The sequence below is a fragment of the Oryx dammah genome, unplaced genomic scaffold, assembly GCF_014754425.2.
Source record: "Oryx dammah isolate SB20612 unplaced genomic scaffold, SCBI_Odam_1.1 HiC_scaffold_28, whole genome shotgun sequence".
Classification (NCBI taxonomy): Eukaryota; Metazoa; Chordata; class Mammalia; order Artiodactyla; family Bovidae; genus Oryx; species Oryx dammah.
Window position 1 is genome coordinate 30,787,569 of NW_024070212.1, and position 71,063 is coordinate 30,858,631.

At 45.2% G+C, this 71,063-nt stretch overlaps 2 protein-coding genes, 1 non-coding gene and 1 pseudogene across 6 annotated transcripts in view; 2 read left to right on the forward strand and 2 right to left on the reverse strand.

Annotated features, from left to right (window-relative positions):
- Positions 1 to 8,212, reverse strand: part of LOC120856518 — a 10,565-nt pseudogene extending 2,353 nt beyond the window's left edge.
- An 8,507-nt stretch (positions 8,213 to 16,719) lies between these two features.
- On the reverse strand, positions 16,720 to 31,935 carry CHI3L2 (chitinase 3 like 2). The gene is made up of 11 exons (XM_040232061.1): positions 31,873 to 31,935; positions 29,362 to 29,391; positions 28,655 to 28,856; positions 28,304 to 28,360; positions 24,026 to 24,176; positions 23,381 to 23,505; positions 22,806 to 22,935; positions 21,373 to 21,555; positions 19,069 to 19,185; positions 18,051 to 18,190; positions 16,720 to 17,187 (listed from the first exon to the last, which is right to left on the reverse strand). The coding sequence occupies exons 1-11, from the start codon at positions 31,910 to 31,912 to the stop codon at positions 17,184 to 17,186; spliced, it is 1,179 nt and encodes a 392-aa protein (XP_040087995.1). The 5' UTR covers positions 31,913 to 31,935; the 3' UTR covers positions 16,720 to 17,183.
- An 18,724-nt stretch (positions 31,936 to 50,659) lies between these two features.
- On the forward strand, positions 50,660 to 50,731 carry TRNAS-GGA. Its single transcript has one exon. It is a non-coding gene; the product is annotated as a tRNA-Ser (tRNA).
- Positions 50,732 to 64,439: 13,708 nt separating this feature from the next.
- DENND2D (DENN domain containing 2D) overlaps positions 64,440 to 71,063 on the forward strand; it is a 19,776-nt gene continuing 13,152 nt past the window's right edge. Inside the window, exons 1-3 of one of the 4 annotated variants that reach the window (XM_040232065.1) lie at positions 64,440 to 64,544; positions 69,382 to 69,557; positions 70,412 to 70,524. In XM_040232065.1, coding sequence (XP_040087999.1) covers positions 64,487 to 64,544; positions 69,382 to 69,557; positions 70,412 to 70,524 — 347 coding nt within the window. In that variant the 5' untranslated portion in view covers positions 64,440 to 64,486. Of the gene's footprint in view, positions 64,545 to 67,731; positions 68,804 to 69,381; positions 69,558 to 70,411; positions 70,525 to 71,063 lie in introns of those variants that run through there. The other 3 variants (XM_040232064.1, XM_040232062.1, XM_040232063.1) reach the window with 3 other exon arrangements.

A 71,063-nucleotide genomic window follows, 5' to 3' on the forward strand; every position in this document is an offset into this window, starting at 1 on the left:
AGAAGGCCTGTCTGAGCTGGAGCTTGAGTGGGTTGCAGGGGCAAAAGATACACAGGACCCTTCATGTGGCAAGTGTCTGGGCAGAGAGACAGAGCTGGTGATTATGAGGTATAGAGTGAAGGGCTTTGGGGCTGATAAACAATAACCATCTAGATGTGAGTATGTAAAGGCAAGTGGGCAGATGCCTAATAGCCCCATGGATCTCTCATCTCCAGGTTTTGGGTTCTTCCTGCATGAAGTTACTGTAAGCAGGAACAGAGGAGAGGAAGGAACTCAGATCTACACCGTGGTCCTGGGGCAGGAAGAGTGTCAGAGAGCTGGATCAGGAGCAGAGCCGTAGAGTTGAGGAGGCCAGGGGGTCAAAGGGGAGAGTCCAGGAAGGGGCAGGGGGGCCAGGCATGGGAAGGGGGGAGGGGCTGAGAGAAGGGAGGAATCTGCTGCAATTGCTGAGGGGCAGAGGGGCTGTTCCAACTGCCAGGCTCTGCAGCTGGGTTACTGGCTCCCTTGAGACCTCGGGGCCACCTTGGGTTTTGCTTTCCTCTCTTCAGTATTTTCTTGTACTAATTCCAATGTACTTGGAGGGGAGGTTCCCTGCCTCTCCCAGGTGTACAGAAGGTAGGGTTTGGAGGGACTTACCTTGATCATAAAGCTCTTGGGGTTGGCATATCCAATCTACTGATTCCCTTGTAGGTGTAGGGGACCTCCTGAGGGGCATTCCACACTTCAGTGGCTCTTTGAGGAAGGAGCAAATCTGGGGCAAGAGGAGCAATCACGGCTCAGATGGATCTGGCTCTGCCTGGCTCATGCCTCCCCCTCCCTCTCTTTCTTTTCTGGAATACACTCCCACCCCACCCCTCTTTACTGGAAATAAGAGCGCATGACTCCCATTTCACCCAGGCTCCTTGCTCTTCCTCCTGTGGGTGGCACAGTGGAAAGGGCACTGGCTGGGAAGATAACACCTGAATTCCTGCCATTCCTGGGTGTGCCAATACCCATCTGTGCATAAGGAACAGGGCAGCTTCTTTGTGCCTTGTGCCCCAGTTTCCCTTTGGAACTAGCTTGTTTGTTCCTTTATTTGAAAGAATGTCACAAAAGAGCCAACAAGGGGATGCTAATGCATAATGGTTAGGGTCTGAGATGCTGGAGCTGGACAACCTTAGTTTGAATCTTAGCTCGACCACTTAGTAGTTCTGTGACCTTGAGCAGATTTCTTAATCCCTCTGTGCCTCCCTGTCTTCTGTGTAAGATGATTAAATTTTAATCATCTCACCACTGTAAGTGTTAAATAAGATAATATATAAAAATCACTGACAACAGAGCTGGCTATCCATTTGGACTTGGTAAATGTTAACCATTACTAGTATTCAGTTCAGTTCAGTTCAGTTCAGTTCAGTTCAGTCGCTCAGTCGTGTCCGACTCTTAGCGACCCCATGAATCACAGCACGCCAGGCCTCCCTGTCCATCACCAGCTCCTGGAGTTCACTTAGACTCACGTCCATCAAGTCAGTGACGCCATCCAGCCATCTCATCCTCTGTCGTCCCCTTCTCCTCCTGCCCCCAATCCCTCCCAGCATCAGAGTCTTTTCCACTGGGTCAACTCTTCGCATGAGGTGGCCAAAGTACTGGAGTTTCAGCTTCAGCATCATTCCCTCCAAAGAAATCCCAGGGCTGATCTCCTTCAGAATGGACTGATTGGATCTCCTTGCAGGCCAAGGGACTCTCAAGAGTCTTCTCCAACACCACAGTTCAAAAGCATCAATTCTTCAGTGCTCAGCCTTCTTCACAGTCCAACTCTCACATCCATACATGACCACAGGAAAAACCATAGCATTGACTAGACGGACCTTAGTCAGCAAAGTAATGTCTCTGCTTTTCAATATGCTATCTAGGTTGGTCATAACTTTTCTTCCAAGGAGGAAGAGTCTTTTAATTTCATGGTTGCAGTCACCATCTGCAGTGATTTTGGAGCCCCCCAAAATAAAGCCTGACACTGTTTCCACTGTTTCCCCATTTTACTAGTATTAATCATGCATATTTACTCTAAAAGATTAAAATTTAAGATATTTTATTAATAATTTACCCTTCCCTCCCCACCATATACACTCAGAGCATGGGGTACCCTGATTAGAAATCAAAGAATAAATTCTCTCTTTTTTTGGAAGTATTTTTGACCCTTTAGGACAGAGTCAATCTCCTTGGTCCTCCTAGCCCTCTGGGACATTACCTCAAAGTAGCCAAGACTCCCTGCATCCTGAGTGTAGGCTCTGGCAGCCCCCAGGCCAGAGGTGGGAGCATCCAGGCCACAGTTGGCAGGGTTGGTGAGAGTGAGGGTACTGGCATAAGCCCCAAAGCCCACCATCAGTTTCTCAGCAGGGCATCTTGGTTTTTCCAGTAGTTCATTGCATAATCCTAGAAGAAAGGTAAGGAAGATGTTTACTAAGAAGCAGCTGAGCTTGTGCCCATAGGCCTGTGAAATAGTCAACATTTTCTACCCAGTTTCCTAGCCACTTTAGACATAGCCTGCAGTCAAGACTTCCATAACCTAGCCTCATAGAAAGGAAAGTCGTACCCTCCCTTCTGGAACTGGGTGTTATAGGCACCCTCATTAAGAGGTACATTATATAGGTAGCAGGGCTCAGTGTCAATTAGGAATGAAATGTTCCATTATCCTTCTTCCCCTCATACTAGACTTGGCATTTGGGATGTAACTGGAGTTCAGTCATGCATCCTCTCATTTCCCCAACTGGCAAAATATGGCATCTCAGAATTGTTTAAGCATAGGGTTTTCTCCTGGGAGACTTTCCCAAGCCAATTTTAAAGTCTCTGGTTGAATTCTGCACTGAAATCATATCTAATCAATTTATACATCTACTAATCATTAAGAAGGTTTATTATATAGCTGCCTATGCCATACAAGTTAGGAAGATCCATCTTATAGAATAGGGACAAAGTGGATGAAAAGTGAGGAAGATTAAGGGCAGGATAGATCACGAAATGTGTTTCTAACATCAGTGAAAATGATAGTTATTTTTTTTCCCCAGTGTTTAGGATTATCCCAAACCACAATTCTGCTTCCTTTGGTGTAAAAGATAAATGAGTACAATTAATCATAGGCACAAGGAAGTAGGCAACATGAACTGAGTTAAGAAAGCTCATCATCTTCATCTTGTCCATCAAACTTCCTCAGCCTTCCTTCTACTCCTTGTCCAGAGATCTCAAGACTTGGTTGAAAATATCTATCAGAGCTGGCTGGCCCAAATCCTCACTTACCACACTAAAGTATTTGTTGTCTCCCTTGTCGTTGGGTCCTGAAAACAAGGGGCTGTCCTCTCCTGTGAAACCATCCCAGGAGCCCCTAAGGTCATAGGTCATTACACTGATGAGGTCCATGTACATTGGGTAGTGGGGGGTAGGATACAAGAGAAGTAAAATGACCCAAGGAAAATAATACTCTCCATCCCACTTCCCCTAAAGGTCCTGCTGCTGCTGCTAAGTCGCTTCAGTCATGTCTGACTCTGTGCAACCCCATAGATGGCAGCCCACCAGGCTCCCCCGTCCCTGGGATTCTCCAGGCAAGAAAACTGGAGTGGGTTGCCATTTCCTTCTCCAATGCATGAAAAGGAAAAGTGAAAGTGAAGTCACTCAGCCGGGTCTGACCCTCAGCAACGCCATGGACTGTAGCCTTCCAGGCTCCTCCGTCCATGGGATTTTCCAGGCAAGACTACTGGAGTGGGGTGCCATTGCCTTCTCCGCTGAAAGGTCCTAGTCCCAGCTGAATATGGTTTGTAATCATGTCATGAAGGATTATGCTTTAGTATTCTTTACTCCATTCTGTCTCACCTTTATTTGAAAAGTTGATATATAGAAGGCACAGATTCTATAACCAATAACTCATTGCGCTCAGACCTTCAGGTCTTATAGAAGTTTGAAATTCAACTAACTTTTCCAAGTAGCCTTTTGTCATTAAGAATTTTGACAGGCTTCCCATGTCTCTCTCAGGCTTTGAGATCATCTTATTCTTTTAGGACAGAGCCCTCTCTCTCCAGGGTATTTGAGCGTTAGCCAATCTATGGGGGAGGTCTCAGGATTAATTAGCTCTGGGGCTTACTTACTTTGACATTTCAGGGATCTGGTAAGCAGTCTCAAGGGTACCTTTGCCAGGTGACACAGCAGCAGAAATCAGCAACCTGGGCTTGTTGCTCCGGGTGACTTCATGCTAAAAAGCCTTATACATTTCCTATGAGACAGAGGACACTGGACTCAAGCTGCAAGGACCAATAAGCATCTTACAAGGTCAGGATTCTCATAAGGGAAGCTGAAGGTATTCAGCTTAAAGTTCTTTGCTTCAGAAAGTGTTGTTGGTCTTTGGGAACAATAATTAGTTTTTCTTTAAAAAAAAAAAATTGTATTGAGAGAAAATTGGTGACCTTCTAAGAGTCCTTCTATATAAAAGAGACATTTTAAATATTAAACAGGGCTTCCCTGGTGGCTCAAAGGTAAAGAATCCGCCTGCCAGTGCAGGAGACACAGGTTCAATCCCTGGTCTGGGAAGATCTCACACACCGTGAAGCAACTGAGCCCATGTGCAACAACTACTGAGCCTGTGCTCTAGAGCGCAGGAACCACAATTTCTGGAGCCCCAGCCCGAGTGCCTGTGCTCAACAACAAGCGAAGCGACCACAATGAGAAGCCCATGCACTGCAACTAGAGAGTCGCTCCTGATCACTGCAACTAGAGAAAAGCCTGTGCAGCAGAAATCAGCAACCTGGGACTGGCTGGGAAGACCCAGCACAACCAATAAATAAATAAAACTATTAAAAAGAAATAACTAAAATGAACAAATAATGTCCAGAGCATAAAAACAAACACAAAAAATCTTCTACAGGACAAAAAATGGCTCCTACATCTACAAACTACATGTAATTAAATGTAGCAATTGGAAAAATCAATATGAAAGATGAGGAAGTAAGAGTATCAAAGCAATCACTGGTGCTCAGACAAGCTGCCCAGGGGAGAAAACACCCTGGCCCAACAACTTTATGTCTGTTCCTGGTGGCAGAAGTATCCCCTGGAGGCATCTGCCTCCGTTTACCAAAGCGAGGGGCTATTGAGCATCTCAGTCTGTAACCAGCTCATCTTGTCCTATACACTGCCCCTTAGGGAAGGACCTATTTGAGGACTATCTGACTTCCAATAGTGGTGCCTAGAACATGAATGTTTCAGACTCTTTGACAGGTTTCTTACTGTAAATAAATTACCTTTCATTGTGTTGCCTTAAATTAGTCTCTATAACTTGGCTCTATGAGTTTTCCCTGAAAGCATGATCTGATCTTGCACTAAAGAAATCAGGCTTTGAGCCAGGCAGGCTGAGATTCACACTTTCAGCTGTATTCAGAACTCCTCATGCAGAGGTTTTCTCCCCCACCGAGATACAATATTCTTTGGACACAGAGAAGGTAAGTCACCTTCAACAGGACAGTGAAGAGTTAGTTGCTTGGTGTCAGCTGGGCTGCCACAGTTGCCAGGATACTCCCAGTCAATATCCAGCCCATCAAAGTTGTTCTTCCTCAAAAGCTATATGGCTGACTGGAAGAAGGTCTGGTGGTTCTCAGCAGTGGCCACCATGTCAGAGAATCTGAAGTCAACAAGTCATTATGATCTTAGTGGCAGTGAGGGGTTTCAACATGGACTTGCTCAAGTGCAGGGTTCTCCCATGGAGCACTTGGGGCCAGGGGATGGGGGACATGGAGCACAGGAGGAAGCAAGAGTGATCTCAGCTCTTGGATCCTGTCTTGTCACTTAGCCTCTTACTTGTCCAGATGCATATTCAATTATTCAAGTGTTCATTTGACATTTGGTAGTGCTGGGGTATCAGAGAAGGCAGTGGCACCCCACTCCAGGACTCTTGCCTGGAAAATCCTATGGACAGAGGAGCCTGGTAGGCTGCAGTCCATGGGGTCGCTAAGAGTCGGACATGACTGAGCAACTTCACTTTCACTTTTCACTTTCATGCATTGGAGAAGGAAACAGCAACCCACTCCAGTGTTCTTGCCTGGAGAATCCCAGGGACGGGGGAACCTGGTGGGCTGCCATCTATGGGGTCGCACAGAATCGGACACAACTGAAGTGACTTAGCAGCAGCAGCAGCAGTGCTGGGGTATCGTGGTGAATAAAATAGTTTCTGCCCTGGCGGAGCTTCTTTGGAGGACAGTATAGATAAGTAGACAGTCAGTTAAAATACAGCTTGGTAAGAGCTATGGTCAAGGAAGGAAAGACTTCAAAGAGAACTCTAATGAGAAGGTTAACGGATATCTAAACTGATACCTGAAATCTAAACACAACCCATGTCAGAGAATCTTAGAGCACTTGAAGTCTGGATGAGACTGAGTAATCTGGGAGTGATTCTGCCTTGAATACAAAGTCTTACCCCTGAGTCTTGAAGTTCCAGCCTCCAACAGATATCAGGGTTTTCAGTTCTATATTGCTGGAGATAGGAAGATTCCAGTGTAAACGAAATTCTCCAGGGAAAGTGATGTCATCTGCTGACCACCCTCTTATCCCACACCTGAGCAGCCCCAGGTCTACCCTATTACCAGTCTATGCTCTTGTGCTAGGAGCAAAGCTCTCTGTAAGAGCAAGGTACTCACTAGGACTTCCCCAGTGGCTGAGCGGTAAAGAATCCGCCTGCAATGCAGAAGTCACAGGAGTTGTGGGTTTGATCCCTGGACTGGGAAGATCCCCTGCAGGAAGCCATAGCTACCCACTCTCACATTCTTGCCTGGAGAATTCTTGCCTGGACAGAGGAGCCTGATGAGTTAGAGTCCACAGGATGGCAAAGAGTTGCTGCTGCTGCCACAAAGTCGCTTCAGTCGCAGCTGACTCTGTGCGACCCCACAGACGGCAGCCCACCAGGCTTCCCCGTCCCTGGGATTCTCCAGGCAAGAACACTGGAGTGGGGTGCCATCTCCTTCTCCCACAAAGAGTTGGACACAGCTAAAGTGACTTAGCACACAGGCACTCTCTTACTATAGGTACCTCCAGGACACAGTATTAATACTCACTGGACAGGTTCCTGTTCCTGGCCCTGAGAGTGGGCTGATGGATTCTGCTTTGATAGGAAGCTTCAGGGGAAGACAAGGCAGGCCATCCTAGGAAGGATGAAAGAATCTAAAAGCAGTCCCTTAACACAGATGGTAGGTGGGCTGGAGCTGTCAGGACATACAAGACCAGAAAGCTGAAAGTCTGAGTCTTTTAAAGGAAAGAGCAAGGAATAGGGGCAGTAGAAGTGTCTACAATTTACTAAATGCTGACCAAATGCCAGGCATGTCACGTGCATTGCTCCCGTCACACTTACAATCAGGCAGGAACCATTTGTCTCACATTGCCCTCTAAGTAATATTCAGAAAAGCTAAGCAATTTGTTTCACATCACCCAGATACCAAGGCTGGCAGAGCAGGGTTCAAACCTAACTCCTCTATTCCATGGTGACTCCCAGCAGGCACCAGGTCCTTTAAACTTGATCTTAAAACCTACCCACTGATTCCCAACTGGACCAAAGTGTCAATTAACCTATCTGATTAACTGGTCCGGCATTCCTGGATTCTGCCACTTACTAATTGTATGGTCTAAGGAAAACTTCTCTATGATACAGTGTCCTCAATTTAAAATATCTGTTAAAACTTTGCATCTGTTGTGAGGGTTACATTAAAAAAAAAATAAATGAAAAGCACTTAGCATAAGGCCTGGCTCACCCAATTCATTGGTAGTCACCCAATAAATATGCCAAGTGTTTAATTGGCATGAGAGCCATCTTAAGTTAAACTGGTAGCTAGCTCATAGGGTGGTGTAGGACTTTACTGCAATACAGCAAATTCCAGGGGACTGTATTCACAATGAATCCCTTGTAGGTAGTACCTTGTGGGACTATAGAATACGATGCAGAGGGTCTGCTAAGAAAATAATCTAGGCAAATGACAGCAACCTGCCTCCCTGGGGAGAGTGACATTAACAACTCTGCCAATGAGGCATGAGGGTGATTGCAAACAGGACTCAAAGACTAGGCATTCTGATACTAGTGTCTTTAAGGACTTCTGAAAGGCTTCCAACTGAGCCCAGAGCCCAAACACAGAACTCACTAGTGCTTGAGTCCATTAATGCCGGCATAGAGGGTCTCGTCATTCCACTCGCTGGTTGTAATCTGGCAGTTGGTCATAGAGCATAGATGATATGTGTGCAGAGGCAAGGGTCCACATTCTCGGGCATGTAGCAGGCAAACCCAGAGCAGTACTGGCTCCAGTTAGTTAAGTAATAGACAATTTTGCTGGCTGTGCCTGGAATGGCAGGGAAATAAGAGATGGTTCCTGCCCTGACTAATGTCCCTTGTACCCAGGGACCCCTGACACTCTGCATCCATGGGGCACTTACCCAGCTGCAGCAGGAGGGCCAGCCCAAAAAAAGAAGACAAAAGATCTTGGTCAGAGGGTTGCAGGGTCATTATTTCCCTGGCTGGCCTGGGACAGCACAGAGCAGTAAAGTGAGAAGGGGAGTTGGGACCTGCTGTAAACCCTTTCCCAGCATGGACTCCTGCATGATGCTTTCAAGGAAAATGGCTAAGGTAGGCATTTGGTGAGCTACCCGAAAGCTCAGATGATAGTGAGCAGTTCAGGAACTAGGGCTGTTATTTACCTGCTATTTATTCAACAAACTCATATTAAGTACTGGTTTGTTGTTCAGTCTCCAAGTCATGTCTGACACTTTCGTGATCCCATGGACTGTAGCCCACCAGGCTCCTCTGTCCATGGAATTTCCCAGGCAAGAATACTGGAGTCAGTTGCCATTTCCTTCTCCAGGGGTTCTTGCCAACCCAGGGATTAAACTGGCATCTCCTGAGTCTCCAGCATTGGCAGGCAGATTCTTTAGCACTGAGCCACCAGGGAAGCACAAGTATTGGCTACTGAAAACAAAAAGAAAAATTAGGCAAGCTCCCTGCCTTCAAAGAACTCAGAACCTGGTGGGAAATCAAACCTATAAGCACAATCAAACCTCAGTGCAATGCAATGACACAAACAATAAAACTGGGATATGCAAAGTATTGTAGAAAACAAATCAGGGAAGACTTCCCCAGAGAGATAATATTTGGTCTGCTCTCTGCATTTCCTCTAGGCTTCTTTGGGATTTGTGCTTTCTTCTCCCCGTGACGGGGCTTCCCTGGTGGCTCAGACAATAAAGAATCTGTCTGCAATGCAAGAGACCAGGGTTTGAGCCCTGGGTCAGGAAGATCCCCTGGAGAAGGGAATGGCAACCCACTCTAGCATTCTTGCCTTGGGAATTCCATGGACAGAGGAGTCTGGTGGGCTACAGTTCACAGGGGTCCAAAGAGCCAGACATAACTGAGAGACTAACACACACACATATGCACACACACACACGCACACACGCACGCGTGCGCGCACACACACACACACACATCCTTATCTCTGCATGTATTACACTGAAGGCACTAGTTTATTGGTCTGCCCACTAGACTATGAACTCCCTGAGGGCAGGGACTGTGTTTACACTGCTGAAACTCCACTACCCAGTCCAGTGTTTGGCACACGATCTACTCTCTATTAACATGTGTTGAATGAACAGACCCAAAAGATAACCCAAAGTGGAGGAGAAGGGCATAAGAGGCAATAAAGGTGGAGAAGGGGTGGGCAGGCAGAGGTCACTTCTGGTAGCAATCTCTTCTCACTGAGAACTAGAACTCACCTTTTCCAAAACCAGCTTTGCTCTACTTCTCAACTAAAATGATGGTCCTAAATTTTATTTTCATCCAAGCTATTAATATCTAGTCATATCCAGGATGAGCTGTTGTGCCTGGCCAAGTGACCAATCTCACTGGGCTCCTACCCACAGTCTGGGCATCATCTCTGGGGGTGAGTTAGCACTGGAGGAATTGCATGAGTTCTTTAAGATCTTGTCTGCCTTCTTCCTTAGAACCCTCACACCTGTCCCCAGAGTGTTCATTCAGAAAAACCTCAGCCTCACCCATTTTTTTTTCTGCTAATTGTTCCTGTTAATTAATCTTAGTCCAGTCTATGCACTGAGCTCCCTCTGCGGATGGCAGAACATTGGGATCAGAATGGCTAGCCCAAGTCTTTTCATCATCCTGCATGAGGAAATGGCCTTGTCCTGCTGCACCAGAGAGATCCACTTTCTTTTCCCTCTGGAGCTCTTGGGTGTTCACTGGGCCCTTCCCTCCTCCCTCTTTCCCTCTTTTTTCCTTCCTTCCCCACTATGTTATGAACCCAAGAAAGCTTCCAGAGAGAAAGGGGACAAGGAAGCCTTGGAAGAGAGCTAGGGTGGAGACAGAGTAAACAGAGGAGAGGAAGCCGGTACTCTGAAAGCTCAGCTGGGCCTCCTGGGACAGACTCACCCGCAAGAAGCAGTAATTTGCCATTTTAATGGAAAGTGCTTCATGCAAGTTCCAAGGCTGAATGGGCACTTTACAGCTTTTTATAGCACTGCAGACCTTGCCACCACATACCTGGCTCCCCTCAGCAAGCAAGTTGGCAGCCCAGAAATAAAGGGATATGAGGGGTCACATGGTTCCCATTTACCCTCTGAATCTTATCTGTGTTTTCCTTCTTTGTCAGTCAACCCAGAGACATAATGGAGACTTGGTAGGAACAACCTTAAAAGGTTATTGACTGAAGATACATTTAGGAAAATGGCTTATCTGGCCCAAGCATAAGGCAGGCCTTGGGTTCAAAGTCACTACAGGTCAGAGTGGGCCCCACAGGTCAAAAGGGACCATCTGGACTTTAGAGGAGGAGTGTGGACAAGTGGAGTGAGTCTGCCATTTGACCAGGATTTGTCCCTGACTGGACAATGGGAGATGGTCCTGCCCAGCCTCCTGCTCTTTGTAGCAGCAAATGTCAGGAAATGGCTAGAAGTTTGTGAGGTTTTACCAAGTCTGCAGTGAGAAAGTATCACTTTCCAAACTTGCTTCTGTTAATTGAAGGTTGCTTGGTTTACAGAGGATGGAAGAAATTCATGGAAGGGTGGGGCACACACTTCTAGTTAGGCTTTTATTCAGAAAGGAGAAGTAGCAAGAGCTTGGACAAGGCCCCAGAGAGCCATAAAAATCAGAGAAAACATAGCTATAAAAATGGCTACAGATCAAGGTTGAGAATCTCAATGTTTTAGGACCTGCCTCCCTTCCCACTCCACTCCCAGCCTAACTACCCAGATAAAAGGGGATGCACCTACAGGAAGCCCACCACAAGGTCATGTCCCAGGTGTCCAGACTGTGTCTTAGGCTCACTCAGCCCCAGAAGGCAATAAGAGGAGCAAAAGTGTGGTTGTACCTTGGGTGCTGACACCAACCCCAGGACATCCACTTAGTCTGCCTAAAATCCCAGTCGTGGGTGGTATCACTGGCTGCACTCCGGGTGACACTTCCCACTTAGAGATCTACCAGGTGGCTGTTCAAGGTCTTCAGAAAGATGCTGATCAGACTGTTGGGAGCTTCTAATCCAGACTCAATCTGGGTTCACAGAGAATACAGGGAAGGAACCTACAGACTTCAGTACAAGTACTGGATAAGTACAGGGCTATTATCCAGTTTCCTCTGACCTTTCCCAAGCCTTAGACTCACTTGGCCTCTGGTCATTGACTGCCAAGAACTTGACGAATTAAATAACTAGAATTGACCCAGTCCTGAAAATAATAATAACAGCTAACATTTACTCAGCACGTGCAATGTGCCAGGTGATTAATTCACTTAATGCTAAAAAACAAACAAACAAACAAAAAAAACCCTTTGAGGCAGACACTATTATTGCCTTGCCATCCCTTTTACAGACTGGGGAAACTGAGGTTTAAGGGAACTTAAGTAAAAAGTAAAATGCTCGAGGTCACACTGAGAAGCAGAGCTCAGATCCAAGCAGAGACAGCCTGCCCCTGGGACCTGGAATCTCTTACTCCACTCCCCTTCATCCATACCATCTCATGCAACTGTCAATTAAAAGGAATGTACAACCTGAGAGTTGTGAGTTATGTTTTATTTGGAGCAAAATGAGGACTGCAGCCCTGGAGACTGCGCCTCAGATAACTCTGAGACATTGCTCCAAAGGGGTAGTAAGGGAAGGTCAATATATAAGATTTGGGTGAAGAGGGAGTTCCATGAAATCAAGTGCTTACCTTATAAGAGGTTTTCTGTAATCCTGAAGAGTTGATGTCACCAAGAAGGGATTTAGTACTTTCCTAGCTATGAAGAAAAGCCATGTCAAAGCTATAGTTAAAGCTGTGGTTTTTCCAGCAGTCATGTATGGATATGAGGTCATAAAGAAACCTCAGCACTGAAGAACTGATGCTTTTGAATTGTGATGTTGGAGAAGACCCTTGAGAGTCTCTTGGACAGCAAGGAGATCAAACCAGTCAATCTTAAAAGAAATCAGTCCTGAATATTCATTGGAAGGACTGATGCTGAAGCTGGAGTTCCAATACTTTGGCCACCTGATGAGAAGAACTGACTCATTTGAAAAGACCCTGATGCTGGGAAAGATTGAAGGCAAGAGGAGAAGGGGATGGCAGAGGATGAGATGATTGGATGGCATCACCAACTCGATGGACATGAGTCTGAGCAAACTCCGGAAGTTGGTGATGGACAGGGAAGCACAGCGTGCTGCAGTCCATGGGGTTGCAGAGTCGGACACAACTGAGGGACTGAACTGAACTGAGAGTTAGTAAGATAAGATCGGCCACTTAAGAGGAGAGTTTTGCAGAATAAGACTTTTGCAGAATTTATGTTTGTTTCCCTGGGGCACAGAGGGCCTCATTCTCTACCAGCTGCAGCAGCACAGGCTTCAGTGTCTGCAGAGGCAGGTGGCAAATGCCCTTAAAAGCATCAAGGGTTCCTCTTTGGTAGAGAACACTTAGCCTTAAAAGATCTCCTTAAAGGAGTTGTTTTAGGGGTGGGAGAGAGGAGGAGAAGGTTGATCAGGGTTTCTCTCCAATCTCAGCTGAACAAAAGGTCCTAATATCCTTACCCTTCTCCTGGATATTTGCAAAGCAAATGGTTCTTTCCTCACAGCAAGTATGAGAAAGGAATGCATAGAGTTCAGGGCTTAGAGCTCAAGACACAGACCTTCCATGGACTCTCGGGCTCCATGAAAGGCCAAGGTTAATATGTTGGGCAACTGTCCATAACTGAAGTAACAACAAACACAAGTACCAGCCTTCCTTACCCCTCATACCTATGGCAGCAAGCATGCTTATTATTCCTATTTTACAGAGAAAATGGGGCGGTGGGGAGCGGCACAGAGAGGGTAAAGAACTTGACCAAAGTCACATGGTCAGTGAGTTAGAGCAAAGCCAGGATGGGCACCCAGGCAGCCTGACTCTCAATTATTTCACTCCTCTGTTTCTGAATAATGCAATAATCAGAGGAAGCAAAGGACTGAGCCAGTGTTAGAAAATCAGAGAAGTGCCCTCAAGCAATGTCTAACTTAGAGTAAAAAGATCGAAGCTCTTGGGCAGCATCTAGGGGGCCCTGCGGACAAAGTTCCCCTAGTTTCCAGCAGCTCTTGCCACCTCTGTTCTTTCATAAGTACATCTGACATTTTCTCAGTCATAAAGGAATAAATCCTCCTTTCAACTTAAAAAAAAAAAAACACAATATGAGAGTTTCAAGTTAAGTTTTATTTGGGGCAAAATGAGGATGATAGCCTAGGAGATAGCACTTCAGATAGCTCTGAGAAACTGAGGTAGAGATTACTAGGCAGTCAGTGTAGAACTCTGAGACCTTGGTCTTATTTTCAGTAAACATCCAGCTCCATTGTCCTGAATTCCTGGAATGTGTGTTTAGTCTGATAAATCATTAGCACTCAGATCCAAGGAAGGGCAGTAATTAAATTCTGTTCCATATCCTTGAGGGTAAAACAACTGATGATCATTAATCTTAAGCCATACATCTGGTCCATGGTAAAATGGCCAAAGGGCATGAAAAAGGGTGGTGACTTAATCCAAGGATCAAGAGAAGCCTTAAAGATATTAAGTATCTTGACCTTTAAATTGATTGGTTAGAAATGTGATTTAAGGAAGGATATAAAAACTGGTGTAAGAGCCACCTTGGGGGAACTTTTTACCCCCTCTCAATGTCTATACTGAGGGCTTTGTACTTTCCTCCTCTTTAATAAATTCTATTTGCTTGCTTCTGTGAGTGTTTGTGTGTTCCTGGATTCCATTCTTCAGCTCCATGGGCAAGAACTCAGATTCTCCTCTCAAAACTGCTCCGAAGGAGTCGAGGAAGGACAGTACACATGTGATTTTGGTGAAGGGGGAATACATGCAATCAAGCACATGTTTTTTTACTGAAGGTTTCTGCTAGTCACGAGGAGCAGTCATCACCATGAAGGATTTTAGTGCTTTTTTAGACATGAGCAGATACAAGGATTGGGCTCATAAAATTGGCTCCTCAAAATGTCTAACTATCTGAAGACCTGTTCTGCCTGTTTTCAGAGCTTGGAGTGCCTCATCTCTGCTCTCCATCTTGAGCTCCTTTCAGGGGGTATTGAAAATCAGCAACTGCAGCAGCACACGATTCAGTCCTTTACAGGTAGGTGGCAAGTGCCCATGTCAAGTGCCAATTTATAGTTGACACCCTGGTAGTTCCACTCCCCCCTCCTTCAGATCCTGTAGCCATCTCTAAGCACCTCTGCAGAAATTCTGGTCCTGCCACCACTTAGATATATGACCTTACATTCCCTGGGCCCCAGTCAGCTCATCTGCAAACTGGGCTTATACACCACCTTTGTCAGCCAAGAGGATTAAATGGGCACAGGAAAGTGTTGCTTAAGTTTAGGGTAAGGGACTTCCCTGGCAGTCCAGTGGTTGACTCCACACTTCCTCTGCAGGGGGTATGTATTGGATCCCTGGTTGAGGAACTAAGATGCCATATGCTACGCAGCCAGAAATAAACAGACAGATAAAAGAAAGTTTAGGGTAAAAATCATTTTTCAATAAGGAAATGGAGAATGAGGGGAAACACAATTTATCCTGCAATTAGGGTGTCTGAATTCAAAAACAGCCTTAGACTTCAAGCAGCATTAGACCCTGCTTTGGGTACATGCTTTAGACAAAGAATTGCATAGTAATGTTTTAGGCTTTGTAGGCCATTCTGAGGGCTTCCCATGTGGCGCTAGTGGTAAAGAACCCACCTGCCAATGCCGGCAGCATAAGAGATGTGTGTTCAATCCCTGGGTTGGGAAAATCTCCTGGAGGAGGGCATGACAACCCACTCCAGTATTCTTCCCTGGAGAAACCCATGGACAGAGGAAAGTGGTGGCTTACAGTCCGTACGGTTGCAAAGAGTCAGACGTGACTGAAGTGACTTAGCATGCAAGGACACAGAGTCTGTTGCAGCTTCTCAACCCTGCCATTGTGGAGAGAAAGCAGCCATAGACAATATGGAGACAAATGAGGTACAGCTGTGTTCCCATAAGAGTTTATTCACAGAAGCAAGCAGTGAGTTAGATTTGACCCATAGGCCACAGTTTGCTACTCCCTGCTTTTCGTGTTTCCACTCTGGTCCTCCTCCAGCTGCAGCCTTCACCATGAGGTGAGGAGACGGCAGGGCTAAGGGCACATCCTTAGCCCTGAAGCCCACACCCCTGCTCTTTTAAAACCTAATCCAGATACCCAGGGTTCCTGCACAGGTAGCCAAACAGCCTGTTCCCACTTTCAGGTCCTGTGGAGCCCTTTTCCCTGTTCACTCATCCTGAATGTGGACCACAAGGCTGGTGTGAACACACTTGCCAGAGGATCTGTGTATGCATGTGTGTGTGTGTGCATGCACAATGGAGTGGAGTGAAGACAAACTTTGGATGCAAAAGCTGAGATGTCTGTGTTGCAGGAAGGGGGACCCCTTCCAGGGCCCAAGAGTATACTCTTGTCTAATACTCAGAAATGAGTCATCTGAGGAGACACGTGTTCTGACAAAGTATGAGACTTTATTGGAAAAAGGCACCCAGGCAGAGAGCAGGAAGGTAAGGGGAACCCAGCAGGGCTGCTCTACCACACGTCCCTCAGTCTCGGATTTTATGGTGATGGGGTTAGTTTCTGGGTTGTTTCCAGCCACTCGCTCTGAATCAGGGTGCTTCTCGGTGGCACATGCATTGCTCAGCCAAGACGGATTTCAGTGAGGATTCTGGGAGGTGGTAGGACACATGGAGTCTCCTTTTGAGTTCTCCTGAATTCTTCCAGTTGGTGATGGCGTGTTAGTTCTATGTTCCTTACCAGGACCTCCTGTTGTAAAATAACTCATGAAAGTGGTTACTATAGTGCCTGACAGGGTGGGCAGTTTCAGTCATTGTTTCCCCTAAAAACTTCTCCTTTCACCAACATCTGCCAGTGTGTATGTGAGGTCCTTGCTGTCTGAGTCAGGGCTTTAGATGGGAAGGGAAAGGGGCTACCAGTGGGCTGGGAACCAACGGCACAAGCTGCTGCATTCTGGCACAGAATTCTGAGAGTCTGGGAATTCTAAATTCAAACCTGGTCTTTTGGGTCACTGCAAAATCATATTCGTTAAGAGTATAAATCATATTTTAACCCTTGGCTCTTAAATATTTAGACATATGATATGCAGGCCTATACTTGTATCCAGAAATGGTGGGAGAGGACAGCCTTATTCCATAAGGTCCAAGATTGCACAAAGGAGGCCACACTGGCTGTAACAAAATGCTTTTTCTTTATTGTGCCTCAAGGGAACCAGTCAGCAGCTGAAGGAGAACAAAACCAGACCCAGGCTGAGGTCTGAGAGAAAGTCAAGGGGAGACTTGGAGAAGAGACATCCTGAGGGCCTCATCTAACCTCCAAGAATCCCACACATGAATTCCTGCAGCAGGAGTATGCAGCAACGTCACCTTAGCTACTTAGCTATGAGTTAAGCCTGGAAACAAAAGAAAGTATTTCAAATCAAATCAGTAACATAAGGCCTTAGTCAAGTTACTAAGACACAGATGTTCAGAATTGAAAGGCTGCTGCCCAATCATATAGTTTAGGAGATTTTGCACTGCTCTGGGCCCTTCTCCAGGACAATATGGCCAGTCCTCTCCAGTTGTCTGTCTGCAGTGATTTCCAGTGTCCCACTCCTCCACTGAGATGATGTCAGCACACCTGGTTGGTCAGCAGCACTCTCACCTGCACAAGAAGATATAGGATTTGCTTACAGAACCCAGGACCCAGGGATGGAGCAGCAGCCAAACCACCTGCTGTTAGGGCAATAATGGGCATGGTCACCAATAATGACCATGAGACCTCCTGACTGTCCACACTAAAGCAAGATCTAGAGAATGGACTTGTGGACACAGTGGAGGAAGGAGAGTGGAACAAATAGAGAAAGTAACATAGACGTATATACACCATCATGTGCAAAATAGATAACTGATGAGAAGTTGCTGTATAAACACAGGGAGCCCAGCCAGGCACTTTGTGACAGCCTAGAAGAGTGGGCTGGGGTAAAGGGAGGGAGATCCAAGAGGGAGGTGATGTATGTATAATTATGGCTGACTTGCATTGTTGTACAGCAGAAACTATCACAACATTTTAAAGCAAATTTCCTCCAATTAAAAAAAAAAGCTGTGGATGGGGAGGGGGAGAGAGGAATAGATCATTAATAACAATTGAGATTGGATCTCTCAGCAGTCAATTGGGAGCATAAAGTCAGATTTATTCTGATTTAGAAAATTAAAACAGGCTGATGATTTTGTAGTGAAGAATTGCAGTGGAGTAAATATTTATGCCCACTCTACATGAAAAGAAAACCCTTAGCTTAGACTGTGCTCAATAAATGGTAGCCAAATTACTATTGTTATATATTAAAAAGTCTTTGGAAGCTCACCAAAAGAACAGAATCAGACTAATCAATAAGAAAAAGGAGAACAGAAGGTCCAAAGGAATTAGAATTCATCAGTCCAAATATGTGAAGACTACCTCCCCCAGTCTCCTGTGTCCCGCTCTGCCCAGCTCTCTGCCCACTCTCAGTCTGTCCTAAATTCTGTTACCTTTCTAGAGAGCCAAGACTCCTCTTGACAGCTTGAACAAGGGGGTAGGGGCCCTGGCTGCAGAATTTTCCAGTGAAGTCATCCATGTCAATAGACCAGATCATGGCCCCTCCCAGGTTTAGATTCTTTAGAAACTGAACCTGAGGGGAGCACAGACAGGTATACTGAGGTTAGAAAGGGTCCTTAAAGGCCCAAGACCCACGTCAGGTTCACAGGAGGGTTTGAGCTTAGAATGTAGCAGTAGGTTTGCACCCTATGGAGTCAGGGATTCCCTGAAGGAAAGGGTTGCTTGGGAAGGCTTATAAAATGAAGAGAGAGCCACCCACTACTAACCACCTCTCATGGAATAATCAGATCCCAGGTCTAAAACCTAGGCCTCTAGAATGAGGAGTAGAAACTAGAAAATCACTTGCAAGATTTCGATTACAATTGGGTTGTCAATTACACTGATGTCTTTGTCCTGCTTTGCACCTGGAAAGCAAACATCTTAGCAAGGTCTAACAACAACCCTGTAGACTATAGCCCCCCAGGCTCCTCTGTCCATGGGATTTTCCAGGTAAGAATACTGGAGTGGGTTGCCATTTTCTTCTCCAAAGAACTGGTAGACTCAGAAATCTGGAGCCTCGTAATCCATGAGAAAGACTGAAGGGTCTGTCCTGGTCAACCAGGTGGGTGACCATTCTGTATAGGCACCAATGTCTCCTTTGCTCTTTTCCCCTTCTTCTCCTGCCTCCCTTCTCTCCACTCCTTGCTTCTCCCCTTATTCCTAATTCTTTCTTGCACCTTTTCCACCTCCCCTGCATGTTCTATAAGGTGCTCACAAGTATGACTTAGAATCATGACTAGCTTTGCACCACAGAGGCTTCTCTCCTTCCACACAGAGTACTGAGGCATTTGATCACACGCCCTATCCCCCAAGCACTGGAGTGTTCTGCTGTCCTAGAGCCTCTTAAGCAAGAGCCTTTCACTTAGGAACAACTGTCCCAGAGCCTCTTGCTCTCCCAGAACCCAGACATACCTTGGTCTCCACACTCTCCACATCATCATAGCCCACCCACTGGTTCCCCTTGACTGCATAGGGAACTTGCTGATCCTGGAGCCTTGTGATCTTGGCTCCTTGTAGGAACTGACAGATCTGGTAAGGAAAGGAAGAGCAAGAGGTTCACTAATGGGCTCTTCTTTAAATTTATTGAGATAAAAGGGGAAGGTAAGGGTCTTGGGGACAATATCAGAATTTTTACTCCAGGAATCAATGAGAGAAATGATCAGATACACCATGCAGAATGGATGGTTCAAGGTGAACCTTTGGTAACTGTTGATGCTAAGGCCTCATCAGGAGGAACCGCAAAGAGCTTGAGGGCAGTGCCTGTGCTGGGATTCCCCTTCTATCATCAGCTATTTTTCTCTTCTTGTTACCGGAAGTAAGAGCTACTAAAAAAGATAAATCTTCATTGAAAATGCATTTTAAAGCCACACAGAAAACTCATTTTGTTTTGCTCACTCATTTTAGATTAGTTACACTCATGTTCGCCTCGATGAGACCCCATGGACTATAACCCACCAGGCTCCTCTGTCCATGGCTTTCTCTAGACAAGAATACTGGAGTGGGCTGCCATTTCCTTCTCTATTGCCTCGATGAGGGTGGTAAATGGAAAGTTGAATATTCAAGGAAATACCAATTTGTCAAAGTTATAGTGATGTAGGGTGATACACTGAACAATCAGGTTAAAATTTCCATGCAATAGGGGAGTGTGTATCCAGTGGTCTGCACTGAAATCCTTCCAGCAGATTCTGAGCTCTGACCTCTCTTATTCCTTATATTAAGTGATTCAGTGAGAACTCTGATGGTGACTCATTCCCTTTTCCCCTTGTCAACTCAACTGATGGTTCTTCAGTCATTCCCCTGAGTGAGGTGAGACGGAAAACTGAGCATTACACTCAGAGTATCTCAGTGGATGCCAAGACCATCAGTAGCAGTTCATAGCATGCCCATGCCAGTGATAAGGGAATATACTAGGACTCCAAGCGGAAACCAAGATGTAGGATGTTATTCTTTCCTTACCTGATCAAACTCCTTCCTATCCCTCAAGATCCAGCATACATCTCTCCTCTTCTATGGAGCCTTCCCCATCACCCATTTCTGAACTCGTGGCCCTCCATATTGGCCACTTAATCATATCTTGTTTTGCAGTATCTACATAATGTTATTAACTCTGATAGTTCTAAAACTCTTATTTAACTAGTTTTATTTGTATTCTACATTTTTTCCAGCTAGACTGTAAGCCCTTTGAGACAAGGATGAAGAATGAGTTCTAGCTCTCACAGGACCCAGTCTTTGCGATATGGGAGCAACCCAAGAGTTTCTGTTGGTTGAATTACTGTTTGACTCTTAGAGCTTCCTATACATTAAAAAAAAATTTTTTTTTCTCCAGATTGAGGAACAGAAAGGAATGATGGTCTAAACAGCCAAACACCTTTGATAGTTATCTCTATGGTGTTAAGTCTGTCTGCGGGACAGAATCTGACGTATTTGACTGCTCCTTGCTAATTTTTATTTATTTATTTTTAATAGAAAGTTAATTGCTTTACTGTATTGTGTTGGTTTCTGGCTCCTCTTCTTGAAACACCCACTTCTCACTCTGTTCTTTGGCACAGAACACTCTGGGTTCTGCCTACCATCTTGTAGATCTTGTCAGTTTCATTAAAGTTCTCCTCTTCCTCTGCCTAACCCTTAAGTACAAGAGGTCCTTGGGTTTTGCTGTTTCTTACACTTTGGCTTCACATACCATCTTTATGCTGATAGTTTTAGAAGCTACATCTCTAGCACAGGCTGGCCTCTTGTGGTCCAAACCCACATACCAGACTACTCACCTTTTATTTGTACATCCCACCGGCATTTGGATGTCCCACTTGCTCCTCAAACTCAGAATATCCAAAACTGATCTCATGATTGGGACCAATGCCCACTCTGCTCCTTTGTATCTTCCCCAACTCAGTAAAAACGGCATTACCATCTACTTAGTTGCCCAAGTCAAAAACGTGGAACAGTCTCCCTTTTTCAATCTCCCATACCTGTTTCACCTATCCCCATTCCTCACTAGTGCCACCTCCTCTCCATATTTCAGCTAACATCACTTCCTCCAGGAAGCATTCCCTGACCCCCTCTCAAGTCAGGGTGCAGAGCTCCTCTTATATGTTCCAATAGCACTCCATACTTTCTTTCCTAGCACTCAAGAAGTGTTACTCTATTATTGTCAGATTGAAGCTGGAATGCCTATCTAGACACAGGAGGCAGCTGAGGGCACAGGGAAGCTCCAGATACCTCATAATAAGCGAGGAAGCCTGAAGACTTGGTGATGGGGCCAGCGGCTCCAGGACCAGAGGCAGGGGCCCCCACGGCAGTTTCTGCAGAGGCCAGTGTAAAGGAATGTCCATACGTGGGGATGCCCATGACCACCTTCTCTGCAGGCATCCCCTTGTTTATCCAGTATCCCACAGCATATTCCTAGAAAGAGAAGATAGACTGAGGCACAGCATGTATGGGAAAGAAAGGTGTCAGGCCTTACTAAGCCTCCAACCCAAATTCACAGAAGGGACTCCATAATTCCTTCTCTACATCGGTAACGATGGAGGATCCCATTGGAACCAGAGTGTTTATTCTAATGCTCTTAATGCTCTTCAGCACTAAGTGACTGAGTCAGCTTTTTCTAATCATGAAAGAAAACTGAACAATGAATCTGAAAAGAAATCAGGCAAGTGACCTAGAAAACATGAAATCAAGTTTGTCACCATCTATCTTTCCCCTTTGAGTCAACAGCCTGTGGAATTCGTCTACGCTATGACGGGTTGTATTACTGATGAAGGCCATCAGACACTAGCCTGTGAGGCCTCACAATAACATCAGGTCCAAGAGGCAAGATAAGAGGTTAAGAGGCTAGTTTGAACCTTACTGGCTTCCAGAACAGAATAAGGGGTTACAGAAGGGGAGGATACATCTCCTCATCCTTAAAAATCGTTGAGAGAGAAGAAAGAATGAAGGGGGTTTGGTTTGATGTGACTTGATCATATGGTGTTCTAGAAAACCCCAGACTAGAAATCAGTATAACCAGCTTGGACTGATCCATTTTGTAATTTTAAATATGAAGGTTTGGAAATATACAACCCAGACATTTCTTCCTGCCCAATTTTAGGAATACATCCACATGTACCATGACAACAACAAAACTGTTTTGTTAATGACTTTTTTCCCTTGGATTTTCCATTTTCTACCACTTTTCAGGATATTCACATCAGCAAGAACTTGAAGAGCCAATTAACTTGCCAGGTTTCCATTTCATCATCTGTGAAGTGAAACTAATGCTTCCTGACCAGCCAACCTCAGATTATTTTGAAGATCAAATTAAATAGGGAATGTGGGCACATACAGGAGAGTACTAAGTTCTGTATATCTATGTGGGTTTCAGGAAATGTATCGAGGATGGAGAATAAGAGAAGACTGAGGTGACTGACACCTCGAGTCAGAGAAAAGTTCAGGACATTTCAGTTGCAAAGTCCTCTGACATTTTCTAGGTGACACTTTACTGTGCCTGGTCCAAGCATTTTCCCTGTTCTCACCAGCTTCCAGGGTTATCTGAGTCCCTCTTGGGCAATGCATCTCTTCCTCAGTTCGAGACAGAATTAACTCTAGATGACCTGCACTGGCCTCAGCTCCTCTCACAGTCAGTGTACCCAGCACTCTTTCTCCCTAAGACTCACCACATTGTAGTAGGAGTTTGTCCCTCTGTCCAGCTGTCCCTTTCTCAGGGGGCTGTTGTGGCCAGTGACAAGGGGCTTTTCCCAAGACCCATGGAAGTCAAAAGACAGGAGGTTGATGAAATCCAGGTCTCTAGATTGCCAAAAGCAAAAGAAGAGATTCTGTGATGAGCAGAGGTAGAAGCAACTACAGTCAACCCTTGAACGCTGCACACTTGAGCTTCACAGTTCACTTTTATACTACAGAACAGTAAATACTATGGAACCACATGGTCTGGGGTTGGCTGAATCCACAGATGAGGAGGAACCATGGATACAAAGGGCTGACTGTAAATTACACATGGATTAGCCCTCGCTTTGTTCGAGGGTCAACTGTACACATATTCATGTAGAGCTTTGGATGCTGTTAGAAGGATTGAAATTAGCCATAAAGGAGAAGTTCCTGGCTGGATGATGTGGTTAGGATAGTGACTTCATGTTTTCCCTTCTCCCTTCATCCCTCAGACACATTGACACGCATCACTTGCATCGGCCAGGCTGGCAGCAGAGAGATGGAGGGGATGATCCAGTGCACTTACTTCGCCAATTCCTTGATCTGATAGCTGTTGTCAATCATCTGCCTCCCTGCAGAAACTCCTGCAGTTAAGAGAAGCCTTTCTTTGGTGGATTTTACAAAGTCCTGCTGAAAAGCTTCTGCTAACTTCTGTGAAAAACAAAAAGCCCACAGGTCAGTGCTCCCTCCCAGAGCACAGACCTAAGATTCTTACCCGATCTGAAATTTCTAGAACCACATTAGATGGAAAGATGGAAACTTTTCTCCCCATTCCCACATGGGGATGCCTACTGCCGCAAGCTCAGGAATGTCCACATTACTCAAGGGGACCACCAGTCTCACTGTACTCAAGAAGAACTGTCTGGGTTTCCTCCCAGTAGATTCTCTGATCTATGTGATAGAACTTTATGAGACTATTCTAGTGCTCAGGAGAGTCTATGGCCCTATACTCATTCACAGGGATGTTGCTTCATTTCGGTGTTCTTTGTTCTATAAGGAAGCTCTGTTCTTTGATGCTGTCCTTGCACTAAACTAGATCCAAGGGCTTTTCCTTCATGAGTTGGGGCTTCTGGAAGGAAGGGACTATCTTCCAACAAGAGCCAGTCTCTTCCTTTTTTTCTCCTGGTATGGCCGTGGGTTTCACGTAAGGGTAACATAGAGTTTGTCTTACATGAATCAGCACAGTGAAATGAGTGTTGTCTTTTACATTTGGGTAGATCCAACTTATGTCCAGTCCATCAAAGTTATGATTCCTCAGAAATAGGATTACAGAGTTGACAAATTTCAAGGTTGATGAAGAAGATTCAACCATGGGATGGAACCTGGGTAGAAGCAAGACAGGTGTTTCTTGGGAAGAAGTAGACATAACACAACATTTTTTTTTTTTTACAGAAATCCTGAGATAGTCTTCCTTTCCCCAATATTTTCTCACTATTTTTCTATCCCAGCCCCTGCCTCTTTTGGAACAAATGGGGAGCGAAAGGATTGCTAGGCCAGAAAATCAATGGAGTTGGGTAGAGGAGGACTGGGTTCTCTGCAGCCCTTTCTGCAGGATAATGGAGCTGCCTATGGCAGAGACTCTCCTTGACCAAACTTTCGTCGTTTGGTCACTAAGCCGTGTCCGACTCTTTGTGACTCCATGGACTGTAGCCCGCCAGGATCCTCTGTCCATTGGATTTCCCGGCAAGAATACTGGAGTGGGTTGCTATTTCCTTCTCCAGGGGATCTTTCTGACCTAGGTATCAAACCAGTGTCTCCTGCATTGGCAGGTGGATTCTTGACCACAGCCTCTGGGGAAGCCCAAACTTTAGTCCAAGTCCTCTGAATGCTCTTCTCAACTCGGCCTTGACCTTGGGCTTCTGTCCCTGTATTTGCAGAATCCTAAATCAGCTTAATGAGAATCCCCAACCCTTGGCATCAGCTCACCATCAGTATCATCCTCATCCCCTACCATCCCCCAGGTGATATCTTATCATCCTGGCCTGCCTTCTGTTGAGTCAGTTTCGCAAGAATCTCCCTAGCCCTAATGTTTCCTCCTAGGAATTTTCCATCCACTGACACCCACGAACAACCTGCTTCTTGGCTATAAATCCACTTTTGTCTCTGCTGTATCCAGCATTGAGTTCAGTACTATCCTGAGGCCTCCTTCCCCCTATTACAATACTTCCTGAATAAAATCTGTTTTTCCCTCTTTAATTACTATCCACCTCTGACTTTCTTTAATATCTTACACCCTTGAAAAAGCAATTTGCAATGTGAAGGGCTGAGGGTCAAGAGATCTACATTTGAGTCCCAGGTCAGAGTCCTTTCTAGTGACCGCTTTGTCACCAAGTAGCTCTCTGGGTTCAGTCTGGCCCATCTTTAAAATGGGACTGAAGATACTGATCCTGCCTCATCTATTTCAAAGTGACCACATTTTGGAAAGCTTCCTAAAAAGAGAGCTGGACTTCATAGGAACTTCTCTTTCCCCACACAAGCAACCCAGTCCTGAATAAGTAACCCAGGTCTCTGCAGTCCCTTCTCGTGAAAAACCAGGAGGACCCTGAGCTGCAGCAACCCTCCAGGGCTTTCATCTGAACTAGAATTCTTAAGCCAGGAAGTTGACTCTGAGCTGCCCCTGCAGAGGCCCTGTGCTCCACAACAAGATTCAAAATCAAAATCTGTAGACAAGATATCAGTATTTTCTAGAGGATGTATCCTTTGACTTGTATCACCTCCCACCTCTCGCAATATCTCCCATCCCAGAAAGATTCAGAGTCTTGAATTCATTTGTTTCAATCAATATTAAATTGAGGATTTGCCTTTATGTTATAGCTTATACATGGGATCTAAAAAATGAAAGAAACAAATGTATGCAGCAAAAGAGAAAGAGACTCACAGATGCAGAGAACAACACAGTGGTCACCGGTGGGGAAAGGAATGGTAGAGAGGCTAGATAAAGGTATGGGGTTAAGAGACATTAACTACTATGTATAAAATAAATAAATATTATTATACAGTTCAAGAAAATATAGCCATTATTTAAATGGAGTATAACCTGTAAAAATATTGACTCACTATGTCGTATGCCTGAAGCTAATATAATGTTGTAACTATACTTTCATAAAGTTTTTTTTTTTATGAGGATTTTGTTCCTGTATATATCTCAGCAGCACAGTGGAGGAAATAGCAAAACCAAGTCTATTAGCTGAAAACCAATGATAGAAGTAGGTTTGTAACTTTTCTCTTGTATTTCAAACGTGTTCACAGTGCTTAGACAAAAAGCAAGGGATATCCCTTTTAGAGAGCAATTGCATCTGATACTCTGATCAGAGGTGCTCTGATGCTCTGGGCAGAAGCCTCCAGTTTTAGGAAAGACAACCATTCAACAGAGAAGCAAATCTGTGTGGTACACATTTTTAAGCACTGCTACATGACACCTGGCACAAAGACTGTCATTTATCTGTAATAGTGACAAAGTTACTGAATAACAATAATTATTGCAACCACTGGGCCCTTATTGCACATCAGCACTGCCTAAATTGTTTGTTTGTATTGCCTGCCCTCACAACTTCATCTTTAAGTTGATTCTGTTATTTTCTTCATTGTGAATTTTTTTAGAAAATGAAGAATAGTGACATTATAAAATTGCCTTTAAAAAAAGAGAAGAAATTGCCTAAAGTGAAACAACTTGCACACAGCTTGCATATAGCTAAAGAGAAATCCAAACCAAATGTTTTAATCTCCAGAGTCCTAGTTTCAACCACTAAACTAATATACAAGGAGTACTTAGCAAATTACTTATTGAAAAATAAATGCATCCATGTAAGACTGAATGAATGAAGATATTTTTAATTGAATCAGAGATAAGCAAGTATTATGAATGAGAGAGAATTTGGGAATCAGAAGGATAGTTACCATGAAAACTCATTAAACACTGACAGGAGATCATGATGAAGTTAATGTAGAACCAAATAAGTTAGATAGGTTGATCTTTTTTCTGTCTGTGTGTAGAAGTTGTGTTGCTAAGTATTTTATTTTTGAACTGGTAAAGACTTAAAAAATTAATTAGGTCAATCCTATTATTTCATAGGTGAATGTATTCAGAATAAAAGAAGAAGAGAAAGGAAGGAAGAGTTGGCATTAGTTAATTGAATGATAACTAAGGCAGGCACACGACATGTTACCTCATTCAAAATCTTTGCCTGCACCTTATGAAACAGATGTTGTGATGTACATTTTACAGATGGGTAAACTGAGCTCAGAGAGGTATTTTGTTCACTTCCCCTAGGTAACTCATCTACATAGGTCTTCTAATGTTACTTCTTTCCCCTGCTTACTCCAGCTATAGAGAATACTGACCAGCTGCACAAAAAAAGATGTCTTATCAGATTTCTCGTGAAAGCTGAAAACCTCTGCTGGCTAAGATTAAGATCTCTCAGCTTTTTTAAAATGCTGGCACTTAAAAAAAAATTAAAGCAGAAGAAATTCAAAGTTAGATTAACTGTATTGGAAGATTGCAAAAAGATGCCTTTCTTCTTTACAGATTTGTGTTTATTTAGCTCTTGATGCAAATGGAGTATCATTTTCCTGTGAATAGAATTATAATTTGTAATATATGTTTCAAAGTAATAGCTATTCTGCTTTAAGCAAGACCTACCCAATTGTCCCTGTGCTCTGCACTTTCAGGCCATCCAGCTACACAACCATGGCCCAGGAAACTACGGTTCCCTGACTGCTTCTGGTCAAGGACTTGGTTTTAGGAAAGCACTCACCTGACCCCTACTCAAGGTGAAAGGCAAGCCCTCAAATCCCTTAGACCCTTAAAAAGTTAAATTTCTCAACTAAAACCATCTCCTCATAGTCCATCAGGTGAACAAACTTCATGTGAATAATAGAGTTTACTGAATGCTGCTCCCAGCTCAGTTTCTTAAGCTCCTGCAGAGTTCCTTCCAAGATGTCAGAAAACACAGGGGTATGCCTCAACCTGTGGCAAAACTCAGATCAGTTTTGCCATCTAAGCCAAGGAAGGACCTTTCTAAAGCCCTGTTCAATGTTTCTTTTCAAGAGTAGGAGAAGCAGTGGCAATGAGAAATTACCCGTAACATGACTTCCCTGGTGCTCCAGTGGTTAAGAATCTGCCTGCCAAGGCAAGGGATGCTGGTTCGATCCTTGGTCTAAGGAACTAAGATGCCACATGCCATGGGGCAACTAAGCCCGTGCACAACAGCTACCGAGTCCACCACATGCCGCAACTCCTGAAGCCTGTGTGCTCTAGCCCGTGCTCCACAAACAGAGAAGCCACCCCAACGAGAAGCCTAAGCACCGCAACAAAGAGCAGCCCCCGTTCACCACAATTAGAGAGAGCCTGTGCGTAGCAACAGAGACCCAGGACATCACCTCCCAAAAAAGGAAAACAGAGAAGAAATTACATGGCAGAATGAACAGAAAATAAAGACTGTGATCTTACCCTTTGGAACCAAACAGATACCCTCCAATAGACAAGAGAATTTTCAGTTTGGGATTCCTGGAATAGAAGAATAAGCTGATTATTTCTTTGCTGGCTGGCCAGGGAAAACTTTGCCTAAAGAGTTAGGGCTAGAATATGGATAAATGGGCCCTGGCTGCTTAGCAGCTAAGTTTAGTGAAAGGATGAGGCAGAGGGAAGAAGAACAGAAAGGATTGGGGTTATACCCAAGGAAATGTACATGAATAAATGCACAAATGAGTGAATGGAGACAGAAGGCCTTAGGCCCAGTTTAGAGCTATCTTCTCTCCCCCAAAACCCACCCTGGGTGCTCCCCACTCCTCTCCTACTGACTTGGTTTTGAGACTGTTGATGGTCTGGTAAAGCTTCGCCTCATTCTTGTCCTTGATGATGACCTTGTTGTTACTGATGCTGGCGAATGAGTAAATGAGGTGAGAACATAGGAAGGGATCAGTGCTCTCAAGGGTGAACTTCCCTGGCTCCTGCCTGTCTTGTGACCAGTTGGTAAAGTAGCAAACCAGTTTGTAGGCAGATCCTGGAGTAGAGGGAAGAGGGACAACGGGGAACCCAGTGTGGTGACCTCAGAGCCCAGACTGCCACAAGTTTCTTCCCCAAAGCCATTGCCTCCTTTACTTATTCAGTCAGAGCCTCTGAGGGTCATTCAGCCTGGGCCCGCTGTGCTGGAGTCTCTTGAGCATCCAGACTCCAGTTAAGAGACACATTGAGAGACGTATATATAATCCACGTGGCAAACATTCCCAGAGCACTGAGATTTAGTGAGGATGGATAGATGGATGACACAGTGATATAAGTGGATAGAGAGATGATACACAATATTGAGGTCAGCGAGAGACAGAGAGAGAGGCTCAAAGGGCAGAACAGAGCCATGGATGCACAAAGAGATACACAGAATAAAAACTCAGAGTCATCAATATGTTAATGTCAGAACCTGGGAGAGTCGTAAGAAGAGACATAAACCCAACATCAGAAAGGACACAGCCCAAGGGACCCAGGAAGATGGAAACTCATAGGTTACTTACCTTCCTGAAGAAGCAGCAAGACCACGAAACCTGTAAGAGGTGGACAGGAAGGAAATTTGTTGAGCCCAACATGGTTCTCGCCTCAGACTGTGGTAGTGAGTGTGTGGGTGTGCCTACGTGAAACATATAGTTGTGCTTCCTCTGAGCGATCCAACCACAGCTGCTGAGGTCCCTCTATAGGCTTTGAGGTACCCAGCCCTTGGGTGTCTTGCAGAGTCTACAGAGAAACATTTTCCAAGCTGGGAATTCATTCGCTCATTCATTCATCCAACAAAAATTTATCGAACCACCTGCTCTGTGCCAAGTGTTGCCCTGGATCCTGGAGAAACAAGGATGAAGTCAGTGCTGTCCCTGTACTCAAGGGGCTCACAGCCTGGTTTGAAACTGAATATAGTTAAGGTGACCAAATAGTTTATTGTCCAATCGGACTCTTTGGAGAGTGAAAAGGAGCATTATCAATCATTTCCCTGTGGGCAACAGTGTGGACCAGAACTCTCCTGGGTGAACTGAGATGAATAGTCGCCCTGTGTACAGACAGCTAACTCTGAAGGTGAATTGAGGAGCGTGAGTTGGCTCTGGTAGTGCTCTAAGCCTTCCTGTTTAAGGTCCTGTCAAGCCTCTTCTCCACAGAACACCTCCCCTGGAAGGACTGGTAAGACCATCATCAGTTCAGTTCAGTTCAGTCGCTCAGTCGTGTCCGACTCTTTGCAGCCCCATGAATTGCAGCACGCCAGGCCTCCCTGTCCATCACGAACTCCCGGAGTTCACTCAAACTCATGTCCATAGAGTCGGTGATGCCATCCACCATCTCATCCTCTGTCGTCCCCTTTTCCTTCTGCCCCCAATCCCTCCCAGCATCAGAGTCTTTTCCAATGAGTCAACTCTTCACATGAGGTGGCCAAAGTACTGGAGTTTCAGCTTTAGCATCATTCCTTCCAAAGAACACCCAGGACTGGTCTCCTTTAGAATGGACTGATTGGACCTCCTTGCAGCATAGCCTTCATTTATTCTTCTAAAGGAAAGGAAAAGGCAGGACTCTGGTCCTGGAAACATCACCCAAAAGGCAAGAGTCCTTGAACTATGACCCCCTTCCTTGGGGACATTATCTAGAATTACCCACACTAGGACATTTGAAGGGTTTGAAAATGGAAGAAAGGGCAGTTAAAAATGAAATGAATGGTGGCAGGAACAGCAATGGAAGAGATATTTGGCAGTGACATTTGACATTTGGCATATAATATCCCAAGTGCTGCTTGGCATATTATAGTCTGGGGGTAGGTCTTAAAGAACATAAAAAATTCATAGACAGGGCTTCCCTGGTGGTCCAGTGGTTAAGAAACCACCTGCCAATGCAGGGGACAAGGGTTCAATCCCTGGTCTGGTGAGATCCACATGCCACTGAGCAACAAAGCCCATGTGCCACAACCCCTGGGTCCGCGCACTAAAGCCTGTGCTCTGCAGCAGGAGAAACCACCACGATGAGAAGCCTGTGCACCACAGCTACAGAGTAACCCCTGGTTACTGCAGCTAGAGAAAGCCCACGCGCAGCAACGAACACCTAGCACAGCCAAAAATAAGTAAATAAACCTTGAAAAAAAATGAGATGAAACTTTGGGTGACAGCTGCTGAAGTGAGTGCCTTCCTCACAGAGCTTGGGGCTGGGGAAGTGAACTCTAGGGTTCTGTCCTGCTGATTCATGTCACTTTTGGGCAGAGCAGGTAGGGATCTGGTCCTCCTCACACCAACTAAGCAGGTAGGAGAATGCTCATTGCCTCATCTGCTGTCAGGTTGGCCTCCAGGCCCTTTTCAAAATGCCGGCTCCCTGTGGGCTGCTCCCCCAAGGACTCAAGGCTGAGAACCTCAACAGGAAATTCAACATGCTCTTGCCATTTCCAAGTGGGTAGGCATGACTCAGGAGCATAGACAAGCAGGAAGAGGTAAGGACATGATGAAATGGTTGCTTTTCCTCCGTAAGGCACACTCTTTCTCCTCCCGGCACACTTCTCTTCTTCACCCATAGCCCTGTGTATTTAGTCTCATCCCCACCTTTATCCAATTTCCCAGCCACCACAAAAGTCAGAGTTTTGGATCAGAACTTTAGAGCTGAAAGACGGTTTTAGAAAGCATCTACCAGTGAATCATTCTGCAGACAAGAAATAAGAGGTCTCTGAATTTTTTAAATGTGCAGAAAGTATAGTCCATGAATCATGGGACTCCCAAGACCGTGCTCGTACATCACCATCTGGACAGGAGGCACCTCTGTGCAAATGCACACAGACTGCCAACAACCCTGACGGGCTGAAGGGCTTTGGCCACTGCTGCTCCCTTGCCCATCTGGGAAAGAGCCGATGGTCCCTGACGCAGTTGTCTTGGCTCGATAGGTATTGGTAAGGAGGTGAACAGAGAGATTGGAGTCCCAGAAGACGACCACTTCTTCTATTGGTCTAAGTTATCTAGGTTATACCTTCTCTCCTCATTAGCCTCCTGCTGAATTATCAGCCCAGAGCTCACCTTTCCAGAAAGACTTCTCATCCATGGCAATCACTCCCATATCCCTGGTCAGTTTCTCTGGGATGCCCATACTCTGGGCCTTTTATGCCTCTGAGTTTTCGACAGCCTCTCTTATGGGAAGGAAGCAAGAAGAAGTCCAGGAGATTCCAGGGACTTCCCCTGGCAAATCTGCCTTGTGAAACTTCCTGGCAATGAGACTCAGGTTTGAGCAATGCCAATTGTCTAAAAAAATATGCTGCAGTGGAGACAACCACTGAGAGGTCCTTTTCCTCCAGTCTCACCCTGAAGGTATGTGGTCCCTGGGAAGGGAAGGAGATGGTACTTTGGTTTGCCTCCTTGTACTGCTTTCTGGCTCCCAAATCTTGCTACCCCTTCATCCAAGATCTGCCTCCTTCCTCTTTCCCTCACTTTCCTCCACACTCACATCACCAGTGGCCTACTTATGCTTGATCATCATCCCAGTTGGTTCTACCCTAGCAGCTCTTCTTCACATGATACCACCCAGTGATGCCTTCTCTGGGGAGCCTTTCTTGCTCCTGCCTGAGCCCAGGGAAGCTGGCTCTTCTGCTCACAGTGCAATGTATTTCTTCTCATGTCTCCATACTGTACTGTAATGCACTGATGTACATGTTTATCTCCTCAATTTGACTGTGCAGTTCTTAAGTAAAAAAATTAAGTGAAACAAGAAAAACAAAAACCTTGACAAGTATTTATTGAGGAACCTCCATTAACTTGTTAGAATTGAATTGTACCCCAGATTCTAAGGTGCAGACTCTCAAGGCCCTATGCCGTCTGCTCCCTGCCTTCCTCTCTCATCTCCTGGTTTTCCCTATAGGTGTGTCTGTGTCTCTCACTTTTCCTCTCCCTGTTCTCTCACTCTGTATTAGTCCCAGGAGGCTTCTCTCCAGTCTTGAGCCTGTTGTTTTTCACATATCAGATGTGGGTCACGTGGAAAAGAAAAATGGGCTAGATCCATTTAAAATCCTGCCCAAGGAAAAGCAATGGGACCCCAACAGAGAAAGTCTGCTGTTTGGAGGGACACACCTGAAAAGCTGGGACAGATGGGAAGCAGCCCCTGGAGGAAAATGCACAAATTCTCTGCGTTCAGTTCAATCGCTCTGTCATGTCCGACTCTCAGGAGGGATAAATGTCAGCTTCAAACATCTGCTAGGTCCACGATGCCCTCTTAAGCCCACTCCAGTTAAGTGACAACTATCCTAGTCCTCTTGCCACTCCTCTCCCTGCCCTACCTCTGACTAATGCTGGTTTAGAAATCATAATAGCAAGTTGGAAAAAGACAGAGCAGAAGAGTAGACCAAGAAAAGAGAAAAGGAAGGTGCAGTTAAGGAGCTTCCCATAGCAGGCTGGGCTGGGGAATAGGATCAAATTCAACATTCCATCAAGCCTGGAGTCTTAGTTATTGTCCATTACAAATTGGTGCTTGCCAAGGGCATTTGCCAGTAACTGAACAACAAGGGCATTTGCCATCTGCCTCTGTGGAGAATGAGCCCTGTGCTGCTGCAGCTGTTGACCTTCAGCACGCCCCAGGAAGCTCAAGGTGGAGAATGAGGCACTCTGTGCTCCAGCGAAACTGGTAGAACAGGTCTTTTGATAGTTATTTTCAGGAACTGATTTCGTGATCCCAGTCCTTGCATCTCCTCATATCTAGAAAAGCACCAAATTCCTTATGGCGATATCAGCTCCTCATGACTAGCAGTGCTATAAAGTGCTTTTATAAATTAAGCACTTGATTGCATTGAACTCCCCCTTCTCTAGAATCATATATTTTGACCTTCCCCCACTACATCTTTGGAGCAGTCTCAGAGCTATCTGAGGTTCTGTCTCCCAGGCTGCAGTCCCCATTTTCCCTCAAATAAAACTTAACTCTCAACTCTCAGGCTGTGCATCTTTTTTTTAGGTGACATTACCATCTGGGACTGGCTAGTAAACTGAACTGGGTTTGGAACTTAGTAACTATAGAACTTTTATTACCTACAAGTCAGGAGAAAAATCCAGGAAGAGGGCCGAACCATCCCCACTAAGAAGTAAGCTTAAAGCGACCAGAACAAAAAGTAAAGTTGCTTTGATGATTCTAGTAAGTCCTGCTAGTTCAGTGTACCAGTCATACTGGTTCACATCTTAAGAAACCTACTGTGTGGGTGCGTAAGTGCTCAGTTGTGTCTGACTCTTGGAGACCACACAGACTGTAGCTCAGCAGGCTCCTCTGTTCCTGGGGTTTCCCAGGCAAGAATATTGGAGTATTTACTCCTCCAGGGGAATCTTCCTGACCGAGGGATCCTTGAACTCACATCTCCAGCATCTTCTGAATTTGCAGGCAGATTTTTTTTTTTAACCACTGAGCCAAGAAATCTACAGTTATATCTAAATAGAAGCATAAAATAAAATATTCATTTTCTTCACTTTTTTCCCACTTAATACATTTAGATACAGCAAGGAGAGATAATTTCTTATCTTCCTAAGTGAACAATGCAAAGAAATAGAGGAAAACAATAGAATGGGAAAGACTAGAGATCTCTTCAAGATAATTAAAGATACCAAGGGAACATTTCATGCAAAAATGGACAGAAATGGTATAGATCTAACAGAAGAAGAAGATATTAAGAAGAGGTGGCAAGAATACACAGAGGAACTATACAAAAAAGGTCTCAATGACTCAGATAACGACAATGGTGTGATCACTCACCTAGAGCCAGACATCCTGGAGACGGAAGTCAAGTGGACCTTAGGAAGCATCACTACAAACAAAGACAGTGGAGGTAATGGAATTCAGCTGAGCTATTTCAAATCCTAAAAGATGATGCTGTTAAAGTGCTGCACTCAATATGCCTGAAAATTTGGAAAACTCAGCAGTGGCAACAGGACTGGAAGAGATCATTTTTCATTCCAATCCCAAAGAAAGCCAATGGCAAAGAATATTCCAACTACTGCACAATTGCAGTTATTTCACATTCTAGCAAAGTAATGCTCAAAATCCTCCAAGCAAGGCTTCAGCAATATGTGAACCATGAACTTTCAGATATACGAGCTGGATTTAGAAAAGGCAGAGGAACCAGAGATCAAATTGTCAGCATCCACTGGATCATAGAAAAAGCTAGAGAATTGCGGAAAAACATCTATTTCTGCTTCATTGACTACACTAAAGCCTTTGACTGTGTGGATCACAACAAACTGTAGAAAATTCTTAAAGAGATAGGAATACCAGACCACCCTACATGCCTCCTGAAAAACCTGTATGCAGCTCAAGAAGCAATAGTTAGAACTGGATATGGAAACTTGGGCTAGTTCAAAATTGGGAAAGGAGTACATCAAGGCTATATATTGTCACCCTGCTTATTTAACTTACATGCAGCATATATCATGTGAAATGCAGGGCTGGATGAAGCACAAGCTGGAACCAAGATTGCCGGGAGAAATATCAATAGCCTCAGACACGCAGATGACACCACACTTAGGGCAGAAAATGAAGAGGAACCAAAGAGCCTCTTAATAAAGGTGAAAGAGGAGAGTGAAAAAGCTAGCTTAAAACTCAACATTCAAAAAAACTAAGATCATGGCATCTGGTCCATCACTTTTGGCAAATAGATGGGGAAAAAATGGAAACAGTGAGAGACTTTATTTTCTTAGGCTCCAAAAATCACTGCAAATGATGACTACAGCCATGAAATTAAAAGATGCTTGCTCCTTGGAAGGAAAGCTATGACCAACCTAAGCAGCATATTAAAAAGCAGAGACATTACTTTGTGACAGAAGTCCATATAGTCAAAGGTATATGGACTGCTTTTTCCAGTAGTCATGTATGAATGTGAGAGTTGTCCATAAAGAAGGTTGAGCGCCGAAGAATTGATGCTTTTGAACTGTGGTGTTGGAGAAGACTCTTGAGAGTCCCTTGGACTGCAAGATCAAACCAGTCAATCTTAAAGGACATCAACCCTGGATGTTCATTGGAAGGACTGATGCTGAAGCTGAAGCTACAATACTTTGGCCACCTGATGTGAAGACCTGACTCGTTGGAAAAGACCCTGATGCTGGGAAACACTGAAGGCAGGAAGAGAAGGGGACGGCAGAGAATGAGATGATTGGATGGCATCACTGACTTGATGGACATGAGTTTGAGCAAGTTCCCGGTGTTGGTGATGGACAGGGAAGCCTGGTGTGCTGTAGTCCATGTCGCAGAGTTGGACGCAACTGAGCAACTGAACAATAACAACAATACACTTAGATACCCTTCCAAATCAGCCCCTGTCTGACTCAGTCTGTTTTTTTTTTTTTTTAATCAATTTCATTGTATTCCTTTGTATGGCTATACCTTTATTTACTTACCCATTTCCTATTGATAAACATTTAACTTATCTCTAGATATTTTTGTTATTTAAAATAAAGCTAAAATGAGCATCCTTGAAAATATCTACTCTTTATATGTGCAGGAATCTATCTATAGGAGAAATCCTTAGCAGTAGAATTGATAGTTCAAAGGGTATTTGAAGTTTTAAAGTTTGAAAACTATTGTAAGACTGCCCTCCAAAGGGTTTCCATATCTCTCAACTTGTTATATCTGCCAATTTCATAGTTGACAATGTTACCTCATTGTTTTAATTTGCATTCTTTTAAATGAGTATTACTGTTTATATTAGCAATCATTTACATTTCATTATCAGAGCACTGCCTGCATATTTTTTGTCCACTTTTCCACTGGATACTTGTTTATTTGAAAGACCTCTATGCAATGAATAAATTAACCCTGACTTATATATAAAGTGTATTAGAGCTTTGTCAAATATGTTGTAAACGTATTTTCTCAGTTTTTTTGTTTGTTTGTGGTGCTTTTGCACATAGTATTTTTTATTTCTATGTAATTAAAACTAATATTTTTGTGTGTGTGTATGAGTTCTGCCTTTGGTATCTTGCTTAAGCAAACAGGCTTTTTTAACCCGATTATATTTTTTAAAGTTACTTATGTTTTTTTCTAACATTCTGTGACTTACTTTTTACATTTTTGATCTATGTGGAGTAAATTTTTTTTTAATGCATGTAGATCCAGCTTTTTTCCCCCAGAAAGTTAGCTACATGCTTCAATATTATTTATTAGAAATTCTTTTTTTCTTCATTGATTTGGAATGCCACTTTCAGGTAGCAAACTGACTAGGTAAGTTTCTTTATTCTTTGCCCCTATATTCTGTTCATTGATGAATCTGTGCATTTTAACATGTAGCATATCTCATTACACTTTATTTCCGCTTTTTAAAATATGTAACATTATATTATGCCATGTATATTTCTTTTTTTTTAATTTTATTTTTTTAACTTTACAATAGTGTATTGGTTTTGCCATACATTGACATGAATCCACCACAGGTGTACATGAGTTCTCAACCCTGAACCCCCCTCCCACCACCCTCCCCATATCATCTCTCTGCCATGTACATTTCTTGAGAACATTTTCTTTTACATGAGTGCATATCTAAAGGAGCCCTCCGAATGAGTTAGATATGAAGCATAGCCCCAAGATAATAAAATAAAATATTAAATGGAGTCATTTTGTGTGGATACCAAATCACAGAATATTAAAAAGCTGACATTCATCAGGCCATGTTGTAGAGGAGGGACGTGTATACCAAAAGCAACAGTTTTAATTCTGGAATTCATTCCTACCTATTCTGATTCTCCATTGCGCCAGAAGCCAGTAGAACCTGGTTCAATTTGAAAATCACTCAGCTTAGTCCACTAAGAGGGGGTCAAGAAAATGGTGCGGAAAGCCTTAATTTTCCTCTAGTTTCTTCAGTGAGTTTTACAAAATATAGCAGAGAAAAATATTAATATTGTGTATAGTATTAACACTATGCATACAAAAGTGTTCATTCTCCTTGCAAATTAAAGTGAGACTTTGGAAAGCATTTTTGTTTGTTTGTTCATCTATTGTTTAGGAGAAAGCAGTATGGAGATCTGAGGATTTATATAGAAAACCAGTGTGTTTGTGTTTTGGGTGAATATAGAGCTTTGTACTTTTTGAAACTGGACTAGATCAACGGTTCCCAAATAGTTGTCATTGGACCAGTGATGAACTAGCTACAGTAAGAGTTAGGTAGCCTGGGAAAAGCTAAAAGTTAAGTTTATCCTAAGACAATCACATTTGCTTAGTTAGAACTTGGAAAAGTAGGGGACTTACTATAAAAATCAGAATTAGATTTCAGTAGTTTCAGTAGACAAAGATCTCCTAGGATCTTTTCAGTGGCTTATAATTAGTCAAATAAACTAGAATAGGTGATAAGATTGAAACTGTTTTGGTGTCATTTTGGAGGCTCCAAAGAACTCCAGTACCATAGTTTTTTATGTCTTAATATAGAAAGAATTGAGTGTGAGCCAAAGTGATAGGTAAGTGATTTATTAGAATGGCTGGAGGGCATCAGCGATGCAATGAACATGAACTTGGGCAAACTTCAGGAGATGGTGAGGGACAGAGAGGCCTGGCATGCTGCAGTCCCTGGGGTCTCAAAGAGTCTGACAAGACTGGGCAACTGAACAACAACCTTAGAATAGGATGCTTGTTCGGCTTACAGATGGATACTGTGCCCTGAGAACTTAATGGGCTACAGTTTTATAATCAAAGGAAAAGTGGGGAGGGGAAGAAGAATTTATTTGCCTTTCTTGAGTAGACATCATGCTTTCATCATCAGCTCCTTTTCCAGGTTAAGCAGGGGAGTTTTCTTATTCCTGAATGGTCAAGTTAGGTTCACAAATTATTGTTTCTTAATGTGTGTAGAGAGCATGCCCTAGGGATCATTAATGTATGGAGCTCCCTGGGCAGGATGTGAGGCTCATGCCACTATTCTTTTATTGTCTGGGGTCATGTCTTGTGCTTCTGCTGCATAGTTTGATTGCTAAGCAAGCTTGCTTGGTTTTGAGGTTAAGCAAACTTGTTTTCTTGAGTAATCATTAACTTACAGGGGTCTCCTATATTTTTCTACTTACAATCTCCTAGTGGGATTAACTATTTAACTACCTGCTTTGTCCCTTTACTCGACTCCTGTCAAGATCTTATAGAAATTTTCTTGTACTTATGAAAGATTTTCTGTCACAGGGCAACCAAGGTGTGAAAAATAACTTTGTCATCATTGGATGTTGGTGCTTCCATGCTTCCCAGGCTGAAATCTACACCCAACGTAGTACCTGGAATTTTTACTTTGGGCAGTTAATTTTATTAGGGTCCTTGAATTGTAGTCAGTCAGAAATGGAGGTGACTCCAAGGATTACGCTGTCCAGCAACTTTGACACTGAGCTTTGTGGAGTCTGGAATTCCTTGGATTCCCTCAAAGGCAGTCTGTGCAAACAGATGGTTCCAGGCACTCATGCCAGCTTCAATCAGAACAGCTTCATTTTTATGTTTGTATACATGCAGCTTCTCTAAATTTACATTTTAAGACAGTGTGCTGGATTTTTTCAAAACAACAACAAAAATTTTTGAAAACAATTTATAAGTTTTAATTTCCTCATTTTGAAAAAGAGAAAATCATGGCCTATAAATGTTTAATTACAGGTCCAAGATTCTACATCTAGTTAAAGACAGAACCTGAAATTAAACCCTTAACCTCTTAACATCAATTTGGTTATTTTTGATATTTCCACAAGATCTCATCATTTAATCTAATTTATTTGACTAATAATTTATTTGGTTTGAATGGAAGTCTTCCCATCCTGTGGCAGGTATTTCCTGCCTTTCTAGAAAAGTTAACCTTAGTATTTCATGAAAGTGTATCTGTGAATTATACACTGGCTTGTATTTCTTTGCTCGTGTTCATCTGTTTTTTAATCAGATGGCCAGGTCCACAGGCAGTATGTTAAACAAAGTAATTCAGGATTTGTCTCCTCTTTCCTGCCACTATACTTTATTGTTAATATGTTGGTAGAAGAAGAGATGGAGAAGGCAATGGCAACCCACTCCAGTACTCTTGCCTGGAAAACCCCATAGACGGAGGAGAATGGTAGGCTGCAGTCCACGGGGTCACTAAGAGTCAGACACGACTGAGCAACTTTACTTTCACTTCTCACTTTCATGCATTGGAGAAGGAAATGGCAACCCACTCCAGTGTTCTTGCCTGGAGAATCCCAGGGATGGGGGAGCCTGGTGGGCTGCCGTCTATGGGGTCGCAAAGAGTCGGACATGACTGAAGTGACTTAGCAGCAGCAGCAGCAGCAGAAGAGATGTATCTTTTTTTTCTCCCTTTATCTTAATTCTGGAAAATAATAAATTTGTCCCCAAGACTGAAAAAGGGCTTCCCAGGTGGCACTAGTGGTAAAGAACCCACTTGTCAATGCAGGAGACGTAAGAGACGTGGGTTTGATCCCTGGGTTGAGAAGATCCCCTGGAGGAGGGCATGGCAACCCACTCCAATATTCTTGCCTGGAGAATCCCATGGGCAGGGGAGCCTGGTGGGCCACAGTCCACAGGGTCCCACAGTCGAACATGACTAAAGCAGCTCAGCACACAGCACAGACTAAAAAAGGAAACTTAGTCAATCATATTTTGCTTTTCTCCATCAAGGTCATGGCAGTTGTTTCCAGACTTTTAAACAAGTCTTCTTCCAGATTCAAGTTGTGGATTTTATTTACAGAAGACCCACAGTAGAGGGACTTCTGCTCCACTGTTACATTGTTCAAAAAGCTTGCATTACAGACGTTCCTTACTAGATTCAGGCTCTCACAACAGGCATTAGTATGTTCTAGACTCAAAGCTCCACTGTGGAAAAGAAGAATATGAGTGGAAAAAAATGAGGTCTGAGCAGTGAGTAAGGTTTGCAATTACTTAGCATCCAACAAGTTTAGCACACTTTATGCAAAGTCTGTACTTTGCAATGAATTGCTAGAGGCTTTATAAGGGATGCATGTGATCTGCCTCAAGGAATTCGTACTTATGGAGACAAATTTATAAATATAGTTGACCCCTGAACAACACAGGTTTGAACTGCAGGCGTCCACTTATGTGTGGGTTTTTAAAAATAAACACATACTACAGTGCTATACAATCTGTGGTTGAATTCACAGAGGTGAAACCATGGGCCAACTGTAAGGTTTTATGTGGATTTTTGACTATGCAGAGGGCTACCATCCCTAACTCCCACATTATTCAAGAATCAATTCTACATCTAAGTATAATACTAATGTTACAGGAAATGAAGTATAGCGGTCCCTTCTCTTCCATGGTTTTGCTTTCCTTGGTTTAATTTTCCACAATTTCAGTTACTTGTGGTCAAGCAGGATCTGAAAATATTAAATGGAAAATTCCAGAAATGAACAACTCGTAAGTTTAAAATTGAGAGCTGTTCTGAGCAGCATGATAAAACCTTGGTCCATCCCTCTCCAGCACACCTGGCATGTGAATCACTACTTTATTCAGAGTATCTGTGCTATATCCACTGCCCTCGTTTAGTCACTTAGGAGCCCTCTTGGATATCACGTCTGTCCGAGCACTGCAACACTTGTGCTCACATAACCCTTGTTTTAGTTCATTATAGCCCCAAAGTGAAAGAGTAGAGACGCAGGCAATTAGGATACTATCCTACTGTGCCTAACTTGTAAACTAAACATTACAATAGGTATGTCCGTATAGAAAAAAACAAACATAGTATATATAGGGTTTACTGCTAGAAACTGTTTCAGGCATTCCCTGGCGGTCTTAGAAATTATACTCTGTAGGTAAGGGAGCAATGCTAAACAGAACAGCAACATTTAAATTGTGTAAAAGAAAAGCAATTCAGAATAGATGAATGGAATGTTTAATTTATGCCATCTACTTTATAAATATTAATGTGATATGGTTCCAGCTTTCCAATAACTTATGTTCTTAGCGGTGGAGACAAATGTGTAAACAAACTGTTCTTTTCACTCAGAACTGAAAATTTGGGGGGAAAAAAGAGATAATTGTAGCAAATGTACACTGCAACAAAACCCTAAAGTACATGCAAGTATTCAATATGTAAGAAAGTATACCAAGTAGAAAATTAAAGTAGCTCGTCATCCTCTAAAGGAACCACTGTGACTGTTGAATACATATCATACCTAACTCTCATTTTTCTCTCTCCCTCTCTCTCTCCACATACGCACACATGCACTCACCATTCATGATAAAGCATCCTCACAATCATCAATCAGGATATATAAATTTATATGCCTTTTTCAACAGCTACAATTCCCCACTGATGGATATTTTGGTTCCTAAATGTCACAATTACAGTAAATACTTCAATGAAATGAGTTTGTACCAAGAAAACATGCATTTGCTACTTCTATATTACTCTTCAAAATGCTACTCAGATTATATTCCTTCTAACAGTATGTAGAATGTGTCCATCATCTCCTTTCTAACAAATAATAGTTATTATCAGTTTTTTATATCTTTTCAATTAATGATGTCTTATTTTAATTTATATTAAAATTAAATATTGGGTAACTAATTTATTTATTGGCCAGTACTATTGCCTGACCGTTCTACTCAATTGTCCTTTTTTTTTTTGGCATTGCTTTTTAGGAGTTTTCTCTATATTACATATATTAACCTTTTCTTTCTCATTTATTTTAATTTTTATCATTTTGTTTACTCTATATTTTGTTTACATCTTCTTTGTGCAGTTAAAAAATTTGTTTTGAAATCTGATCTGTTAATCTTAATTTATATCTTATGCATTTAACCCAGGAAAGAGGAGGTGAGGGCTATGTCAGATGCAGGATGAAGGAAGACAGAATAAAAGGCATGCAGCACAGCAGTGCAAATTGAAATGAAGACTCACCGGAGAATGGCTGCAGTGCCCTGAGAGGCCCAGGGCTGGTTTCCTGCAGAAAGCAAACCTTCAGATAGGCTGACAGGGAGAGGTGCTTTTGCTAGGGTGCAGAAGAAGAGTCAGAAACAGGCACTGCAGCCAGACCTCAGGCAAGTCTCAGGTGGAAACAAGAGTCTCTGAGAGCTTTCAGGAGCATCATAGGAACTGAGAGTCACCAGATGGGGGCAGGGAAGGGGGAGTGTGAGGATGTCCATTTTGGTTACACAGCCAGATTTCAATGCCAACTCTGGGTAACCTTAATTTACAGGGACCTAGGAAGGCAAAACTAAACTCCAATACTTCGGCTGAAATTCCAATACTTTGGCCACCTGATGCGAAAAACTGATTCCTTGGAAAAGCCCCTGATGCTGGGAAAGATTGAAGGTGGGAGGAGAAGGGGACGACAGAAGATGAGATGGTTGGATGGCATCACCGACTCGATGGACATGAGTTTGAGTAAGCTCCAGGATTTGGTGATGTACAGGCAAGCCTGGCATGCTGCAGTCCATAGGGTCACAAAGAGTGGGACACGACTGAACGACTGAACTGAACTGAGGAAGGCAAAATTCAGCTTTGTTTCAAGCCCCAGGAAAGACTCAAATTCCTAAAGGTGGAGAAAAAAACTATATTTACTAAGTCAAGGTTTGGTCAGAAATACACTTTTTAGGGATTTGCTTGAGGAGGAAACTCAGAACCCAGTTCTGCCAGAAGAGGAAATACACGTGAAGGATGACTTTTTATGAGTCAGTGAGGAAACTGAGGCACTGGCACTGGTTCACGTAGAATTCTGGGTCCAGGGCCCGGCCTTGCTGCTGAACCGTCACCAGCCTGGACTGGGAGAGTGCCCGGGCAGCAGGAGGCCAGGGGGAGTAGCGCCCTCTGGTGGTAGTTTGTGGGAGGCTCAACTCCTGGGCACTGTCTCCCTCAAGCCCTCAGTTTCTTCCTGGGATAAAGAATTTCTGAAAAGTTGGGAGGATTAATACCGAAGGGAATAGGGAGATAGGAGTGAGTCTATGACACCACTCACTGTGGAAATAAGTACAAACCAAAAAGGGGAGGGATGGTGGGAGAAACAGAGGTAGAACACCAGGGAAAGTCAGAGGGAAAAAGGATGAAGAAATGTTCCGTTTTAAATATGACAAGTAGGTTTTTCTTGTTTGCCCCAACTTGCACACATTCCTGAGGCTTGGCACCTTACCATTTTGCCATCTGGGACCCGATTCAGGCTTAGGCTTGGTGCAACAGAAGGGGGCTTTTGTTAATGTGTCTCAAGGCAGAGGAAGACACAGGCTCTTTCAGCACATGTCAGCCTGGGGACAAATGGGATGTGTGCTGAGAGAGGCCCCACTACAGGGCAGGGAGGCTAAATGAGGCCAAGTGCCCATGACGGGGAGGAGTGAGAGCAGGTTCAGAAAGAGGTATTCCCTTCCTGGTGAGAGGAGCTGGCCTGTGACACACGCAGAGGACCTAAACAGAAAGACCCATACCTCTCAGAAGAAGTACCCATCTGTCTGCGAACCCCTTTTGCTGTTAAACCTGAACTAAAAATGTCTTCTGGACTTTGTGTATGAGACAGGACAATGGTAAAGTAGTTTAATAATGGACTCTAGCCCTTCTCCCTGGAGAAGGAAATGGCAACCCACTCCAGTATTCCTGCCTGGAAAATCCCAAGGACAGAGAAATGTGGTGGGCTATAGTCCATGGGGTCACCAAGAGTCAGACATGACTTAGTGACTAAACGATAACAACAACAGCCCTTCTCCTTTCCGCTAAGTGGAGTGTGAGGTTAAGACTGTTTCTTACAGACTCTCAGACACAGAGAGCAGGTCTGCGGTTGCCAAGGGGGGAGGGGGAGGGATGGAGTGGGAGGTTGGGGTTAGCATATGCAAACTACTATATATAGAATGGATGTGTGTGTGTGTAAAAAAGGTCCTACTGTGTAGCACAGGGAATTATAGTCAATATCCTGTGATAAATCATAATGGAAAAGAATATAAGGACTTCCCTGGTGGTCCGATGGTTAAAAATCTGCCTCACAAAGCCAGGGGAACAGGTTTGATCCCTGGTCCAGGAAGATCTCACATGCTAAGGACCAGCTAAGCCCGTGTGCCACAACTGCTGAGCCAGTGCTCTAGAGTCCAGGAGCTGCAACTACTGAGCCCACGTGCTGCAACCACTGAAGCCTGGTCACCTAGAGCCCGTGCTCCACAAGTGAGTAGATCCTGCTCGCTGCAGCTAGAGAAAGCCTGCAAGCAGCAAAAAAAGACCCACTACAGCCAAAAATAAATAAACAAATCTTTTTTTAAAAAAAAGAATATAAAAAAGAACGTATACATATGTATAGGGGCTTCCCTGATGGCTTCATCGTAAAGAATCCACCTGCCAATGCAGAAGACGCAAGAGACGTGGGTTTGATCCCTGGGACAGGAATATCCCCTAGAGCAGAATATGGCAACCCGCTCCAGTATTCTTGCCTGGAGAATTTCATGGACAGAGGAGCCTGGCAACTATAGTCCATGGGGTCGCAGAGTCAGACATGACTGGGTAGACACACATGCTCATGCATGCATATGTATAACTGAATCACTTCGCTGGATAGCAGAAATTAACACAACATGGCAGATTAACTATACTTCAATTTAAAATACTGTTTCTTTCTCTCCCTCCTCCTCCATAACTCCAGGCTTTGCTTCAAACAGAAGAAGATCTCAGTTAAGTCTTTATTAAATGAACAGGGGTAAGGATAAATGAAGAAGCCGTTCATCTGTGTTCTTCCAGCTGGCTGCTGTCCACGGCAGGCCCATCGTGGGTAGTGCATCGTTGTTAAACGGATGAATGAGCAAGTGAACTCTTGAGACCCCAAGCTGGTGGTTGCTAAGCTGGTGGGAAACTGAAAGATGTTGCATAAAAGCTTGCCTAGGTTGAACCACTGGTGGGAACTTGGCTCAAATACAGGATGTGGGCTGAGTGCGTCTTGCCTTCCTATTTTTGAGGGTGGGGGTTGAGCACTGAAAGCGCCTCTGATTTGTTAGTGGGCCCCGTGCAGGGGCTGCTAGATCTGCAGAATTGAAAGCTGAGGGAGGAAGGAGGAAAAGAAGGATGTAAGCACCAGCCAGAGATGAAAAGCAAGCTGTTGTGAGGGGGTTCATGCCATAGAAGTTGGGGTCAGAGTCCTGGAGGGGCCTGAGATAAGCATACATCATTGCCCATGGACCCGCTCCAATTCTTGCAGATGCAGGTCAGAGAAGACCAAAGTTCTTTATACAATAAAGATAATAAGATGATCTCCCCTGTGGGATTGTCTTTGATTATACACATAAAGCATTAAATTTGATCATACACGTAAAGCATTTAGTATAGTACCTGGATGAGAATGTACACTCAATAAATCTGTTATTTTCCAACACCTTCTGGATGTTTATTTCCATTTTCTGTCACACTGATGAAGAAGGGAGGTAGAGAGCCATGAGGAGACAGAACCTGTGTAGTAGGGTGACCTTCCTGTGAGGTCATCACCCACTGCCTGACCTTGAGACCCTGGCTGCAGGGAGCCTGGACTCCACGTAGCTACCCAAGGCCAGCTGTGGTTCCGTATGACACAGATTAGGTTCTCCACTAACAGGTGTGGAATCAGAGCACAAGTCATTTATCAGGAGTCATCACCTGTGAAAGGAAGGGATGGCGGCAGGACGGGGCAGAGGGAGAAGCTGCCTCATGATGCAGCCCTGACAAAGCTTTGGCCAACCTGGCCAGGAGCTCTAGAACAAGTGGTGTCCAGCTGAGTTGTCCTCCGTCAGACTAAAATGCCTGGGCCTTTCTCCTCCCACGTAAATTAGTCTCCAAATATGGGCTACCCTGGTAAGGGCATGACCCTGGCAAAGGGACACATCTATACCTGAAGCAGGCCCTGAAACACCAGCAGCAAGATGTGCTTCCAAACACAAGTCCCTCGTACTCGGTGCTCCTGGAGAAAAGAGGCCTTTTATTTGTGACTCTCAGCCCCTCCAGGCCTGACACACAGAGGCAGGTATTTATTACTCTACTTATTTTTTGATGAATGCCATTTGCTAACGTGTTACTGTTCACAGGATAGTTTCCTAGACCTGGGCTCATCTTGTTGCATGTTGGCATGAAGGGCCTTTGGGACAGACTTGAAGCAGATGTCCAAGTGGGGAGAATCACAAAGCTCATCTCACTGGCTGCTGATGGAGTGAGTCTCGGTGCTTCTAAATGGTCTGTTACGACTTAGACACAGACACAGGGGGAAGATGACCGTATGAAGACAGAAGCAGAGATTAAAGTCCCACTGCCCCAAGTTAGGGATTACCTGGGGCTGCCAGAGCTGGAGGAGATAAGGAAGGGTCCTTCCTTAGGGGATCTGGAGGAAGTGTGGCCCAGCCAATATCTGGATTTTGGACTTCTGGCCTCCAGAACTTTCTGGAGAACAGATTTCTTATGTTTCAAACCAAAACAAATAAATAAATGGTCTGTTACATGTGGACCTGAAAGACCTTTCCCAGATAGTCTGAAAGCAGGGTTGGGGAAGCATTGGAAAGGAGCTGGCTGAAGGAGAGTCAGTATTCCAAGCATTAGAAGACAGGGACCAAGTGGGGAAAAGTGCTCAGAGGCGCTAAGTTGGGGGGGAAATGATATGGCTGAACATAAAGACCAGCCTGAGAATGAAAAACACCTGGACACGCCTTCTGTTACCAGCAACAGCTTTATCTTAGGCAAATTATCTCCCCACTCTGAGTTTCAGTTCCTCCACCACGTGCCAGTGTATTTACACTCAGCTCCATATTCTGGTAACTAGTGCAGAGGTTGAATTGCACTGTACATTTAAAAAGGGTTTGTGACCACTTCCAGTTATGACTGAGTAACCCTCATGCCATAAACTAGAGAACTAGATCAAAATGTGAAACCATTATTTCACATATTTAAATGCAGGCAAACAGTAGGCAGCATGCAGTGCAGGACTGTGAGATCAGAGAGAAGGAAAACAAGTGAGGTGAGCCCAGCTGCTCTCCTGGATTTCTGCCTTGGGACCATTTCCTGACTGCAGCACAAGGAAGGGTAACCTATTTGGGAACACATGTAAAAAAAATAAAAAATAAAAAAATAAATACTAATATATATATTATATATATATATAATAAATGTATTATATATATATAATAAATAAATATAAATATATTAAAAAATATAAACACCAGCAAAAAAAAAAAAGAGAGAGAGAGAATCCTGACCTCCCTGAGCTGAGAGGACAAAGATTGGATTTGGAAGAGGCTGGGAGATACGGAAATTGTGCAACAGAGTCCCAGAGACAAGGGAGCAATATGGAAAAAGAACTTCAGGAATCTGTGTTTCCTCTGGATCCTTACTGAATGTAAAGTGTATGCACAGAGTGTTAAACTCCAGCAGAATGGGTGAAGATGTAGCACAGAGGAGGAAAAAAAAAAAAACCACCACTAGAGAGCTGAAAACTAAATAACCACTAGAGCCTGCTCAGGGCTGGGAGACATTAAGTGAGAAAGACTGGCCAGAGCAGAAAGTCTTGGTTGAGCAGTTGGTAGATTAAACTGGGACCTCAGAAGGTTCAATCCTTGGTAAAGGACACGCTGGCCCAAAGACAGCTGGAGACCTTCTCTGACAAAGCCTGAACACAAGCTTCAAAACACTGAAGCCAGTCTGCCGGTAAATTGACTGCCTGCCAACAAAATCTACACATTCAATGACGTAACAGTTCCCGTGTTCAGCATCCAATAAGAAAATTACTAGATATGCAAAATACAGGAAATATGACTAACAACCAGGATGAGAATGCTATATGTATATAGACATAGAAAATGGAGATTGACACCCAAAGTCCTTAAAGCAGCTGTAGTTAGCATGTCCAGGGACTTAAAGGAAAACAGAAATATAACTGGCAACTAAAGAATGCTACTCACCATCTGGCCTTACAATGATTGAGTCATTAGACACTAAAGTCACTGACCTTCCTCATGCCCTGAAAGGAGTTTAGGGCAGAAATCAGGAAGGAGGCACTTTGTGCTCTGTGAAAATTGGCAGAACAGGCCTTCAGACAGATATTTTCAGGAGATAATTTTATGAACCCAACTTATTGCATCTTCCCATATTTAGAAAGCACTAAACTCATTAGCTAAGCTACTCCTGCCTTGTGACTAATAGCATGCTTGACTGAATGCACCCCTTCTTCAAAATCACATGTATGCTGTCTCCCCCTTCTTCCAAGCAGGCCCTCAGAGCTCTCTGAGACACTGTCTCTATGGTTAGTCCTCAGTAAGTCCCCAGAAAAAACTGAAACCCATATCCTTTACACTGTGCTTGTATACCAGTTGAAATAATGAAGAGAGAAATAGAAACCATAAAAAAAAAAAGGAACCTCAAGAGCTAAAAAATCTAATATTCAAAATGATGAACTGGATGGGCATAAAAGTAGGTTAGATCCTAAAGAAGAAAGTGAACTTGACACTTTACTGTACAGCAGAGTTTGACACACATTTGTAAATCAATTGTGTTTCAAATTAAAGTAAAATGAAAAGAAAAAGTAAATGTGAAGGTGATGTGACAGAAACTGTCTAAAACCAGGCGTGAAGTCAGACAGGTGCCCTGCAAGTCATTCTAAGGACACTGATTTCTACACTGAGCAATGTGGACACCATTGGATAGTTTTGATGAGAGGAGTGATACCATCTAACTTACGTTTATGGGATCATTTTGGTTGCTGTGTTGAGAACAGACTAGAGGCAAAAGGGTAGATGCAGGTGGTCTGCCAAGGGAATACTACATCATTCTGAGTGAGAGAGAATGGTGGCTTAAACCAGGTTAGCAGCAGCCGGGGCAATCAGTTCAGTTCAGTTCAGTTGCTCAGTCGTGTCCGACTCTTTGCGACCCCATGAGCCGCAGCACGCCAGGCCTCCCTGTCCATCACCAACTCCCGGAGTCCACCCAAACCCATGTCCATTCACAGATGGCATTTTTTTCATGCACTGAATTTGGAATCAAGATTGATGTCAAGGCGTATAATATACACTAAGCCATTAACTTCTTCTGGAGAGCAAGAACTATACATCAGTAAGATATATATGACAGGAAACCTAAGTACATAAACAAATAGAGGCTTATTTGTTTCACATAACTGGTTAGACCAAGGGTGTTCAACTACTCAAGGTTACCATTAGTATTTCAGCCTTTTGCTGTCTTTCCCTTAAACTATACTTAACAGATTGTATCTTTGTCCTTCTTCACGTGTCTCACGGTCCCAAGATAGCTGTTGTACTTCCAGGCATGATGTTGGTATTTCAGGAAAGAAGCAATGGCAAAAGGGCAAAAGGGGCTCTGGCAGTTGAATTTGTCTGTTTTAACTCATGAAAGCAAAAGCTTTCCTGGAAACCCCATCCAGCAAACTTCCCCTAATATCTCACTGGGTCAAGTAGCCAAACTTAGTAGAATAGATTGCTACGTGTGGTCTAGGAAAGTTCAGTCCTTATGGTCAGAGTAAGACATCTCCCCTCCTCAAATTCAGAAGACTTCTGATAGCTAAACACATGGAGGTTTTTTAGCAGAGTAGAAGGGGCAAGCTGTAGGAAGAGTGTTAAGTTGGTGATAGACAATTTCTATCATAGATTGCTTTTTGCAGTTTGGTTACAAACCCTGCCCAGTGTTCGGCAGATGTACATAATAAACATGTACTGCTGTGATGCTGGCATGAAGGTGGTGATTTTGGAAAACTTCATAAACAAGCTGACTGAAAGACAGAGGAGGGAGATGGAGGGGAGAAGGGTTGGCATGACTGGTTTCAGTTTGTTTAAAAAAAAAATGATCTGTGATGGGAGCAATGCTCTGGGGACTTGGATGAACATATCTTCCCTGCCAGATGTTTGAAGCATTGAAGATTTGTCATTTTAAATTTCTAAATGTAGAGATATCTAGGGGCTTCCCTGGTGGCTCAGAGGTTAAAGCGTCTGCCTGGAATGCGGGAGACCTGGGTTCGATCCCTAGGTTGGGAAGATCCCCTGGAGAAGGAAATGGCGACCCACTCCAGTGTTCTTGCCTGGAGAATCCCATGGAGGGAGGAGCCTGGTAGGCTACAGTCCATGGGGTTGCAAAGAGTCGGACACGACTGAGCGACTTTACTTACTTACTTACTTAGAGATGTCTAAAGATCTTCAGTGAGTTTCAAAACTGTACATGATCCTCAGGGCAGAGTCTGTAGAGATGGCAGGATAGGTTGGCCCTCTCATTCATTTTAGGTTACCTTGAGGAATGGGGGAGGTAGGGAAGTGTAGAGTGAAGAACCAATACAATAGCCATGAGGGGTAAAAACGGATTTTATATTAAAACTGGAGGCAGAATTTTTTCAGGAGAAGAATTTTATTGTTGCTAGCAAAACACTTGCAGAGTCACTCAATTTTGCAAAGTTAGGTCTCAGAATCTGGTTTAGAGAGCAAAACATGAAACAAAGAAAACAAAACTTCTTTGCAAAATAAAGTAAGAAACATGTTGAGTTCTGGCTGGCTGGACAGGAAAAGATATAAAGGGAACCTGGGAACTGGAAAGGAGAGGGGGAAAATTGAAATGAATGGGAGACAGTTATGTAACCCTCCTAGCCAGTGGGCTTTACACCCTCTCCTCAACACAGCTTTCAAATGGCAGAACCAGAAATCCAAAAGCCTGGTGCTCCTTCTGCCTCCAGCCTTCCCCCAGTCAGCACAAAAGAAGAGTTCAATTCTGAGCTGGGAGGCAGTTGGTTGGTCATTCACAAACCCTCCCATCTCCATCTATGGAAAGATTTTGAGGTGAAGGCACACCTCAGTCCTGAACAAAAATGTCAGGTGCTCTGGCAGGAAGCACATAATGACTTTGGGGAACAGTTTCCTCTGTGGGTGAGCGTTCCACCTACTTCCCCAGAACAAGCTGGTAAACAACCATCCCCCCTCCTTACCCCCTCCACCTCCACCCCCCCCCCCCAAACACACACACACACAGGTCTCTTGCAACTGGGACTCTGTTGTTAGGGCAACCGATACTTTCCATTTCCTGATGAGCAGGGAGACTCTGGGCGCCTATAGAATAAGTAACAGTTTGCACTTGGTTTCCTTTGTATATTACAAAAGGTGGGGGGTGGAGAAAGCCACAACAACAAAAAGAACATTCACCATGGGACTCTGCTCACGGTTTCTCACCTACTCAAAACTTGATTGCTGCTCAGACCTCACAACCTTCTTGTGGTCCATGACGGTGCTGAGTACTGTTACCTTCTTCTTCCTCTCGGCTACAATGACACTCATGAACTCTGTATGTGGCAATAATATCAGCTTGGATAATCCAGTTACTAAAAGCGTGTTCATAACTAAAATTTCCGTTGGTCCTCGCAAGAAGCCTGCAATTTACATCGGTGGAAACTCCTCTGAACACTTGAGAGGGGATCTCCTCGGAGCCAGGTTCAGGTTTGTGGGGTTTAATCCACAACACCCAGCAGCGTGCCTGGGACACAGGAGGCCCAGGAAATGACAGCTGCATGACAAAATGTTAGAGTGAGTGTAAAGTAAGGAGAGAAGGGGAGAAATGAGGATGTAGGCTGCAACTTTTTTCAACTCTTAGAAAAGTGTGATATAGGCATCCACTAGGAGGATAGGTGGAGAAGGCAATGGCACCCCACTCCAGTACTCTTGCCTGGAAAATCCCATGGATGGAGGAGCCTGGTGGGCTGCAGTCCATGGGTCGCTAAGAGTCGGACACGACTGAGCAACTTCCCTTTCACTTTTCACTTTCATGCACTGGAGAAGGAAATGGCAACCCACTCCAGTGTTCTTGCCTGGAGAATCCCAGGGACAGGGGAGCCTGGTGGGCTGCCGTCTATGGGGTCGCAGAGAGTCGGACACGGCTGAAGCGACTTAGCAGCAGCAGCAGCAGCAGGAGGATAGGAGGCAGGTCCCAGTCCTTGAGTCTGTATGACATCCCAAGAGCGCCAGCTCCCTCAGGGCACAGGGTTTGTGTGGCTCCATTCAGCAGAGTGCAGTTTGGGACACGTGTTAGTTAGGTATGTATAGCTAAATAGCCGTGAGGCACCTATGTGAGCCTGTATATGTGTACATACACACACCTTTGTGTATCCATCTCTTTAAATATGATCAAGACATAAGACAAAATAATATTGTCTGCAGGAGTCCAAGGGTGGGACAGGAGAGCAGAGCAGAGAACCAAGAACCAAGCGGGCAGCCTCGCCTGTGAGGAGATGCCGTCCTGCCCCCAGCCTCTCTACCCAGCCTCCTTTCTCTCTTCCCTGCCCCTGGTGACCTTCTGCCTTTTTTCACTTACTTGTCTTTCAAAGTCTTTCATCATTTCCCTAGCTTCCTCTACACAGCAGCCATGGTCAAAGTTGTTCAGCACAGTTCCTTTCTGAGCCGGGCTGGGGTGAGGAGAGAAGAGACTCGTGGGTGTGTGTTGGGGGCTCTGATGTTAGGGTGAACGTGGACAACTGGAGGTCAGTGTCTTTCATCAGTCAGAGAACAAGTATTTATTGATCTCTGTGTTCTAGGGCTGTGCTGAGTGCTCACTGCTTTCTGTGGTATCTGCTGATTAACGGAAAAAAGGGAAAAAATTGAAAACAGTTATCTATCAGACCCCTTCATTGGGCTAAAGACAAGGGCTCCTGACTGGACATTCTACAAGCCTGGGTTCCTTCTATCAATAAATGGCCAGAATATGGTGAATGAGACAAATGAGATAGAGAAACAAAGAGATTTTACTGCAGGCAATAGAGGTATTTCATTGCAATTTTGACAAGGAGAAGAAAAGTTAAAATCAGTGAATTAAAATGTACTGAGATGAGAGGACTTCCCTGGTGGTCCAGTGCTTAAGACTCTGTGTTTCCACTGCAGGGGGCCCAGATTCCACCCCTCGTCATGGAACTACGATTGTACATGCCACATAGTGTGCCCAAAAGAAAACTGACTGAGATAAAAACATCTCAGTAAAAGTGTTATAAAAGATTACTGTCCAAAATAGCAAAAAGGTGATAGAAGATGTACTATGTTGTAAGAAAAGCTATAGAATGGAGAAGACTTCATAAGAGTAGTTCAGTTTATTCATTTGTGGCTCATCTAGAATGATCTTAGAATTATTATGTAAGCTTTGTTTAGTCATCCAGAGTCTGAGACCAAACTCTGATTCTGAAATGTCAGTTACTACAGTCATGGGACTGAAGGTTCTTTTTTTTTTTTTTTCCCTTGGTTGGATGATAAAAATATGTAGTTCTAAGAAAATGTCCAAATAAACAAGGAGACAATAAAGAGATAACTGTGCAGTCAGTACTTCTGGGAAATTGTGTTCATTCAGGTAAAGTGATTTATCTTCATGGTGCTGCTCTGGTTGGACTTCCCCAGTGCCTCAGCAGTAAAGAATCTTCCTGCAATGCAGGAGACACAGGAGACTCGAGTTTGATCCCTGGGTCAGGAAGATCCCCTGGAGAAGGAAATGGCAACCCACTCCAGTATTCTTGCCTGGAGAATCCCATGGACAGAGGAGCCTGGTGGGCTACAGTCCATGGGGTCACAAAGAGTCAGGCACGACTGAGCGCACTCACACACTGCTCTGGTTTTGTTCTATCTGCTTGCCAAATTTAGCAGGTGGGTCTGTCTGATTTGCAAGACTCATTTACATGTTTAGAAGATTCTCTTGTTAGATTAATATATCTTCCCTGCCAGAAGTCTGAAGTGTTGGACAACTGGTCATTAAAATTTTTTAACGTAGAGATGTCTAAGGATCTTTGAGGAATTACAGAGCCATACATGCTCTTCAGAGCACCTTCTTTACCTCTGCAATGGTGAATGGTGGAGTTTTTTTTCCTATCATTTCAGTAGAACTGTCTACCTTATCTCTAGGGCAGCGTTTATATCCCTGAGGACTTTTAGTAGCTGGGACACTGATTACGGTAAGCCTCTGTCCCATATAGAGAAAAGCAACAACAACAAAACCCACAAAGACTTTGAGGAATTCCTTCATGTGGAAGGTAGGGCATTTTAGGAGCACTGATCAAACTGGCCTGACTCTAATCATACAGGATATCTACCTGAGGACATCAGGGAAGGCTTTGAGGACCAGACCACTTACTTGTCAGTTCCATAGAAGACTCCACAGAAGCTGCTGGTGGACTCACCCGCAATGCCTCAAGAACCTGGAAGTAATGTTCCCATCTCAGTGTGAATGAAAGTTTCACTCTACCTCACTGTGTGACCTTGGGCAAGTTTCTTAACATCTCTGAACTTGTTTGTTCATCTATAATGCAGATATTGTAACACCTGGCTGAAAGGATTATTAGAAATCCTGATTTGAAATAGTATTTGTAAAATTCTTAGCATAGTTCCTGGAACATATAAAGAGCTCAAACCATGAGAACTATCTGTTCCTGTTAAGTGAATAGCCAAGGAGAATTGGAAAGCTCCTAAGTTACAATCAAGGTTTAGGACTGTAGTTCAGCTCAACAAATTGTACTAACTGTGTGCTAATGTTGTAGTCATAGCACTGGAGATTAATTCATATTTCTTCAATAAATATTTATTAAGCAGATACTTGTCAAGGACATTGGTTATTCCTACTGGTCACTCAGAGCCCTGAATAGTGTTGAAAGACACTGTCAAGTTCTTACTGTTTTGTTCTTTTTCTTGGGAATGTATTTTGCATTCAGAGATTTAAAAAAAAAAAAAGATAAGTAGATACTGTTAAGTGAAAGAATCCAATCTGACAATGTACATGCTACTTGATTCCAATTCTATCACATTCTGGAAAAGGCAAAACTATGGAAAGAGTAAAGGAACCACTGGTTGCCAGGAAGGGAAGGAGGCAAGAATAAGTTGGAACATAAGGGATTTTAAGGCAGTGAAACTACAACATGTGTTATTGTAATGATGGAGACACATCATTACACATTTGTCAAAACCCACAGAATTTACAAGACCCAGAGTGAATCCTAATATAAACTATGGAATTTAGTTAATAATAGTGTATCAATATTGACTCATCAGTTGTAACCAATGGAATACATTGATGCAAGATACTAATAATAGGGAAAACTGGGTTTGAGGGTGGGAGTGAAAGCTATGTATAGGAATTCTCCATACTTTCCATTCAGTTTTTCTATAAACCTAAAACTGCTCTAAAATTAGTCTATTAATTTTTTTAAGTAAGTAGAATTTTCACAATTGATTGTATATCCTAGTCCCGGAGATTAGATTTCATTCCACAGCTGGAATACATGCTTCTCGTGTTTTTGGACTGTTCTGTATTTCTCTTAATCTCAGCATCTCTATGTTAACGGTATCTTTCGAACAAGAATGCAAACTTCATGAGGACAGGGACCATGGCTTATTTATCTTTGTGAGATAGAGATAAGTCTTTATCTTTATCAGACAAGACTGTTAAAGATAACAATCTTCTGTTCAGACCTCCCAATTTCTTCCCTTTCCAAGTCTTTTGGGTATGTGTGTGTGTGTGTGTGTGTGTGTGTGTGTGAAGTCGCTCAGTCGTGTCCGACTCTTTGCGACCCCGTGGACAGTAGCCTACCAGGCTTCCCTGTCCATGGGATTTTCCAGGCAAGAATACTAGAGTGGGTTACCACTTCCTTCTCCAGGGCATCTTCCCAACCCAGCAATCAAACCTGGGTCTCCCGCACTGGAGGCAGATGTTTACCCTCTGAGCCACCAGGGAAGTCCATTTTGGGTATATTAACTCTTTAATCCTTAGAGCAGCCCTGTGAGGTAGGTCAGTCTTATCCTCATCAAATATGAGAAAACTGAGTCACAAAGAGGTTAAGAAACTTGTCCAGTGTAACGAAGCTAGGAATTGGCAGAGGTGGGATAGCAACCCAGGTATCTGGATCCACAGCCTGCAGTCAAAAGTACCAGAAAACCCCAAAATGTTTTTTATATAAATTTATTTATTTTTTAATTGAAGGATAATTACTTTACAGAATTGTCTTGTTTTCTGTCAAACCTCAATATGAATCAGCCATAGGTTTACATATATCCCCTCCCTTTTGAACGTCCCTCCCCAAAATGCTTTGAACTGCAGATTATACACATTTGGGGAGTGATGACATCACTTTCAGTTCAGTTCAGTCACTCAGTCATGTCCGACTCTTTGCAACCCACTGTACCGCAGCACGCCAGGCCTCCCTGTCCATCACCAATTCCCGGAGTTCACACAAACTCGTGTCCATTGAGTCGGTGATGCCATCCAGCCATCTCATCCTCTGTTGTCCCCTTCTCCTCCTGCCCCCAATCCCTCCCAGCATCAGAGTCTTTTCCAATGAGTCAACTCTTCCCATGAGGTGGCCAAAGTATTGGAGTTTCAGCTTTACCATCAGTCCTTCCAATGAACACCCAGGGCTGATATCCTTCAGAATGGACTGGTTGGATCTCCTTGCAGTCCAAGGGACTCTCAAGAGTCTTCTCCAGCACCACAGTTCAAAAGCATCAGTTCTTCGGTGCTCAGCTTTCTTTATAGTCCAACTCTCACATCCATACATGACCACAGGAAAAACCATAGCCTTGACTAGATGGACCTTAGTCGGCAAAGTAATGTCTCTGCTTTTGAATATGCTATTTAGGTTGGTCATAACTTTCCTTCCAAGGAGTAAACGTCTTTTAATTTCATGGCTGCATCACCATCTGCAGTGATTTTGGAGCCCAAAAATAAAGTCTGTCAGTGTTTCCACTGTTTCCCCATCTATTTCCCATGAAGTGATGGGACCAGATGCCATGATCTTTGTTTTCTGAATGTTGAGCTTTAAGCCAACTTTTTCACTCTCCTCTTTCACTTTCATCAGGAAGCTTTTTAGTTCCTCTTCACTTTCTGCCATAAGGGTGGTGTCATCTGCATATCTGAGGTTATTGATATTTCTCCCAGCAATCTTGATTCCAGCTTGTGCTTCCTCCAGCCCAGCATTTCTCATGATGTACTCTGCATAGAAGTTAAATAAGCAGGGTGACAATATACAGCCTTGATGTACTCCTTTTCCTATTTGGAACCAGTCTGTTGTTCCATGTCCAGTTCTAACTGTTGCTTCCTGACCTGCATACAGGTTTCTCAAGAAGCAGATCAGGTGGTCTGGTATTCCCATCTCTTTCAGAATTTTCCACAGTTTATTGTGATCCACACAGTCAAAGGCGTTGGCATAGTCAATGAAGCAGAAGTAGATGTTTTTCTGGAACTCTCTGATCCAGCGGACGTTGGCAATTCGATGTCTGGCTCCTCCACCTTGGGTGCCTTAAACGAGCGTATTTTTCACGCAGCGATGGCATGGGAGGAAGCGTGCTGTGCACCGGATGTAGCAGGACTGGCATTGCTTGGGAGGCTCGTGCTTTTCCATGTCTCCTGTGCATGTGACCATGTTGGGTGCCATGTAACATGGACTGAGAAAGCTCACTGCCTTAATCTGTAAGACGAGTTGTTACCACAGACAGGTAACAAGAAGTGCAGGTCTGAGGCAGCTCCAGGCTCCTGCCAGCTGTACTGGCTGCCGTCCCCAGGAGATTGCCCCTTGACTAGGATAGACCTCCCTACCTTTCACTGGACCAGAACTGAGTCACCTGCCTGCTATCAATCATTCTCAAAAAAGGAGACCAGGACTGCCATGATCAGATCTCACTGATCTGATAGACCTCTGATCAAAGACTCTTTCAGAAAAAAAAAAAAAAGAGAGAGAGAGAGAGAGAGAGAGAGAGAAAGAGAGACTGGGAGTTAAGTAATCTAAGTATTAGTCCTGAAAGAACTTCAGTTCAGCTCAGGTCAGTCGCTCAGTCATGTCTGACTCTTTGCGACCCCATGAACCTCAGCACGCCAGGCCTCCGTGTCCATCACCAACTCCCGGAGTCCACCCAAACCCATGTGCATCGAGTCGGTGATGCCATCCAGCCATCGCATCCTCTGTCGTCCCCTTCTCCTCTTACCCCCAATCCCTCCCAGCATCAGAGTCATTTCCAATGAGTCAACTCTTCACATGAGGTGGCCAAAGTACTGGAGTTTCAGCTTCAACATTATTCCTTCCAATGAACACCCAGGACTGATTTCTTTTAGGATGGACTGGTTGGATCTCCTTACAGTCCAAGGGACTCTCAAGAGTTTTCTCCAGCTCCACAGTTCAAAAGCATCAATTCTTCAGTGCTCAGCTTTCTTTATAGTCCAACTCTCACATCCATACATGACCACTGGAAAAACCATAGCCTTGACTAGATGGACCTTTGTTGATAAAGAACTTGGAAGACCAAAAATATTCCAATAAACTTTATGTCTCCTAAGAGGCAGACACTTTGGGCAGACTACCCACCTTGTCATTCACACATTTATTCAATCAAGAAATGTCTGCTGCTGCTGCTGCTGCTAAGTCGCTTCAGTCGTGTCTGACTCTGTGCAACCCCATAGATCGCAGCCCACCAGGCTCCCCCATCCCTGGGATTCTCAAGGCAAGAACACTGCAGTGGGCTGCCATTTCCTTCTCCAAGGCATGAAAGTGAAGTCGCTCAATCATGTCCAACTCGTAGCAACCCCATGGACTGCAGCCCAGCAGGCCCCTCCGTCCATGGGATTTTCCAGGCAGTAGTACTGGCAAGAAATGTCTACTGATTACCTAATGTGTGCCCAGCACTGTGCTAGGCACTGGGGACACAGGGATGAGCAAAAGAAACACGATCTATGCTTCCTGGGGATGACTCTAGAAAGGGAGAGAATAGTTGAACAACTAATCCCAGAAATACATGTATATAAAAAAAAAAAAAAGAAGAAATACATGTATAGCTATAAATTGTTAAGTGCTTTTAAGAAAACAAAGGAAAAAGGGTGATCTTTTGTTGGAACAGGAAGGTCTGATTTAAATAGAGAGAAGGTGTCAGGTTTGGTCAAACTTACCCAAATATAGAGCAGAGACTATAGTCCAGGAGAGAGGTTTGAGAACTTTGACTTCAGGATCTTTTTGTGGGAATGTAAGAGGTAGTCTTTGTTTCCAATATTCAGAGGCCTTTTGCTAATTCTGGCTATTGTTGATTATTCCTAGCAGATGTATGGGTCATTGTTCAAGTCATTTTTTGCAGGAGATCAGAAGCCAAGACTCCAAGGTGGCTTGAAGAACAGAGAGTTGAGCTTCTATGCACCTCAAGTTATGAAGAGAAATTGTACAGAACTATGGACAGTGCTGCTCTGTACTGAAGAATCCATTCTTTGGAGATGTATTTTGCTGCGGTTTTGTTCTGATGCTTTGTGCCAAAAGACAGGAACACATCCTGTCCTTTGGGGCAGGGGTCCCCCCCGAACGTGAACACAGAGGCAGGTCTGTGTTCAGGGCATTTCCACTGCAGTCAGGTCTGCTGGTCCCTGCAACATGGGGGCAGACTTAGGGGCAGGCAGAGAAGTACCAGGATAAGACCCCTCTGCAAACCCCAAGAGCAGTGATACTTAGTTTTGAAATTCTCTGTTTCATAAAAATATCCTTTTCTTATCACAAACCTTCAGCAAAGTCGTAACAAATCTTATTTCCTGATCTCAGTTATCACTGTACTGAACAGGAGATAGGGCCAATGTCCAAATTGGGCAAAATGACCCAGGGGAGAGCAGTAGTTGTCTTGAGACAAACACGCATAACTGAGGAAGGAGAAAGTAACGGTTTGCTTCCCTATTGCAGATTCTGATGACAAGCAACTACCAGTATTCATTTTCAGAATGTGTAAGTACTTCTTAACAGTTTCCCAGAAATCCCTGGAAACAGGAGCCTGGTCATAGATGGCACTTCTGCAATTAAAAGAGAGAGTTGAGACTACATGTGCATTAAAGGGATATGTGAAGTTTCGGTGTTTGGATTACATATCAATTCTTTCTAGTTTCCACAAGCACCCTGCTAAGTGATTCTGTTGCTTTAGGAGAGTGAGGTATCAGTTCAGCTCAGTCACTCAGTTGTGTCTGATTCTTTGCAACCCCATGGACTGCAGTATGTCAGGCTTCCCTGTCCATCACCAACTCCCGGAGGTTGCTCAGACTCATGTCCATCGATTCAGTGATGCCACCTAACCATCTCATCCTGCTGCACCCTTCTCCTCCTGCCTTCAGTCTTTCCCAGCATCAGGGTCTTTTCTAGTGTGAGTGAGGTATAGGAAAAGCCTAACCCAAGACTTCAAGTAAGCAGCAGCCTGGGGCTAAGTCCATGCACCCAAGTCATTCTGCTGTGGGTCTTCTGCACCCAAGCCATGCTGCCTTCCCGAATAACACTTACCTGTTGGCTTCCTTTTAAGACCTTCAAGAAAAGGCTGGCGCATTTTCTTCCACTCCACAGCCAGTCTCTGGGACAACAGGCAGAGGGATAGAGTGGGAGGCGGCAACTACAAGAATGGTGGGGGGCAGGGGGGTACGGGAGTGGCAGGGAGGCAGAATTTTTTCTAGTTGAAACTGAGCCCTCTTTTTTTATCCTTTTTCATTTCCTCATCTACAAGTTAATCAACATCTATGACCATTTCCCACAAATAAAGCTCTTTCCCATTTAAAGCCAGTCTTCTGCCAAAGCCCCTTCCATCTTCTCAACCCTCTCAGACCTTGTTCCACCTACCACTTCCTGTACTCTACCTCTCTTTGCCAATCCCTGGTTCCAGCCCCTATTCCCATAAATATGCTGTCATCTGCCCCACCTTATCCCACTTTAAACCCAAATCTCCCTCTAACTCCACTTCCTTACATCCCAGTAATTTCTTAATTAATTCTCAATTTGCTTTGTTATTGTTCAGTCGGTAAGTCGTGTCCGACTCTTTGTGACTTCATGGACTGCAGCATGCCAGGCTCCTCGGTCCTCCTCCATCTCCCGAAATTTGCTCATATTCATGTCCATTGAGTCAGTGATGCTAGCTAACCATCTCGTCCTCTGCCACGCCCTTCTCCTTCTGCCTTTAATCTTTCCTGGTATCAGGGTCTTTTCCAACAAGTTAACTCTTCACATCAAATGGCCAAAGTATTGGAGCTTCAACTTCAGCATCAGTCCTTCCAATGAATATTCAGGGTTGTTTACCTTTAGGATTAACTGGTTTGATCTTCTTGCAGGTCAAGGGACTCTCAAGAGTATTCTCAACTTGCTTGCTGCTGCTGCTAAGTCGCTTCAGTCGTGTCCGACTCTGTGTGACCACATAGACGGCAGCCCACCAGGCTCCCCCGTTCCTGGGATTCGGCTTCCATTTATATCACCCAAACATCCTAATGAATACTTTTAAAAAGCAACTTTTTAGTTTCACATGCACAGAAAGAAGTACATGCTGCCAAGAATGACCACGTGCAAAGGTGAGCACACCTATGCACCTGCCACCAGGTGAAGAAGTAAGACATTACTAGCACCACAGAAGCCCTGTGATGTTCTCAATTATTATTTCCTCCTTCCTCCCTAATGTAGCATCATCCTGACTTCTCATTCCATATGTTAATTTTGCTTGTTTTTAGCTTTACATAAATGGAAACTTAAAATATGTCTTCTATTGTATCTGGCCGTTTTGCTCCACATTATATTTGTATGACATAGCCATGCTATTGCATGCAGTAGTGCTTTGCTCATTCTTACTGCTGTATAGTACCTCACTGCAAGACTATGTTGTGGTTCATCCATGTCACCACTTATGGATGTGTGATGTTATTTCTATTTCAAAAAAGATTCGACATGAACATTCTTGTACATAACTTTATGGTATGCTGCTGCTACTGCGAAGTCACTTCGGTCGTGTCCGACTCTGTGTGACCCCATAGACGGCAGCCCACCAGGCTCCCCCATCCCTGGGATACTCCAGGCAAGAACACTGGAGTGGGTTGCCATTTCCTTCTCCAATGCATGAAAGTGAAAAGTGAAAGTGAAGTTGCTCAGTCGTGTCCGACTCTTAGCCACCCCATGGACTGCAGCTCACCAGGCTCCTCCGTCCATGGGATTTTCCAGGCAAGAGTACTGGAGTGGGGTGCCATTGCCTTCTCCAACTTTATGGTATACTTACACACAAATTTCTTCATCTGTTTTTAAAGGAAGGGAGTAGTTTGGGTAAGACCACCATAAAATAGATTGGGAAAATTGAGGCACAGTTATGTTCAACCAACTGGACAAGTTTATCATGAACAACTACTGTACTTACACAGAGAGGCCTAAGACACAAATGCAGCCAAGAGAAGGTACTTGATGAAGACATGTGTCCTTGTGTGTGGGAATTCCCAGAGAATAGGGAAGAGAAACAGGCTATGTAATTAAGTACAAAATTGCATAGGCCCAGAGAAGAGGCAACTTTTAGAACCTCCGGGTTAAGGCTAGACAGTTTAATACCAGGGCTCACTCCTGCTCACCCACAGTCTGTGACAGAAGAGTCACCTGGAGGCCATGCATGAAAAGGATAGGGGCTATGGGTCTGGGAGTCATTGCTATAGATCCCAGACATATTTCTTGCACACTGTCCTCTTCCCCCCATTTCCCATACCTTAAAATGAGGCTAAAACCTATGTGAATGGAGAAATTTCAGATGGACTCTGTACTTCTCTATCTTTTCCCTAAAGATCCTGGGAAGCAGAGGGGAACCAGAGCAGACCCCTCTGGGAGCAAGTGGAGCTTATCAAATGCAAATTTTCATTTCTGACAGCAGAAGCTTGAAATCTGGGTGTGTATGTTGTTGCTCAGTCACTCAGTTGTGTCCAACTCCTTGTGACCCCATGGACCACAGCATGCCAGGCTTCCCTGTCCTTCGCCATCTCCTGGAGCTTGCTCAAACTCATGTCCATCGAGTCCGGGATATATCCAACCATCTCGGCCTCTGTCGTCCCCTTCTCCTCCTGCCTTCCATCTTTCCCAGCATCGGGGGGTTTTCTACACACTTTTCCGGGTGTGTATGGAACCTAACAAAGATGAGCGGCACAGAGGAGGCGTTGAAAGGCTGTATTCAGACGTGGGATTAGAAGGGGAGTGTGGCTAGCTGCAGCTGTCATCATCACTAGCATAATTTTATGATCACCATCCCTTAAATTTACATCACAGAAGAGTTTACAAAGAGCGTTCTATTCTTGACTTTCACGTCTCTGCCATGGCAGGGTGGGGATTGCCCTCCTTTGACTGAACTGCCCAAGAACAGGCGGGATGGAGGGCAGGGTCCAGGCCCTAAGCCTCTTCTCCAGCCCCTCCTCAGGAGCCCACAGGGCTCCGGTCCTTTAATTGGAGAAGTGGAATAGGGAAAAAAGCAACGCAGGGATACGTGCCCCGCGGAGGACAAACACAGCGAGAGATCTGGAACTGGTCAGAGGCTAAAGCCCTTGCAGGCCGTAGAGGTGAAGGGGTTGGAGAGGTGTGCAGTCGCTGAAAACTCCTTCTGGGGTACGTGCCCGAGCCACCTGGAAGGTGAAGCAACGCTCCCCGAGTGGGCACTCCCAGCGCTTGCCGCGGAGGTAGAGGCAGACTTCGTGGGGACGCGGGGCTGGGAAAGTCAAACTTTCCGGGGCGCCCCACGAAGGGTGGGGGCGAGGTGGTGCCGCCCCTCCGGGACGCGCGTCGGGTGCCCTCTGTCACCCCACGCCGCCCCGCCTGGGGCCCAGGGAAGAGCGGGCCCGCCCAGGTGCGCCGGGGGTTGGGCCGGAGTCCGGAAGGTGCGCCGCCCCGCCCCGGGCCGGTTCCCTCGGCCTCCCCCCCGCGGGAAAGTGAAAGTGTCGCGCCGGAGGAGGTCGCGCGTTGGGGGGCGGGGCCGCCACGGACCTGGGAGCGGGCGCCCGGCACCCGAGGGGCCATGGATGGGCTCGGCCGCCGCCTCCGAGCCAGCCTGAGGCTGAAGCGCGGCCGCTGGGGTTAGTGCCGGGCCGGGGCGCGTCCGGGCGAGGGCGCGGGGACGGCCGGGGGACTGCAGACCAGGACGGGAGGCGACGGGGACGGGGGGGCCAGGGCAGGGGTTGCAGAGGGTCGCGATCGATCGGGGAGCAGTCTGGGGGGCATTCCGGGGGCTTGGACTGGGGTCAGGCGAGCTAGAGGGAAAGGTAGAGGTGGAAACGGGCGGATGGGGAAGGAAGGGGTAGGAGGTCAGAGGAGAAGCCAAGCCAGCGGGGGTGAAGCGGAGGCTGTCAGCCAAAGGAAACCGCTGTGGGGCCCCGGGGCCACGTGTCCTTCAAGCCAGGAAGCTGGTGGGGCAACCGCAGGGTGCCTGCAGCGCCGGGGCCGCGGCGCCCTCACGGGAAGACCCTGCCTCTGCCCCGGGCCGCCCACCGCCCCGCCCCGCCTCTCCCCAACCCTGGACTCCCCTCGTGGGAGCCCGCGATTCTGCCCCGCGCAGAGCCGCCGGCTACAAAACCGCTCTTCCCGGCTACGTCACCCCCGCCCCGCCCCCCCCTGCCCCCCGCACCCAAGGGCTACGAGGAGCCCTGTAGAGTGTGGCCTCGAGCAGAGCCGGGGTAGAGTCTGCTCAGCTGCTTCCATAGAGCCTGGGAACCTGACAAGTCAAACCTCCCTTATCCCTGGTCCCCCATTAGAGAAGCGAGAAGGATTCCTCCATCCAGAGTTGTAGGGATTAAATTAGAAGTCAATATTTGTTTCCTTTCTTCTCAGCTGGAGCGCTGGGTTTTGGAAGGAAGGGAATTCAGAATTCATTTTCTTTTTTTATACATTCGGCAAACTTTTTTTTTTTTTTTTTTTGCTGCTTACCACTAGCCGGTCCTATGGCTCAGCAGCCACAACTTATTTGGTCCAGAGGTCCCACCTTTTGAGAAGCAGGGAAGCAATGGAAAAGTAGGGGTCATTCCCAGACAGCCCAGCCCTTCTAACATTTGCAGTGAAAAGTGAGTGAGACCTCCTTCTACTCCAAGCCCCAGAGCTGGGGAGACCTGGAGGGGGAAATCAGTGCTCCATCTGCCATTACCCCTGCCCGGCACCCCCAGCCCTGGCTGTTCTCACTGAACACAGGTTTCCATTATCTACCTGGTCATTCCACCTGTGCTGAGGCAGAGAGGTCAGAGACCATAGGAGGGGACAGAGCCCTGGGTGTGAGTGGTGGCAGGAGCAGAGGCAGGGTGGGGCTGGTGGCCTCTCTTCTCTGCAGAACACTGTCTTGGTGTCTCCTTGGTCTCTCTCAATCCTCAGACACCTGTGTGAATGGAAGGGTCGAGAGAGACCTGTGTGAATGGCTACTTCTGCAACCCAGAGGAAACATTCCAGTTGTTTCCAGAACAAGGCTGCTAATTGTGACTGGAGGAGCTTCCTGGACAGTGAGGAACTGTAAGATGCACAGCCAGTATTACCTGTTCTGAGGTCTGGCATGCAGCCTGCAGGAGAGTGTGCTCTTTTCGTCTTCTGTACTATTTTCCACCTTCCCTGGAGTTTCCCCTCCCTCTTTTGGTTCCAAGGCAACTGTGTGGTAGGAGGATGTGTGTATGTGTGTGTGTGCGTGCGCACACAGGTGCAAGTATAAATCATCCTCTGGGCAAGAGTGGCAGTGGTCCTGGGTTGAGAGTGGCTGAGCTAGAAGAGGAAGATTTCAAGACCGAGGTCCCAGAAAGTCTCCTCACCTATATTCCAGCTGGTTCTGGGACTTTTCCTCAGAGGGCTGTGGGAGGGGCTTCCTGGTGGAGGAACAAGTGTAACCAGACTCCTGACTTCTCTAGAAAGGGTGGCTCCCTCCTATACTTAAAATTCTGGATAATAATTCCTTTCCAGGGCACTGGGGATTAAATGAGATTTTGTTGTTTAGTGAGAACCCCTTAAATGAGATGACCCTTTATAAACCTGTGTTTGATGGACCTTTTCTCTTCTGTTGTTAACTCCCTTTGAAAGGGAGAAGGAAGCAATCTTTCTTTTTTTTTTTTTTTTTCTGGATTTCTTGGTCTGCAGCCCAAGAATCCTTTTTCTGTTTGAGTCCGTGAGTTTTGCTGTTCTCTTGGCTTTTCCGATAAAGCAGGAAGAAATGGGCTGAAAATGCAACCCAAATGATTTAGGGAAAGAAATAATTTCCTTAGGTTCCCGAATGATCAGTGAAAAGAATTTGCTTCCCAAGGTCTTTTGCAAACAGGAGGCATCCCACATCTGTGAGATGCTTGGTGTGTGCTGCATCCAGAAGGTAGGAGCATGAACATGAAACTCTCATAAGTCCCACCCCCAAGAGATTCTGTTGTATTCCCCAAGTAGTCCCTGAATTACTCCGTGCCTCAGTTTCCCCATCTGATCTGGAGATGCCTGTTCCTCAGATTGGTGGTGAGTATTGTGCAGCCTGTCTGTACAGATTGCAAGTAATGTGTGGTGACAGATCTGAGTGTTCTGGGTCACTGTTCTCACCATTGCAGTGACTGTAACATTCTTATTTACTGTGACTGTCATTCTCCCCTGCAGTCATACTAGTCTACAGAAGTCAGGTCTGGAGCTATTAAGAGCAAGCAGCTGTCTCCCTTATTTCAGTACCCCACTTTTCTCCCAGAAGGCTATTGATTCTTTGCAGTAGTGGCAGACACTGGGATCAAACCCTTTTGCTGCCAGGCTTCTCTTAGGGACAGCATCTTGGCAAAAGTCCTTCTCTTTTACCATGTGTATTTACACACTCAAGGGTTTATGTGAGAATCCCAGGTGATGGATTGCTATTCTGTCTCTCTTCCCCAACTTCCAGACACAGCATCACTGGAGCCCCAGGGGCCAGCTGTTCCGCTTTTAGCTTGTGTAGAACTGTTGACCTGGACCATCTGGGAAAAAAAAAAAAAAAAACTGAGCAGGAGTAGGGGCAATGGCACCCCACTCCAGTACTCTTGCCTGGAAAATCCAATGGACGGAGGAACCTGGTAGTCTGCAGTCCATGGGGTCTCGAAGAGTTGGACACGACTGAGTGACTTCATTTTCACTTTTCACTTTCATGCATTGGAGAAGGAAATAGCAACCCACTCCAGTGTTCTTACCTGGAGAATCCCAGGCAGCGGAGCCTGGTGGGCTGCCGTCTATGGGGTCGCACAGAGTCGGACACGACTGAAGAGACTTAGCAGCAGCAGTAGCAGGTGTAGGCGTGGGGAGGACAGCACCCAGACGCTTTCCATTCCACCGAGTGCCCCTCAGGCTGCTGATGCAACCAGTCCCCTCCAGGGGACTGTCCAGGGAGACTGTAGTCCAGGGAGAATGTCCTAAGTCAGTGCTTTCTATCTGGGGGAGGGGTTCTCTGCTGGATCCCTGGCACAGGTCCCAGTGAGACAAGTCTGCCTTAGGACATATGGCAGGGGGTAAGAGATGCACCATGGAGGATCCTGCTGAGATATCAGGAACTCTCCAGCCCAGAGATGGACTTTGTTCTCTATTTCCCCACCAGGAGAGGAGACTTTTAGGTGTGTGCTAATAATATCTAGGGATTGCTCTTGGTTGAACAATTTCTCCACCTAGATAATGGATGAGGTCAAGTCTATTGATGTTAATCAGGGGAGGCCGTGGTAACCTTGCTGCGAGGAGTCTTTGGTCCGTGCTCTTGCTTGCAGTCTTGAAGTCCTAGACGTCCCAGGGTGCAGCAGGGGGCAGTGTAGAGGTTAAGAAGCGAAGGATCAGGGATCAGTTTTGGAGATTTATGATCCTGATCCTGGGGCTGGTGAGGTCCGGCGCTCACAGTTTGATGTTATCAGGCATTCTTCTTTGTCCAGAGGTTGTACATAAATACATTGCACAACCTTCAGCCCGGAATTAAAAGCCCTTAGCCCAGAAGCAGCTGGGCTCTGGGGGTGTTTGCCTATGACCTTTTCTCTCACCACACCCTGGGGCTCTTGGGAGGAGCTGAGGTCTGAGCTGCAGTGCCAGGATGCTGCCTCTGTCAGTGCAGGCGTTCTGCTGCCTTCCTGGGTCCCGCCGCAGTCTTCTTGCTCAACCGTTGGGTGCACAGGATGGAAAGAGCGCTCCCCTATTTGGAAGACAGCGCGTGGCTTGGCTGCATAGAGTCATTTCTGGAGACTGAAACGGCAGGGGGTTTCTCAGGCTTTCTCTAGCCTGTCTGTATTGGAGGAAAGGGGGCACTCCATGCCTGACCGGCCCAAGAAGATGGAAAGACAAGCAGGAGGCGGGATCCTCAGTCGCTTCCGCAAACGACTGCCTCTACACCGAGCAGGTCTGGACTACTAGATTACTTACTTCCTTTTTTTCCAGGATGGCCCTCTTCGTTAGGGCTGTTTCTTCCCTTGAAATACTTCTTTTTCTTCTTCCTTTTATATCTCATCCTCCACTTAGTTCTCCCATGTGACCGAGCCAGGAGGTTTCCCCTGTTGGTTTTTAGAGCCGGTCATGCCCTCTATGGGGGTTGGTGTGGTCACAGCCACGTGGCCCTTGGCCTGTTCTGATTGCTTGAGTCCAGGTTGACTTGGGGGATGTATTGCTTCAGGTAGGCAGAATCTCTACTACCCTGGGGCTGCAGGCCTCTCAGATGGCCTCCCCGGTACATTTCCTTGGCTTCTGAATCAGTGGTTTCTTTCCTTCTCTTGACTCCTGGTGGTTCCACATGTCGCAGGGAGGCACAGAAACTGCCCAGTTGGCTCTGAGCCCATGCTGGGATGTGAGGCGCTGGGCCGGCTCCAGGGACCTCGGCATGGGCATGGCCGCCTGGAGGTGTGGAAGTTGCCAGAACCCCACAGCCTCCACTGGGACCCCGGATCAGTGAGATACCCATGGGCCCTGCTGTCTTGATTTTAGGACCTTCCCAGGAGAATCTGGGAGAAGTAGGGCAGGAACCAGAAAGAGCCCTGGAGCACTATCTACCCAACTTTGCTGGAGGGCAGCACTTCTTTGAATACCTCCTCGTGGTTTCTCTCAAAAAAAAGCACTCAGGGGAAGATTATGAGCCCAGGATCATCTACCAGTTTCCCAAGGTAAGGACTGAAGGAAGGGGCAACGGGGGCCAAGGGTTCAGATATTTGAGGGGCAGTGGGGAGGGGTGTGCCCTCTCCCTCCCCTACCCACGCTGCCTGGGCTCCGCTGGAGCTGCCCTGAACTCACTGTTCCCATTTCCTTCAGACCCAGCCCTGTTTTCCGTTATCATCCACAGAATCTAGGTCTGGCCTCTTTGTGGGGAACAGACCTAGGTTCCCTAGCCAGGAAACTAGGTTAGTTCTGCCTTTGGGGGTCCTTCTAGTATTTCCCAATTTCATCCTCAGCCACCCTGTCGAGAAGCTTACCTTCTGCCGGAGGTCCTTGCAGGAATCCCGTCCCTGGGGTGAGTGGGAGGGGAAGGGAAGGGCAGGCAGGCCCCAACCCAAGCATCAGGCTCCTTCTTGTCTGGTCCTGCGGCAGGTGAAGGGGTGGGGTCAGGGCACCCTTCTCATTAACTCTGACGGTGAGGCAACTGAGCTGGCCGCTTCTCTTCTCAGATGTGGTATCTCTCTGATGTGGTCCTTCCAGGAAGCTGGGCGGTCTCTGGGCCTTTCTGTATTCAGTGTGGTCCTGGCCCCCTTCCTGACCATGAACACCATCAAGGATACTGAAGTCCAACTCAGGTTCATGTAGACTTGGCCCAGGAGTGGCTGTTTCAGCTGTGGGATTGTTCCAGCCTGACCCAGGATGCAGTCTGCGTGCAGTGATGGGCACAGAGGCAAGCTTTAAGTCCCACACCAGTGGAAAAGCTTCTCAGACTGCTTAGGAGCCTCCAAAAAAGCTTGCCAGACCCTAAGCCCTCTCCACCTGCTCCTACTCCACACCCACCTGTCTCTTTTCCCATTCTTTGTAGCGAGAGAACTTGCTTCGGGGTCAACAAGAGGAGGAGGAACGGCTGCTCGGAGCCATCCCCTTGTTTTGCTTCCCAGATGGGAATGAGCGGGCCCCACTCACTGAGTGTCCCAGGTAATGGCTTGGCTCTGGGACAGGGGGCTGAGATTGGAGGAGAAGGGAACGGTGTGAACCACGTGATTCCTGTGCCCCCTTCATCTGGATTTCTCACCAGCTTCCTTTCTGTTGGGGAGGGACTGGAGTTGATTTGTTTTTGAATATCTTGCCTGGGGTCTCTCAAGGCAAGAGATGTTAGCTAAACAGATTAACCAGTCCCTTCTGTCCAGAGAAGGGTGAGGTTCTCCTTCCTGTCCTAGAAGTGATTGTCACTGTGTTTTGACCGCCTCTGGCAGAAGATGAACACCAAAGAAGTCCTTTGGCCACTCATGAGATCCTTACATGGCAAAGCCCTTTACACCGTGAGTCCTGGAATGTGACTGCCTGAACTCAAATTTTGGCTTTACCACTATGAGTTAAGTGACCTTGGATAAGAAATATTCCCTTAGAGTTTCAGTTTCTTCATCTTTGAAGTAGGGTTAGTAATTGAGCCTTCCTCAAAGAGTTGTTTTGAGAGTTAAATGAGGTGACACATTTAGAGCTTGACACCAGTAAGC

What these genes read in the sequence shown, in the direction of transcription:
- CHI3L2 (XM_040232061.1), bottom strand. Translation starts at nt 31,912, where the DNA reads ATGGGAGTGATTGCCATGGATGAGAAGTCTTTCTGGAAAG. An exon ending in TGAGAAGTCTTTCTGGAAAG is followed by an intron (nt 29,392 to 31,872) that starts GTGAGCTCTGGG and finishes CACCTCTTACAG; the next exon opens with GTTTCGTGGTCTTGCTGCTT. An exon ending in CTTGCTGCTTCTTCAGGAAG is followed by an intron (nt 28,857 to 29,361) that starts GTAAGTAACCTA and finishes CCTCTACTCCAG; the next exon opens with GATCTGCCTACAAACTGGTT.